General features: G+C 37.1%; 1 protein-coding gene and 1 long non-coding RNA gene across 2 annotated transcripts; both read left to right on the top strand.

Moving 5' to 3' along the window:
* Positions 1–22,423: 22,423 nt before the first annotated feature.
* Positions 22,424–31,345, top strand: LOC127088190 (mitogen-activated protein kinase kinase kinase 5). The gene is made up of 12 exons (XM_051029108.1): positions 22,424–23,011; positions 23,281–23,417; positions 23,506–24,043; positions 24,137–24,224; positions 24,431–24,493; positions 24,589–24,752; positions 29,493–29,568; positions 29,768–29,827; positions 29,915–30,040; positions 30,343–30,597; positions 30,695–30,801; positions 30,895–31,345. Exons 1-12 carry the CDS (start codon positions 22,719–22,721, stop codon positions 31,079–31,081), a joined length of 2,094 nt encoding a protein of 697 aa, XP_050885065.1. The 5' UTR covers positions 22,424–22,718; the 3' UTR covers positions 31,082–31,345.
* Positions 31,346–36,070: 4,725 nt separating this feature from the next.
* Positions 36,071–37,742, top strand: LOC127088188 (uncharacterized). Its single transcript, XR_007790141.1, has 2 exons — positions 36,071–36,140; positions 37,412–37,742. It is a non-coding gene; the product is annotated as an uncharacterized LOC127088188 (long non-coding RNA).
* Positions 37,743–72,089: the final 34,347 nt, after the last annotated feature.

Below are 72,089 nucleotides of genomic sequence, written 5' to 3'. Positions count from 1 at the left end.
TATGGACGTCAAGCCTCCGTCGACCAAAAAGGAGTTGCAATCTTTTCTGGGAAAAATAAATTTTCTTAGAAGATTTATATCAAATCTAAGTGGCAAAACAAAAGCATTCTCCCCACTACTTCGACTGAAGAACGAGGATTTCAAGTGGCAGGATGAACACCAAGAGGCTTTCGACAAAATCAAAGAGTATTTGACTAGGCCTCCAGTACTGGCCCCTCATGTTAGGCATAGGCCAATGAGATTATATATTGCAGCCTCAAAATCGACTATAGGAAGTATGTTAGTCCAAGAGGATGAAAAATGTGTCGAAAGACCAGTGTATTACCTTAGTCGAATGCTTAATGATCCTGAAACTAGGTATAGTGATATAGAAAAACTATGTCTATGCCTGTATTTCTCTTGTATGAAACTAAAGCAATATATCAAGCCTATTGATGTGTACGTATCTTCCCACTTTGATATTATTAAACACATGTTATCTAAACCAATCTTGCATAGTCAAATTGGGAAATGGGCTTTAGCGTTAACAGAATACTCCCTGACATACGTAACCTTGAAAGCAACGAAATGGTAGGTAGTAGCGGATTTTCTTGTCGACCATTCAATGGTCGAAATGGCGCAGAATTACGTAGATTTAACACCATGGAGGCTATACTTCGACGGGTCAAGACATAAGCACGGATCTGGGATAGGAGGAGTCATAATTTCTCCAGATGGAATTCCAACAGAGTTCAAATACAGAATCGAAGGGGTATGCACCAATAATGAAGCAGAATATGAGTCACTGATCATCGGACTTGAACTACTGCTAGAATTGGGGGCAAGGAATGTCGAAATTATGGGAGACTTGGAGTTAGTGATTAAACAAGCATCAAAAGAGTACAGGTGTGTTAAAGAAAATTTAATCATGTACTTTGTGGTCACCATCAGATTACTCAAGAGGTTTGAGCAAGTCAATCTCCAACACATTCCACGACAAGAAAACCAAAGAGCAAATGATTTGGCGCAGGAGGACTCAGGGTACAAAGCGTCGAAAGACCAGGATGAAGAGGTCCAGGTAAGAGAGAAAGTACGAGCAACAGTGTTGTCACCGTCAGATTTGGCGATCGTGAAGTTGAGAGCCATAGATAAAAATCATTTTGAAATTCTGGCTGTCGACGATGAAGATGAAAGTGATTGGCGTAAACCGCTAGTCAATTACTTACGCAATCCCGTGGGGTCGACAAATCGAAAGATAAAATATAGGGCCCTTGGCTACGTCTTGGTAAATGATGAATTATTCAAAAAGACGGTCGAAGGAGTGTTATTAAAATGCCTAGGAGAAAGTGAGGCATACGTGGCTGTGTCAAGCATACATAGCGGGGCGTGTGGGGAACATCAAGCAGGCTTGAAGATGAAATGGCTCTTGATGCGCTCAGGAGTTTATTGGCCTTTAATGCTGAAAGATTGCATTGAATTTGCTAAAGGTTGTCAAGAATGCCAATTACATGGGGGCATACAACATGTGCCTGCAAGCGAGCTGCATACAATTGTGAAGCCCTGGCCATTTCGAGGATGGGCTCTGGATGTTATAGGAGAAATAAAGCCAGCCTCGTCGAAACAACAAAGGTATGTGTTAGTCGGTATCTACTATTTCACAAAATGGGTCGAAGTCGTAGCACTGACAAATGTGGACCAAGAGGTTGTGATAGACTTTGTCCAAAGTTACATCATCTGCAGGTTTGGCATCCCAGAAACTATTACAACCGACCAGGGGTCAGTTTTCACTGGTCGAAAAGTGCAAGATTTTGCAAAAGAAATGGGAATCAAATTACTGACCTCTACCCCCTATTACGCACAGGCGAATGGCCAAGTTGAAATTCTAGTTATCAGACTTTGGATGTCACACTGGTTGTTATGACATCCAATTCTGCACAGACAGGGATTATGCAGAACTTAATAGTAAGTGCAGTAAATAACACAAGTAATTGTTCACCCAGTTCAGTCCAACATGACCTACATCTGGGGGCTACCAAGCCAGGGAGGAAATCCACTATTAGTAGTATCAATTCAAAGCTAAACTCACCCGTTTACAACTTATCACTTAATCCCTACCCAATGCAATTTCAATCTTAACCTAAGATCAGAGTTCCTACTCACTCCCCCTCAATCACCTCAGTGATATTAAAGACACTTTGAAGTCACACTTCAAAGACAACTCTTGATTATGCTTCACAGCTTAAATCAAGATACACAGCACTCACGCTTAAAAGCTTTGAGTGACACAACACTTACAACTCAATGAACACCCTATGCCAAAGCAATCATCTACTTGATAATGGCTTGGCTTACAAGATACGTCTAATACAAGACTCACAAAATACAGCAGTGAAGTATGATGGACACACTAACTCTTCACGCTTCAAAATCCCCGAAACTGAATGAAGGAATGCCTTCCTTTTTATATTGCAGCACCTGGGCTTTTGCACCTGTATTTTCCTGAATTTTAGGTCACACAAGTTCCCTCAAATTCAACATTTAGGTTGCTAACAAATAGGCTATTTGTTAGGTTCATTGAATGTAGCTTGGTTGTTGATTTCCTGGATTTTCTCTCAGCTGTTGAATCCCTAAAGAATAGCCTGAGAAAAAGCTTAAACAGAAAACTGAACAACCTACAATTTAGCATATGCTGTCAGGCACGAATGTCACGACATTCAGCTTGACATCAAGGTCCATATGCTGAGTTTGTTTTTCCAGAAAACAGACTGTACAATTTGCTGACCTGTACATGATCAAAATGACCATACTACAGTAACAGCTTACATTAGTAAATGTCAAAGTGTCCAACTTAACATTTACACATTTGGCCTTAAGTTAGTTCTGTTATTCTCTTGAAGAACAAACTAAGTTATATGCTGAAGTATAGCAGAACACCACTCTGCCTAATCTTCACCAGCTGCTGTTAATGATGAATGTCACAACATCCAGTTTGACATTCAGTCAGTAGGCCTTATGCCAGGTCTGGTTCTTCCTTGATAACCAGACTGCAAATGAATACTAAGTTCTAACAGAACTTCTGTTCCTTAGTATCTGTTGACAGGTATGAATGTCACAGCATTCAATAATCCTGTGTTAGCTAGTCCTGCAGTAACTACAATGTAGTCACATATACATGTCATGACATCAGTCAAGACATTAGTGTTTTACCATATAATGCAGCCAATTTAAACACCTACAAACTCCCCCTTTGGCAAATTTTTGGCTAAAACACTTTGATCCCCATAACAGAGTTCATAGCAGCGGAATAATACTAGCTAATACACTCAGAGTGGCAGCACACTCACACACATGGAAGTTAAATAAAAACTTCACATAGCAACACACACATATTAGAAGTTGCACCTAAACTTCAACATCAGCTGCAGGGGGGGATCTTCAGATCTGTCATGAGAGTCTGTTGTGGAGACCCACTCTGTTTGTCAGGGGTATTGGTGATTATTACTCCCCCTTTTTGTCACAAATGTTGCCAAAGCCAACAACATAGTCAGAGCACAATGACAGAGATCCAGACTTGGTTTTACTTCACAGTTTCAACCAAGTTAACATCCACTTGATCTTGCTTCACAGCTTCGATCAAGTGATCACCCACTTTTGCTTTACAGTAGGTACCACCATATCAGATGCCATGATTTTGTTTCTGACATCCAGAACCACTCCTGCATGAACAGCATCCTTGAACTCCTGCAGGTACAGAGCCCTTCTCTCTGTTGGGTGTCTCCTTACCCTCTTGTATACACCCTTGTTGCAAGCAGCATAGCTATGATCTGTTGACCAATCATAGCCTAGTACAAATTGTTTAATAGGCAGAGATATTAAACAATTTATCCCAAACATCAGTGGTTGCTATAAGGTCTCAGAGAGACATATTCCCAGTTTGCTCCTTAAGTTTTCAAACTGAGTAGCATCCAGAGCCTTTGTAAATATGTCAGCCAGTTGAAGATCCGTGGCTACATGTTCCAAAGTGATCACCTTGTCTTCCACCAGATCTCTGATGAAGTGGTGCCTAATGTCAATATGTTTGGTCCTGCTGTGTTGGATGGGATTCTTGGAGATGTTGATGGCACTGAGATTATCACAGAACAATGTCATGACATTTTGAGTGACATTGTACTCAGTGAGCATTTGTTTCATCCAAACCAGTTGGGAGCAACTGCTTCCAGCAGCTATGTATTCAGCCTCTGCAGTGGACAGAGAGACACAGTTCTGCTTCTTGCTGAACCACGATATGAGGTTTTCTCCTAAGAAGAAACATCCACCTGATGTGCTTTTTCTGTCATCAGCACTTCCAGCCCAATCAGCATCACAGTATCCAGATAGGACAGGCTCAGACCCATGTGAGTACAGCATCCCATAGTCACACGTCCCATTGATGTACTTGAGAATCCTTTTGACTTGATTCAAGTGGCTCACCTTGGGCTCTGCTTGGTATCTGGCACACACTCCAACTGCATAAGAAATGTCAGGTCTACTTGCAGTTAGATACAGCAGACTACCTATCATGCTTCTGTACAGGCATTGATCAACACTAGGCCCTCCATCATCTTTGGTTAGCTTCAGATGAGTAGGAGCTGGAGTCCTCTTGTGCTTGGCATGGTCCATACCAAACTTCTTAACTATGTTCTTGGCATACTTGCTTTGGGAGAGAAACATAGAGTCCTCCATTTGGTTTACTTGCATTCCAAGGAAATAGGTCAGTTCTCCCACTAGACTCATTTCAAACTCAGATTGCATCTGGTGCACAAATTTTTTAACCATTTGTTCTGACATTCCACCAAAGACAATATCATCAACATAGATTTGAGCTATCATGATTTTGCCTTCTTCATCCTTCACAAACAAGGTTTTATCTATGCCACCCTTTCTGTATCCATTTGAGGTCAGAAATTCAGTTAACCTTTCATACCAAGCTCTGGGTGCTTGCTTCAACCCATACAAGGCTTTCTTCAACTTGTATACATGCTCAGGTTGGTTAGGATCACAGAACCCTTTGGGTTGTTCCACATAGACTTCTTCATTCAGGTAGCCATTCAAGAATGCACTCTTCACATCCATTTGGAATAGCTTAAACTTCAGGATGCATGCTACCCCCAACAGCAATCTGATGGACTCAAGTCTAGCCACAGGAGCAAATGTCTCATCAAAGTCTACTCCTTCAACTTGAGTGTATCCTTGAGCTACTAGTCTTGCTTTATTTCTAGTAATTACTCCTTTCTCATCAGATTTGTTTTTGTAGATCCACTTGGTACCAATGATGTTGGACCCTTCAGGTCTTGGAACCAGCTCCCATACTTCATGCCTTGTGAACTGCTCGAGTTCCTCTTGCATGGCAATGATCCAGTATTCATCAGTCAGGGCTTCTTTCACATTCTTTGGTTCAACCTTGGAAACAAAGCAGGAATTTGAGTTTATTCCTCTTGACCTGGTAGTTACACCACTGGTGGGATCCCCTATGATAAGATCCTTAGGGTGGTCTTTCTGAATTCTGATAGATGGCACTTTGGTGGGTGCTTCTACTTCACATTCAGGAGGAGGTTCCTGTACTTCTTCAGGCTTGACTGGACTGTCAGTTGGACTGTCAAGGAATGTTTCAACATCCTCCATGACATCGGTTCCTTCCTCTTTATCATCCACAATGACATTTATGGACTCCATCAGGACATTGGTCCTGTAGTTGAACACTCTATAGGCTCTGCTGTTAGTGGAGTATCCCAGAAATACGCCTTCATCACTTTTGGGATCTAGCTTCCTTCTCTGTTCACGATCTGTGAGAATGTAGCATTTACTTCCAAAAATATGAAAGTACTTCACAGTGGGTTTTCTACCCTTCCATATTTCATACAGAGTGGAGGAGGTTCCTTTTCTCAAGGTGACTCTGTTGTGAACATAGCACGCAGTATTCATTGCTTCAGCCCAAAAGTGCATAGGGAGCTTCTTTGCATGAATCATTGCTCTGGCAGATTCTTGAATAGTTCTATTTTTTCTTTCAACTATTCCATTCTGCTGAGGAGTTATAGGGGAGGAGAACTCATGGCTTATTCCTTCAGATGAGCAAAACTCATCAAACTTGGAATTCTTGAATTCAGTACCATGATCACTTCTAATCCGGACCACACAACTCTCCTTTTCCCTTTGAAGTCTTATGCACAGATCTTTGAAGACATCAAATGTATCTGACTTCTCTCTGATGAAGCTTATCCACGTGTATCTGGAATGGTCATCAACCACCACGTAGGCATACTTCTTCCCACCAAGACTTTCAACCTGCATAGGTCCCATTAGGTCCATGTGCAGCAGTTCCAGAACTCTGGAGGTTGTGGAATGTCCCAGCTTTGGGTGTGACATCTTGGTTTGCTTGCCCACTTGGCATTCTCCACAGACTCTTCCTTCATCAATCAGAAGCTTTGGCATTCCTCTGACTGCTTCCTTGGATATGATCTTCTTCATTCCCCGTAAGTGGAGATGTCCAAGTCTTCTATGCCACAGCTTCACCTCCTGTTCTTCCTTGGCTGAGGAGCATGTTGTGGAAAAGTTAGAGAGATCAGGTTCCCACAGGTAGCAGTTGTCTTTGGACCTGGTTCCTCTCATAACTTCCTGATTGTCACCATTTGTCACAATGCACAGCTCCTTAGTAAACTGAACATGAAAACCTTGATCACACAGCTGACTTATGCTGATGAGGTTTGCAGTTAGTCCTCTTACTAACAGCACATTGTTCAGTTTTGGCACTCCAGAACAGTCCAGTTTGCCCACACCTCTGATTTTTCCTTTGGCACCATCACCAAAAGTCACATAGCTGGTGGTGTGAGGTTGAATGTCTACCAGTAGATTTTCCATACCAGTCATATGTCTTGAGCATCCACTGTCAAAGTACCAGTCTTCTCTGGAAGAAGCCCTTAGGGCAGTGTGTGCTATCCTAGCATACCATTGTTGCTTCTTAATGGGAACACATCGCTTACGTGTTTTATGCTTAGGTCTGACATGTGAGGCTCTGTTAGGGAAGCCATGAATCCAGTAGCAGAAGGCTTTTATATGTCCAAGCCTGCCACAGTGGTGACACCTCCAATTCTGGTATATTCTCTTCTGATGATCATTCATCCTAGCTCCTCGATGTTGAGACATTGGCTTTGACATCTGCTTGAACTTCTGAACTCTAGCCTTTGGGCGTTTGTGTTCAGCTCTTTTTCCAAATCCTAGCCCAGATTTGGTTCCAGACTGCTGTCCCACCTTTAGAATTTCTTCCAAGGTGTCAGTTCCCTTATTCATCATTCTGATGGATTTGGTCATCTGATTCAGCTTGGAGGTCAGCAGGGCTATCTCATCATTTAGCCCCTCTATGGCAGACAGTTGCTTCTGTCTCTCATCTTCCAGTTCCTTGATGAGTTTCTTCTGCTTTTCTCCTTGTGCACGCATTTCTGCACTGGTGGTACACATCTTCTTATATGCTGCAGCAAGTTCATCAAATGTCAGCTCATCTGCACTTGTGTCATCTTCAGAGACACACACACTGGTTAGTGCAGTGACATGTTTGGCAGATTCTCCTTCAGATTCACTTTCAGAATCTCCTTCAGACCATGTGATAGCTAGCCCCTTATTTTGCAATTTGAGGTAAGTAGGGCATTCAGCTCTGACGTGTCCATACCCTTCACAGCCATGACACTGGATTCCCTTCCCATGGTTGAACTTCTCCTCAGAAGCTGATCTTTTCTTAATGTCAGTCGGGATGTTCTTGACATTAGGTCTACCTCTTTGATCAATCTTCTTCATGAACTTGTTGAATTGCCTCCCAAGCATGGCTAAGGCTTCTGATATACTTTCATCACCTCCTGTATATCCTTCTTCTGACTCCTCTTCAGCATTTGATACAAAGGCTATGCTTTTCTTCTTCTCAGCATACTCACCTAAGCCCATTTCAAAGGTTTGGAGAGAACCAATGAGCTCATCTACCTTCATATTGCTGATGTCCTGAGCCTCCTCTATGGCAGTGACCTTCATAGCAAACCTCTTAGGCAAGGACCTGAGAATCTTTCTTACAAGTTTCTCTTCAGTCATTTTCTCACCTAGTCCACCAGAGGTGTTTGCAATTTCAAGAATATTCATGTGAAAGTCATGAATAGTCTCCTCCTCTTTCATCCTCAGATTTTCAAACTTGGTTGTCAACATCTGAAGTTTGGACATCTTCACCTTGGAAGTACCTTCATGAGTTACCTTGAGGGTATCCCAAACTTCCTTAGCTAGTTCACAATGGTGCACCAGCCTGAAGATGTTCTTAGTGATTCCATTGAACAGTGCATTCAAGGCTTTGGAGTTTCCAAGAGCTAATGCCTCTTGTTCCTTGTCCCAATCTTCTTCGGGAATCTGCACACTGACTCCATCTTCATCAGTCCTCGTTGGATGTTCCCATCCCTTGTTGACAGCTCTCCAGACTTTGCTGTCTAGAGACCTTAAGAAGGCTATCATGCGAGGCTTCCAGTCATCATAATTAGATCCATCCAACATGGGTGGTCTGTTTGAGTGTCCTAAATCCTTGTCCATGGTACTAGAAAGTAACTTCCCTAGATCTCACCCAGAACTTCACAGGCAGGGTGCCTGCTCTGATACCAATTGAAATTCTAGTTATCAGACTTTGGATGTCACACTGGTTGTTATGACATCCAATTCTGCACAGACAGGGATTATGCAGAACTTAATAGTAAGTGCAGTAAATAACACAAGTAATTGTTCACCCAGTTCAGTCCAACATGACCTACATCTGGGGGCTACCAAGCCAGGGAGGAAATCCACTATTAGTAGTATCAATTCAAAGCTAAACTCACCCGTTTACAACTTATCACTTAATCCCTACCCAATACAATTTCAATCTTAACCTAAGATCAGAATTCCTACTCACTCCCCCTCAATCACCTCAGTGATATTAAAGACACTTTGAAGTCACACTTCAAAGACAACTCTTGATTATGCTTCACAGCTTAAATCAAGATACACAGCACTCACGCTTAAAAGCTTTGAGTGACACAACACTTACAACTCAATGAACACACTATGCCAAAGCAATCATCTACTTGATAATGGCTTGGCTTACAAGATACGTCTAATACAAGACTCACAAAATACAGCAGTGAAGTATGATGGACACACTAACTCTTCACGCTTCAAAATCCCCGAAACTGAATGAAGGAATGCCTTCCTTTTTATATTGCAGCACCTGGGCTTTTGCACCTGTATTTTTCTGAATTTTAGGTCACACAAGTTCCCTCAAATTCAACATTTAGGTTGCTAACAAATAGGCTATTTGTTAGGTTCATTGAATGTAGCTTGGTTGTTGATTTCCTGGATTTTCTCTCAGCTGTTGAATCCCTAAAGAATAGCCTGAGAAAAAGCTGAAACAGAAAACTGAACAACCTACAATTTAGCATATGCTGTCAGGCACGAATGTCACGACATTCAGCTTGACATCAAGGTCCATATGCTGAGTCTGTTTTTCCAGAAAACAGACTGTACAATTTGCTGACCTGTACATGATCAAAATGACCATACTACAGTAACAGCTTACATTAGTAAATGTCAAAGTGTCCAACTTAACATTTACACATTTGGCCTTAAGTTAGTTCTGTTATTCTCTTGAAGAACAAACTAAGTTATATGCTGAAGTATAGCAGAACACCACTCTGCCTAATCTTCACCAGCTGCTGTTAATGATGAATGTCACAACATCCAGTTTGACATTCAGTCAGTAGGCCTTATGCCAGGTCTGGTTCTTCCTTGATAACCAGACTGCAAATGAATACTAAGTTCTAACAGAACTTCTGTTCCTTAGTATCTGTTGACAGGTATGAATGTCACAGCATTCAATAATCCTGTGTTAGCTAGTCCTGCAGTAACTACAATGTAGTCACATATACATGTCATGACATCAGTCAAGACATTAGTGTTTTACCATATAATGCAGCCAATTTAAACACCTACACAAGTCGAAGCTGCTAATAAGGTGATCATCAACCTAATAAAGAAACACATAGGAAAGAAGCCGATAAATTGGAATAAGACGTTGGACCAAGCTTTGTGGGCATGTCGAACGTCACTAAAAGAAGCAACTGGAACAACCCCATTTCGACTGGTTTATGGGCATGACGCAGTATTGCCAGTAGAGATTCAAGTCCAGGCGGTCAGAACCCAAAGGCAATATGAAATACCTTCTGAAGACTACTAGAGTATGATGACAGACGAATTGGTCGACGTAGATGAAGAAATAATGTTAGCATTGGACTCCCTACAAAGACAGAAAGAGAAAGTCGCTCGAGCCTACAATAAAAGGGTGAAAGGGAAAGTGTTTGCTATCGGCGATCTGGTTTGGAGGGTGATCCTGCCTATGGACAGAGATGATAGAGTTTTGGGTAAATGATCCCCTAATTGGGAGGGACCGTTTAAGGTTTTGCAGGCCTTTTCCAACAACGCCTACGAGGTCGAAAAGTTGGCACCAGATAGGCGAATCTTAAGAGTGAATGAAAAGTACTTGAAAAAATATAGGCCTTTCCTTCAAGAGGTCAAAATTTTGGCAGACTAAAATAACTGCCGAAAGAATAAGGTTGGAGATAACTATGTTAGAAACCAGCTGCAAAGGCACAGAAAATAAATATACAGTGCTAAAAGTAAGAAAGATAACATCAAAGTGGCAAGAAGCCATTGTTTAAATATTAGAAAAACTTGTACAGACAATAGAAACGGTCAAAACTGGCCGAACTTAGATTGGAAATATTTAAGCTCAAAATTGTAATGCAAGGATGCAGGCTCCAAGGTGTCGGCGTGGGCTTTAAGCTCTTCAAACTTCCCTTCTACGGTCATAAGCTCTCCAGCGACCGCTAAGGCATCATCGGTGGTTTGTTCCACAGTGGCCTGGGCAGGTTTTAGCACTTCGTCGATAAAACACAACTCCTCCTTGGTAATTGATTCCAACTCACTGTCCAGAGTGGCAATTTGACGCCGAAGGGCATCAATCTGTTGACGTATCTCAGTGGCCCGTGTTTGTTTGAAGATCAATTCTTTCTTCCGCTCCTCTATAACCCCAACATATTGGCGACCTCCGCGTCGGCATGCGTCACCAACTCCCATTTTTATTTCACGGAGGCCTCAGTAGCAGCAATCTGGCGTTCAGTGTCCCGGACGCTGTCGATGTGGCGCAACATGGGAACCAGTATTTGTTCGAGAGCCACCATTGCACGTTTGGCATAATCAGATAGTTAGAGACCCTTTAGTTGGGCAAGCACGCTCAGGATCTCTGAACCGACAGTAGGTTCATGCATGAGCACGAAAGGAAGGTCAGGATTCAAGGCGTGAACGCGGATTTTGTCCATGAGAGCCTTAGTCTTCGTCGCCTCAGGGCCCATTTTGCCAGAATGGAGCTGCTCAGAGTCTGAAGAGACATCACGCGATTTCACCAGATTGCGAAGCCTGGCAATTGCTTCTAAAGCAGAAGGCTTGATCGCCAGCCCCGGGAAAGTCGAAGGGGAAGCAGCCGACGGAGGAGTGATATGGGAAGATGGAGAAACAGTCGACAGAGGAGTAATCTGAGAGGGTTGTTGTTTGTTGGTGTCGACATCTACTGGCCCCCGTGGATCCTGCAAAGGCAAGGAAGCTGAAGAAAGACTAGAGTCAGAACTAGTCGAACTATAGTCCGGATGCGTTGCAGGACTAGTGACTGAGTCAGAGTCACTATCACTAATCTGGATAGGGAATTCAATGAACTCACCAGAGGTGTTGACAGACTGAAATGGGCGAGCTGGAGAAGAGACCGGCGACGCGGGAGTATAGTCAGTAATAGGTTGAGTCGGCTCAGTAGAGGCATCAGCCTGCAAAAAGATAAATTGTGTAAGAGAAGTACAAAAATCCAAAGGAGTGAATAGGAAAACGGGTAAATACATGTGTCGACGCAGGAGAGACTGCATCCTGATTTGCTTTCCCCAAGGCAGCAGCAGGGGAGATGCCAGTCAACAGTGAAGCTCCCACGGCTAGATCAGGGACCGTATCGAGGATGGAAGTGTCGACCACAATGGTGTCGACGTCTCCAATAGGAGCCTCTAGAGGAGGCATTGTATGGTGCTTTTTCTTCTTGGTTTCGCCACTCTTGGAGGGAGAGTCATGTTTTTTCCTCTGGTGGCCATGGTGGCTTTTGGATTTATGTTGGGAAGTGTGTTGGAGACACGAAGAGAGGTTATAAGCAGATATTCTAGCCAGAAGAGCAGATAAGCCGACAAGAAATACCTCAGAGCCTGTGGGGGCAGAGCGTTTGTGTTTCTTGGATTTTTTGGAGTGAGAGAAGACAATAGGTTCTGTCGAACGTGGTTAACCCTGCACATAAGTGAGATATTAGAGACCACGTAGTATTTCTCTTAAAAAGTCACGAGAGTAAATAGGAATGCTTCAGATAGGGGCATACAAAAGAACTGGGTTTCCTCAAGACTTGAGCAATAGGGCGCACATCATCGTCAGAGGATTTCTCAGGAGCAGCCTCCAAGAAGGGAGATGATGGCTAAGAATAAAAATAAAAAGCCAAAGGAAACAGCAACTCAGCCAGAGTCGAACCTGCGCCTACTTTGTCGAAGGAGTAGGTTGGTTAGCAGATGCAGAACCTACAAGATTTAAAGGGATCGCTGCGAATAAACAAAAGAAACGCAAGTGAGCGACGAAATCCAGCTAGAAAGGAGTGTTAAAATTTCCAGAGAAGTGTTACCAAGTTGTGTGGTTTCGAACACGCTAACATATTGAGGATCAATATGAAGCGGCCCTGAGTAGTCAGGCAGATAATACTTCGTTGGGACCACTCTGTCGGTCTTTTTCTTAGAGGAATTTTGTACGTATGAAATGGGACAATAAAACCACACTGGAACCAAATGACCAAAGGCCAAAGCCAAAGGGCTAGATGGCAGAGGAGGGAACTTGAGGTTTCCAAAGTGAAGGGCGTAAAGATACTTGTCCTTCACGCGACCCAGGATTTTGAGTTTTGAAAGCCTGTCTGTTATTTTCGCCTTTAGTTCGACCGCAACCGCCCAGATGGTCCCACGAAGATTATCTGGTCGATACACAACTTGGAAATAATTCTGGAAAGCACGAATTTGTTTGACATGAAGAGCCTTACACTTGGTCGATTTCGCCTGCAAACAAACAAAAGCCTCAGTTAATTCAGATAGTTTGGCATCAGGAGCGCCAACATAAAGGGTAAAATACGACTGCCACCAATCATTGAATTCTTTGGTACAATAGTAGGCTGGTCGAAAAGGAAGAGAAGGGAGACGTGGTCAGTTTTTCCAAATGGTCTCGAGTTCCTCTTCGATCTCGCTCCAAGGTTTACCGCAGAGGATATTGGCAAGAAATTCTTGGGAGGAGAATAGAGGTTTGGGAATAAATTGGCAAAGGCCAAATTTCCTGGCCATAAGGTTAGGCTGATAAGCCACTAAGCCAGGATTGCTGTTGGAGGTCTCAGCCGACAGGAATCGAGGGACCAGAAAACGCCTCCAAATGAGGAAGGCTTCATCTCTATGTTCCCCGTCAGCTGGAGGGAAAGGTCTGGTGAGCCACTCAGGACCCTCAGTTCGACGGCTGAAAGGAGCCATAGAAGGTAGGAAATCGACACGAGTCAACATGATGTTGAATACAAGTCGAAACACTTGAAGGTCCGGGAAGTTTTTATCGATATGCGTCAGTGGGATCAACCGTTTCCAAATAAGATGTCGTTCCTCTGGGGGACGCGCAACCCTCCTTATTCCGTAGGGGGTTATATCTTTGGAGAAAGTGGCATTGAGCCACAACTGCAAAAACCAGAAAGGGCCATGGACCAACACGTTTTTCTTTCTGGAGTTCTCGGGGTCGAATAGCCTAATTTGGAAAACAACCTCAGATAGAGACTCATAGAGAGAAGCCAAAATCAGTTGGCCCAAGGTAATGTCACGCTCTTGGTGCAGTTGGGTTGCCAGGAGAGCAAAGTGCTTGCCTACCTGCATGGATCTAGAACAGAAGACAAAGCGGGACAGCCAAAGGGTTAAAAAAGCCACATGTTCTTCGTCGGTCACAGGGCCTGCAGAGGTAGCATGATGATCAATAAAAATGTTGTATGTTGGCTTGCGAGAGTCACCAACGTCAAACCTCAAGGAAATTGGCGCTACAGTTTCGTAGTCAAAGACTTCGCCAGTCGGTTTCAAGCCAGTAATGGCAACAATGTCCAGAAGTGTTGGCGTGATCATGCCACACTTAGTATGGAAGGAGTTGGTCGAACTCTCCCAGAATTGAAGGGAAGTTAATAACATGCCACAAGGATGGGGAGGGCCACAATGAGCAATCTGTAAAAGGGTATAGATGCCTGTCCTTTTCCAGTGGTCGATTTTTTCTGATTCCAATCGGTCCATCCAAGCGCAAAACTTAGGACAATTTCTGGGAGGAGCAGTCCTGAAGTTCCTGTCGACGTAGCGAAGGGAGAAGGGTTGTTGAGCGGAAATCACAGGTTCAAAAATGTGACTGGCGGGGAAAAGGGAAGAATCGTTTCTGGTAATCTCTGGGTGTCGGTTTTCTAGGAGAGGACCTAAGAACGCTAAGGGTTCATTAGCCAAAGAAAGAGGAATCAATACCTGAGAACGCCCGATTTTCTCCTTTTCTTCTACAAACGGAGGCTCAGGAACATACTCCCTACCATCAATGTTGATGGGATGTGTGAGTTTAGCAGCAGAAGGTTTGTTGGAGCTTGCCATGGAGAGAATAGAAGATTTTTTCGTTATGGAGAAGAAGAGTTTTCACAGAGCGCAGAAGGCAAGTAAGTGCTGAAGCAAGAGGGCGAAAAAAGAGAAGAAGAAGAAAGAATGAGGGTTTTATAGAGTTTAAACCCTGAGCAGAGAAGAGTGAGCGGTTGAACTTCCATTTTTGACACGTATGCCCACGTTCCCACGCTTACAGACACGTGGTGGAGAGAAGGAAAGCAAAAAGACAAACACGTTCAGTCATAAAGACGCGAAATGACGTAGATGTGATTTTGTGCGTCTCGAGGGAAAAAGGAAACGTCTTCCATGATTATATGACGTCATCAACGTGGGGTAAACAGAGGTCCCACTAAGTAGAAGTGGAAATAGTAAGGGGTAAATCGACGTTTCAGAGATGCCATCATCTCACCAACTTCGACAGTCAAAAATGGCATCTCTGGGGGGCATTTTGTTACCACGAAAAATCTCTAAGGCATGCTGAAAGCATAGTTAATGACAGAGTCCTGTGAATTTGGGGGTTATACCCCATCAAAGGATAAAGAGGTGTTGGAGGCAAGCAAGAGTAGGAAAAACACAAGTCAAAGGATGAAGCAGACTAGAGAAGCTGGCCTGGTCGACAGACCATTTTGTCGACCAACGTGAAGTTTGGGACTTAAAGAATTATAGCCAAAGGTGCAGAAGACAGCATCGCCCTAACGTCTGAACGGGAGAAATTTGAAATTTAAAATAACCAGCAGTTATAAAAAGAATAAGAGCACCAGAATGTGGAGCAGTTAGCAAGACATGGGTGCAACGGTTGTGCAGATCGTGTGACATAACATCTGCTAGTTTCTAGGAGTTTTAGCTTATGAGCAGTTCCTCTAGTTTAATATAAATAGAATGTCCCACAAGGGGCTCAGGGTGTTCACTTTGTACTGAAAATCACTTGTAAGAAAACTTCCCATTTCCAGCGCGAGGAAGCAAGAGTTTTTTTAGAGTGCTATGTACGTGAATCACCACATTTATTTCAATGCAACTTCCTTATTTTTCAATTGTTCCCGTTGAATATTTTATCTTAATTTCATTTACTTTTGAGTTATCATTTTACGTTGTCGTTTACGCTGTCGACACTAATTCTATTACGATAATAGAGTTTACCAAAAGTGTGTTCGTCATATACCTCTTTTGAATGTTATAGCGTTGTCGGTCACGAGTCACCTATAGGCTGTAACATTGTCTAAACCGTTCGTGTGGAAAAATCCTACGCTTGTTCGACACTTTGTTAGGAACCGTTCCTCACAAAGTCATTTTGTCGAGTTGGACAAGCTTCACTTGCACTAGCACATGTCTTGGGATCAACTGGTCGATCCTACAAGTAACCCTTTATTTTAAAGCCTAGGGAGGACCAGCGGTTATTTACCAATTTCCACAGGAAACAAGTACAAGCTTCCCAAATTTAAAGTTGAAGTAGGTAAGTCTAAGATTCCAAAATTGAAAATATAAGTGGGTTTGAAACTTCAAATGCGTTGAAAGAACTAGGAGTGATAGTAAAATTATACTCCTTATCGGGCAGTTGCTAAATCCTCTTGACGAGTGATAGTAAAATGAAGCAAACAATGTCCTACTCCTAGCTAGTGCCAAAACTTTTTCAAATATGTTTTGTTTGACAATTTTTATATCTGTTCATTTTATGCATTCGTTTAGATGTTCATTGCATAAGATTACCGTAAAGTTATATTAAAGTTTAATATAATACTAGTATGTACCTTATTTTATAATTATGGAAAATATGAGAGTTATATGGTGATTTCTTGTATGGCCTAAACCATATCTCTCAATATTTATCAAAGTATGTATATATACTGCCTTTGAGTTGTGAAGTTTCTTCCAAAATCAATTCACTAAAAGAAATCATTTTAAAATTTCTGATATTTCATGTGACATTTATTCTATAAATTAAGGAAATAAATCTCTTGCAACCTATTTTATAGATTGAAAATTTTGTGGACGAATTAGAAAAATCTTCTTCCATTGACACGTGTATTTGTTCTATTAAATGTTCTATCATCTTTCTAGTTCTGTTAAGACCTATAAAAGTAATGAATACATAATTTGTTTTATAAAAGGTCTCATAAGTTTTTGAAAACACAAATTTTACTCTTGGATCCATTATCCTTTATTTTCAAAGCGTGTTCTCTAGTTAGTCAATAAAAAAATTCTTTCACTAATCCTAACATTAAAAACAAAATAATTTCAATAAAAATTCTCAAAGTCAAAATAAAGGCAATGATAAAGGACCATAATCACTCATATTTTGCACCCGTGTAGTTAAACAACATAGTGATTTTGTAAGTAAAAAAAATGTTAGAGAGAGAGGCTCCTCCTTCTCTCTAACTCTTATCATTGTTCCAAATCTTTCCTAATCAAATATTTGCATCATATTTTCTTCAACATCTAGGATGGAATATGGTGAATGGAAGCAGGTTAGGAGGGGTAAAGTGGAGGCTCCAAGGAAGACGAGGTGGGACAATAATGCATGGCAGATCAAGGGGGTCGAAAGCGAATCTTGAAAAAAGGCGTTCCTCCTTCTTTTTCATGTATTTCCCTCGATGTTTTTGGAACGAATGAGATGCATTAAGAGTTCCAACATTTTGGAGACATTGACGAAGTTGTAATCCCTTCGAAAAGAGATATTAGAGGAAGAAGATATGATTTTGTCACAATTTTTCAATGTTAATGATGAAGACCTTTTATAAAAAAAGTTAGAAAACATATTTTTAGGAAACATGTAGATTTTTGTTAACTTGCCAAGGTTTTAAAGACACAAGTTGATGGGAGAAACTAGTGCCGTTAGAGGAGAACCAACCCATAAATCTATCTATTTGACCAAGAATAGTGGAAGAGTTGAGCTTGTTAAACCTAGGGGAGGAAACTTGAATGCTGAAGTTTTGAAAACTAATCCTCACCCTTATCGGGAGTCCATTAAAATGGTGCAATTTAACGTAAAAGAAGCGACTCATTTTAGAAAAGCTTTTGTTTGTCATGTCTTTAAACCGGAGATGACTTATAATATGTAAGAAGTTTTTAACATTTATGGATACTTCTCCATTCTTGTTACTCCACTAGGAGCAAATCCCTGTTTGTTGGAGGAGCATAGGGTGATTTATAAGCTCTGTTGCAAGAGGGAATGAAGTGGCTTAATTAGTGGTTCAAGTATGTTTTCCCTTGACACCTTTTTATGGTCAATGATGATAAAGTTATGTGGATTCGTAGTTGAAAGCCGTACGAAATGTACCCGAACGCGTCGCACGATCGAACACATAACAGAGTCGTCACCAAACTTTATTTATCCCAAAAGAGGGAAGGAAAAATATCGATAAAACCCAAGGGAAACAGAGAAACAGGTAAGAAAGTCGGTTATGCAAGGGAAAGATATTAGCATCCCTCACATCCATGATACTCCATGGGAACCATTTTGAATGCTTTTGTTTGAATAAGTGTTGTTATCTTCATGTATCTGCAAAATATAAAAATGAGTTAGAAAAAGAGTGTTCGAGGAGGATTTGGGATCTCATGCTCACATATTTTCATAGTGCAATGAGAAAGTCATAGCCTCGTAGTTTGTAGAACCAGAGAGAGAAAAGGGGAAAAGAAAAGAAAAGTGTTTGTCAAGGAGAAACGAAGAGCTCTTAACAAAAAGAGTCCCAAACAACGAGAGTCATAAACACATATCATCTTCAGTACGAAGATATTATGTGTTTAGGACTCTCGTTTCTTCTTCAAAGATTCAAATATTTTTCTTTTACTTATTATTCAGAGATCTGGTACGCCAAACATCACTACTCATATTGTTGTTGTTATTATGTTGTTGAGATCTGAAATCCTAGAGGTTTTCTCTTGTTGTTTTTGTTGTTTAAACTTATTTATGTCATAGGTTTATTGATGTTATTATTGATGTTGTTAATCTTGTCGTTGAGACCCTAAACCCTAGAGACTTAATCGTGTTGTTCTTGTTGCTAATTAAACAGATTTATATTATATATTTATTGATGTTGTTGTTCTTGTTGTTGCGACCCTAAATTCTAGAGGTTGTATTTTTGTGTTGTTGTTTAATGTAAGTTCTTGTTTTTAAGTTGATTTTATTAAATATATACGTTGTAGTTTAGTTGTTATTATTGTGTTTGATTTTGAGATTGATATTGATATTAAGATATTATTTTTTATGATTCTTTGTGCAAGTCTCCTCTTTTTATGTCGAGTTGAGTTTATTATATCGAATGTCGATTGGTTATTTCACTAACCCCTATTTTAATATATAACCTATTAAATTGATTTCAAAAATAATCATATGAAAAATTATGTTGTATTAGAAACATATGTTACACTGATTAATGTGTTTATAGCATTCTGCAACTCATCATCTATCTCATGCTTTTTTATGGTTAAAATCTCTCCAATACTTCTAGTTTTTGTTCAACTTTCTTCCATATATGTTTATTTTTCAAAGCATCAAATTTTATGCTTTCAAGAATGAATTAGTAGAAAAGTAAGTTTTGAATAAAGAACTTGAAACTTTGAAGAGATTTTAACCATGAAAGAACATGAAATGAGTGATGAGTTACAGGATGCATCAAAATCATTAATCAATGTAAGTTGTTCTTCAAATATAACACAATTGTTCATATAATTATTTTCCTAACTAATTTTGAGAAGTTATATGTTTAGTATATGGTTTAGTAAAATAAGCAATCCATATTAGATTTAATAAACTCAAAATTGTTTTATCCGTTGATTTTTAGAGAAAACCGAGGTGAAAAAGTGGTATAGCCATCGGTGAAATGTCAAAATCGAGGGTACATATGTTTTCGCCATTTCATAATTCCAAAAAGATCTCCATGGGGATCAAACACATGACCTTTACACATGATCCACCATTTTTTTAAACCGATAGGTAAAGTGTCCACTTTTCATGGCGTCCTTCGTTACCTCGCCTATGAAACCGATGTAATACCTTTTGTTCAACCGAGGTAAAAGGAATTTCTTGTTGTAGTAACATCTGTTGATGTTGTACACCGTATTTGAAGTGGCTTCTCTCCCAAAGTGCTTAGGCATCTGCTTTTCTTAAGCATACTCCTATCCATATTCAAGATGCTTCTATTTTTCCTTTCAGCGATACCATTGTGCTAGGGTGTGTGGGTGTTATTACTTCATGCTCAATCCCTTCCATGTCACAAAACTGAGCAAACTGAGTTAGGGAGTACTCGTCACCACCATCAATTCTCAATCTCTTGATGGTGTGTCAAGCTTGTTTCTCAACCATCAACTTGAATTTTCTGAAACTATAGAAGACTTCAGTTTTCTTTTCCAACAAGTAAATCCACACATGTCTAGTGAATTCATTTATGAAGGTCATAAAATAACAGTTACCTCCTAGTAATTTTACCTCAAAAGGCCAACATACATCTGAGTGCATAATTTCAAGTTTCAGTTGTGACTTCATTGGCAAGTCATGTTTGAAAGACTTTCTTGTCTACTTGGATCTACAACATTCCTCACACAACTGCTTTGACACTTCAATCTTTGAAAGTCCATACATCATCTTCTTCATATTCATCGGGCTAAGACTCCTGAAAACGATACGGCCAAATATTTGATGCCAAACCTAATTTTCATCTTCAGTTGTGGTTGATGAAAGATATTAATGATCAAGCATATTGATCATGACCTTGAATGTCTTATTGGTTGACAAAGGTACCTTCAGAATTGGCCTAGACATTTCATCAAACACCTTGAGTTCTTTTCTTTCCAGCTTCATTGTGTAATTCTTGTCACATAATTGACCTAAGCTGATCAAATTACTTGCCATTAATGGAAAATACATGACATCTTTGATGATAGCTTCATGTTCATCCTTCTTTTTCACCCTGATGTTGCCTATTCCAACTTTGTATGCAAAATGAATTGATTTTCTAACTTAGTCATCCAACTTGACAAATCAGTTCTTGTTGCCTATCATATGATTGCTGCAAGGTGTCAAGGTAGCACACATTTTCTTTCTCTGAGGCCAAAAGTGTTGCGGTCATAAAGATAACATCTTCATATTCACTGTTACCACCATGAGCAAATTGAGTCACACCCTTGTCCTCATAATTGTTCTTGTTGTAGTAGTAGTCTCTAGCATAATGATCAAACTTCTAATATCAATATCAAACCTCCTTCATTCAACCTTCCTCTTGGTCCTCTGGTTCTGATTAGCGCCATTCTTGCTAGTTTCACCTTGGCCTTTTACAACCTTACAAGCATCACCATTATCATTCAACTTATTCTTCCATTTTGCTTTCACTTTATTATTGCTTGAGGAATTTTCTTTCATCTTCTTGAAGAAATTTTCTTGCAATGCCTGTTTAGATACCTTTTATGAATCTCTTTGCTTCAGCCTCATCTCATACACCTCAAAAGATGTTTTTAATTCTTCAAGCTCCATCTCTGGCAACTCTTTAGATTCTTCATTTTCCACCACAATGAGATCAAACTTGACTGGAAGAGCCATCAACACCTTTTTCACCTTATGTAACTGAAAAATCTTTTCTCCATACGACTTCATCTAATTTTTCAAAGCCACCATCTTTGAAAAGAACTCGGGAATGGTTTCACCATCTTTCATCTGTAAGTTTTCATATTGCTTCCTCAAAGATTGCATCTTCACTTTCTTTAACTTTTCATCTCCACCATATAGCTTCTTGAGAGTATCTCAAGCCTCATTGTTCGTTTCTTTCTCAACAATCTTCTCAAAGATGTTTGAATTCACATACCGGTGAATCAAGAACAAGCACTTCCCATCCTTTTTTATCAATTTGCGATGAACAACTTTTTGTGCCTCAGTAGCATCTACCTATAATACCAAGAAACCACCATTCACGATTTCAAGCACATCTTAAAACCTGAATATGACTTTCATCTGTGCACACCATATATCCTAGTTTTCTCCCTTGAAAACGGATAGATTGGTTCGAAAATGATTGGAGGTTGTGTTTTCATTCACTGTGATTGGAGGTTGAGGCTGGACTGGTGCTCCCGATACCAATTTGTTGGGTAACATGTATCACAAGTTACTTGACAAATGATGATAAAGTGAGAAAAAATTAGAGAGTGATTAAGGGGAAAAAGTTTATTGAATGTTTTGTACTTTCAACTACAATGAGGGGTGATATTTATAGACGCACTAACCACCCAAATTAAATTTAAAATAAACTATCTAAAACAATTTGATATACCTAAAATTTATATACATGTTCGAGCATATGATATACCACCGCCGGGACATATTATTGAAACAGTTTGTCTAACTAAAATTGATATACCCATTTTGACACATGATATATTCCCAAATATATTTTTAAAACATGAATTAACCACAATAAAATCAAATGAAAAATTTAATAGGTTAAAATTATAAAATAGTATACTTAATTAAAAAAAGCATGTTTACATAAATATACACATTCAACTTTTAAATTAGTATCTAAAAATTTTGTTTCAAGTTTGTGGTAAAAGAATATCATTAGACAAGAGAATTTGCGGGTGGTGTTTCTCTATACTCGAACACAAGTATCTGAGTCAGTCAACTATGAAGCATTGTGATAAGGTTAATGTGTAATTGAATTAGGCATGAGTTACGACCCGAAACACCAAGTCAATGTTATCATTACACTCTCAATTTCCTTACACAAACATTTTATTTAAACCTAAAGTCAGAGTAAATACATTTGACCACGTAAACAAAACCAAACAATATATTCTTTATTCAACCCACAAGAAAAACAGTTTGAATTGGAAAAAATGGGCATTTTTGCTTCCTTCGTGGTTGTTTCTAGCTTTCCAATTTCCATGGCAAACCTTACTCTACCAAATAATCAATACATCACTCTCGAATGAGGACTTCAACTTCAACACCATTCACCAATGACGACTCCTTCTTCTTCTACTTCTAACAAACCTTCTTCTCCGAATCGAGGTAAGGGACAGTCGATTCAGCAACGGAGGTTTACTAGACAGAAAAGGCTGTTTTACCCTACCGATCATCAAGACGGTGAAGCGTTTCTTTCCACGGAAAGTGTTTCGTTTTCTTTACCGGCTTCGCCTCTGAGGTCTAGCTCCGATCATTGGTCTTCTTCGGCTGTTCCGTTACCGCTTCCGTTGCCGGAGTCGCCGTTGACTCGACGACCAGATCATCATGCTGCGGTACCTTGTGCCAGGTTATTAAATAGTACTATTAAAATCGTTTCCCGTTAATATTTTTGTTGAGTTTAATTTAATTTATTTATTCCAAAAATAGAACTGTGGTTAATACTAATTATTGAAATAATTAATTATTTATATGCTTATTGAAATAATTAGTTGCGTGTGAATAAGATTAGTTCTTACTTCAGCATAATAATAGTGCAGAAACTATGAGTTAGTTGTGTTGTATGGGATGTAGTTTTATGGTAGTATTAATTTTGTTTTTCACTCTCAAAATTATCAGAAAGACGATGGATCATGATGCTGTGAGAAGTTCAAGGTCTTCCAGCAATTTAGGTAGACCTGTTTTTGCCACAGTGACTGGAAATGCGAAGAATGATTTAAGAGTGAATATTCCTCCTGTTAGAAGCTTGGTGACAAGTGAGTTCTTATACAACTTTGTTGAACAATCGCGTGAACTATGTATAGGAGTTTTTTAGAAAACCTTTTTTCCTGTTATTTTGTACAGGCAACAGTTCTTGTAAAGATACTAGAAAACACTCTCATGACAATGATTGTGAAGGTGTTACCAATGGGAAGTTGCAATTTGCTGCTAGGAGTGCCCCGACGAGTATATTCTCCAGTCCTGTTACTAGTCCACGCAGATTAAGCAATGTAGATTTATTTGATCCTTCCATCAATTTTCCTCAAGATTTTAATGACATTTTGAGGATGCCTGCTAAAACGTCTCATAGTCCAGACTTGTCTCCTCGTCGTAGCTTGGGGAACCACAGTCCTAAACACCACTACACTATTCAAGGGGGATCTCATTCGCACCAATCTAAATTTTGCACTAGGGTGTGGCCGGAAAATAACCATGCCGATGCACATCCGTTGCCCCTTCCACCGAGAGCTTCACCGCAGCCACAGCAATCACCTTCACAACATCAACCAAGTTCCACGATGCATCACTCAACAGAAAATTTCCATTCAATGAAGGGTCAATGGCAGAAAGGAAAATTAATTGGACGAGGATCATTTGGAAGTGTTTATCATGCAACAAACCTGTATGCAGACACTTTTTATGTTCATTGAGTCTAATCGACTTTAAAATTTCCCCTTTCTGTTGTTACTAATGTGCATTCCTGTTTTTCTAACAGAGAGACCGGAGCCTCATGTGCCTTGAAAGAGGTAGATCTGTTTCCTGATGATCCTAAATCTGCTGACTGTATAAAGCAACTCGACCAGGTTCTTCTTCCAATTTCTGAATACTAATCTGATGTTACTCTGTCCAAAAACAAGAAAACCTTTACTAGAGAAAACAATATTATGTTGATACTAAAAATATATAAACATAGCATTGAAAATTTTGGTTATGTAGCCTACAGTTTTTTGTACACATTTGCCAATTGAGTGCAGTTTTATCTGTTGTTCTGAATTGTTCCCACTTTCAGGAAATCAGGATTCTTGGTCAACTAAACCACCCCAACATTGTACAATATTATGGCAGTGAAGAAGTGAGTTGTTATTGGTCTCCTCGGCAAAGTATGCTTAAACAGAAACAATTATGATTGTAAATAAGATTGAATTTGTGAATCATCTTTGTTTTCAGGTTGGTGATCGATTGTGCATATATATGGAATTTGTCCATCCTGGATCACTTCAGAAGTTTATGCAAGAACATTCTGGGGCTCTGACAGAATCTGTGGTTCGAAATTTTACGAGGCATATTCTCTCTGGATTGGAGTACCTACACAGTAACAACACTATCCACAGGTAACAACTATGTCTGCTGAATTGAGCTAATATACCTCTTTTTTTCTTTGAATGATGAGGTTTTATATCTCACATAAACTATTATTGGAAAAAAATATGTAAAAGCTGTAATGTTTTATTCGTCAGCTTTAGGCTGGTTTATATAATGAAGATACAATTATTACAATTGATTTTCTTCTTAACGTAGAATAAAGAAAAATAAAGATAGTATTAAAGACAATAATAAAACCGGAAATAATATATTTTCCAACACCCCCCTCAAATTGGTGCATAGATATTTTTCATGCCTAACTTGTTTATCAAATACTCAAAAGTAGGCTTTGCCAAACTTTTGGTCAGGATATCCACAGTTTATTGACTTGAAGTCACGAAGGGTAGACATATGATTCCCGCATCTAACTTCTCCTTTATGAAGTGTCGATCAATCTCGATATGCTTAGTTCTGTCATGTTGAACTGGATTATGAGCTATGCTAATAGCAGCTTTACTGTCAGAGTACAATTTCAATGGAAGCTCAATTTTCATCTTAAGTTCTTCTAGGATTCTAAGGATCCATAATCCTTCACAAATACCTTGAGACATAGCTCTAAACTCGACCTCTGCACTACTCCTTGCTACAACTCCTTATTTCTTGCTCCTCCATGTCACAAGATTACCCCAAACATAGGTACAATATCCAGAGGTTGATCTTCTATCTGTGACTGAACCTGCCCAATCGGCATCGGTGAAGATAGACACATTTTTTCACTAGTCTTCTTAAAAAATAATCCTTTTCCAGGATTTCCCTTCAAATATCTCAGTATCCTATAGACTGCTTCAAGATGTTCCTCGAAAGGAGAATGCATAAACTGGCTCACTACACTAACTGAGAAAGCAATATCAGGCCGGGTGTGTGACAAATAAATCAGTTTCCCAATCAATCTCTGATATCTCCCAGTATCAACAGAAACATTACCTTCTCCCCAAAGTTTAGCATTAGGATCCATAGGGGTATCTGCAGGACGACATCCACTCATTCTTGTTTCTTTCAACAAGTCTATAATGTATTTCTGTTGTGAAACCACAATACCATTTTTTGACCGAGCAACCTCCATACCTAGAAAATATCTCATGAATCCCAAGTCCTTTATTTCAAAGTCTACTGCCAATTTCTCTTTTACTCTTACCATTTCCACTGTATCGTCTTCAGTAAGGACAATATCATCAACATAAACAATCAGGACAACATTTTTCCCATCGTGGAAAAATTTTGTGAACAAGGTGTGGTCAGCCTGTCCTTGGATGTATCCTTGTTTCTTCATGGACTGAGTGAATTTTTCAAACCAAGCTCTAGGAGACTGTTTTAAACCATACAAAGACTTATTTAGTTTGCACACATTTGATCCAAACTTGTTTTCAAAGCCAGGAGGAATGTCCATATATACTTCTTCTAGATCACCATTAAGAAAGGCATTCTTAACATCTAACTGATGCAAAGGCCAATCCATGTTAGCAGCAAGAGACAAGAATTCTGACAGTGTTCATTTTTGCAACAGGAGCAAATGTCTCTGAGTAATCTATACCATAGGTCTGAGTAAAGCCTTTAGCCACCAAGCGAGCCTTGTACCTTTCAATTGATCCATCTGAATTATACTTCACAGTAAACACCCATTTGCATCCAACTGTCTTCTTGCCATCTGGTAGTGACGTAACACTCCAAGTTTTGTTCTTCTCAAGAGCTTTCATTTCCTCAAGTACAGCTTCCCTCCACTTTGGAATTTCTAGAGCAACCTGTACACTTTTTGGAATTTCTACACTAGACAATTTTGAAGTGAAGGCAGACATAGATGAAGACAAATTTGAATATGATATAAAATTGGACATGAGATGTTTAGTGCAAGATCTGATAAGTTTTCTAATGGCAACATGATCATCTATATCAGGATACAAAATACGACTCTCAGAAACAGAGATAGACTTACCTTTTCTTTTGTTAGGAAATTGATCATTCCCCAGTTCAGATTCCTGGCAGTGTTGAGATATGGACTTGTCCTTTCCTTTATGGTGCTTTTTCACAAAAACCTTTCCTTTCCAAGTTCCGTTTCCTAATTCAAATTTGTTTTGTTGAAGTGACTCATTATTTTGTGGCATTTCAATTAGATCATCACTATCATTGTTTTGAGGATTCTCATTGTTTTCTACAAGAGAAAATGTAGGCTCAGATTCACAAGGTTCGCTACTCATGACAGGAGTAGGATCAGATAAAGAATCATGGCCATTTTCTGTTGGTGTAAGTGTAAAAATCTTAGAATTTTGTGATATTGGCAAAGATAAGTTATTTAAAAAACTCATGTCCTCAATTTTAAACGAGTCTTCGTTTATCTCCCCCCCTTGAAGATGAGTGTCATCAAAAAAAGGTTTATTTTCAAAGAAACGTAACATCCATAGTGACAAACATTTTCTTATTTTTTGGATCAAAACATTTATATCCTTTTTGGATTGGGGAGTATCCAACAAAGACACATTTTATAGCACGCGGATTAAGTTTTCCAACATTTTTATGTTCATGAACGAAGGTTGTGCAACCAAAGATTTTTAAAGTCAAATCAGTTAAAACACGAGTAATAGGAAAACATTCTTTGAAGACATTAATAGGAGTTTGAAAATTGAGAACTTTGGAGGGCATTCTGTTAATTAAATACGCAGCTGTTAAAACAGCTTCACCCCATAAATAATTTGGTACTTTATTTGAAAAAAGTAGAGCTCTAGCAACCTCTAGTAAATGTCTATTTTTCCTTTCGGCCACTCCATTTTGTTGAGGAGTATTAGGACATGAACTTTGATGTACAATCCCATTTTTTAGAAAAAAATCACCCAGGATAGTGTTAAAATATTCTTTGCCATTATCACTTCTAAAGACTTGGATATTTGTTTGAAATTGGTTCTGCACCATTAAATCAAAATTCTTTACAACCTGACAAACATCTGATTTCCCCTTTAACAAGTACACCCAACATACTCTTGTATGGTCATCTATAAATGTGATAAACCATTTTTTGAGAGAGAGTGTATTTGTACGGTTAGGGCCCCAAACATCACTGTGTATAATAGAAAAAGGTTTTGATGGTTTATAAGGCTGTATTGAAAACTGGGAACGATGATGCTTTGCAAATTCACATGCTTCACATTTAAACGAAGAAAAGTTCTTATTGTGAAATATCTTAGGAAACAAGTGTTTTAAGTAACGAAAACTAGGATGACCTAATCTTAAATGCCATACCATAATGTTGTCATCTTTATTATTCAAAATAGAAAAAGACTCAAAGCAGGAACTTATTGTTTTTGAAGGTAGTTGTGATGCAGATCCACTGTCAAGGTAGTAGAGTCCTCCACTCTCCTTAGCACTGCCAATCATCTTCCCTGAGTTCAAATCCTGAAAGACACAGTGAGATCGGAAAAAATTAGTTTGACAATTTATATCTTGTGCTAATTTACTGACGAATATTAAATTACAAGATAAATTTGGAACATGAAGGACATTTTTAAGAGTTAATATTGGAGACAAGACAACTGACCCTTTACCTGCAATGGCTGAGAAAGAGCCATCTGCGATTTTTATTTTTTGATTACCTGCACATGGACTATATGAAGAGAACATAGTAGATTCACCTGTCATGTGATCGGATGCTCCTGAATCTACTATCCAAGTATGACTGGGACTGACACTAAGAAATGCAGAATTACCTTTTGTTGCTATAGAGCAAGAAGAGGTTGGAGACTCGAGGAGTTTGTACAGTCTGTCTAGTTGTTCCGTAGTGAGTGGAAACTGAGACGGAGGAGGTTGCTGCCCTTGATCAGAATTACTAGACGTGTATGCCATTCGCGCTTGCAGTGATCACACCAAGGAACTTTGTCTGACCTTCTTCCCTCGTCAAAGTTTCTAGTAGGCAGAATTGAGCCTTCAGGTTCAGATTGTTGTTGGTCGCCATGGTTGGATCTAGTGTAGGCCTGTGATTAGGAAGGCCACCTGTTGTTGTTATTCGCCATAGGAGGCTAAGCGGGTATGTGAATCGGGTCGAACAAAAATATGTTGAGGAAAATTTTATAGTAACCTCTAACCCAACAAAAATATGTTGAGGAAAGCTTTATGGTAATCCCTAACCCAACAAAAATAGGTTGAGGAAAGCTTTTCGGTATGTCTTACAACCACATAAACCACCAAAGTTTTTCAAACTAGGTAGGTCAGTTCAGTTGCATAGATCAAATGACACCATAATATCCTATAATGAATAATGCCTAGTAAGTAATAACTAACTATTTAAAATCAAACTGCTCTTAATATTCCGTCCTATAGTTTTCTCTACCCATCTTTATCTCTAATTATCAGACTGTGTCACTTGATCTACCCTCAATGTTTTTGCATCTGCGGACCACCTCCATACATTGTCAAACCACCTAAAGTGAGATTCCACTTTCTTTTTTAAATAATAGCTGCTACCTTAACTTTCTTTCTATTGATTGTATTCTTAATCTTTTATTTTAACTTGTCTTTTTCTCTCTTATCCATCGTAACATTCTCATCTTTACAAAAATGAGCTTACTTTCTCTTTTATTGTTTACCCTAAACCCTTGAATCATAACTCTTAATTAAATGAAAAGATCTTATTATATATTTGTTCCTCATCTTGGTAAAACAACATTTGTTTAGTTTGATTTTTCAGTAATAAAGTCTGACTGCCATTTCTGTATATGTTTTTTTAGGGACATCAAAGGTGCAAACTTGCTAGTTGATGCATCAGGCATTGTCAAGCTTGCAGATTTTGGGGTGTCAAAAATTGTGAGTTTCAATTTCTGTTTTTCTATTTACATTTAAATTATGTATGGACAAATATAAATTTTCTTCTAGTCTTTCAACTTATAAATGTTAATTTTTCGCCATAGCGGTAATAATTAGATTCATTGTATTTAGAGTCTTTTTGTTTTGTTTTCTTGACTTTTCTGGTGATCTTATTATTTGAACATTGTGCTCCTTTTAGCTGACGGAGAAATCATATGAACTTTCCCTGAAAGGAAGTCCCTACTGGATGGCTCCAGAGGTATTTTGTTACTTCTATTGCCTAAAGAGTTTTAGATGGTAATGAGTAATGGCATGTGCCATATTAACATTAACTTGTTGATTGAAGCTCATGATGGCTACCATGAAGAAAGAAAGCAATCCCAACGTCGCCATGGCTGTTGATATATGGAGCTTAGGATGCACCATCATCGAAATGCTGACAAGTAAACCTCCTTGGAGCGAGTTTCCAGGGGTGAGCATCTTTTCTATGCTTGTTAATTCATCGTAGTCCAGGATTGCACATATTAGCAGAGATGAGGATGTTGCGTTGGATGTATAGTAAGACTAGACGGAACAAGATTAGACTTGACAATATTAGAGAGTGTTTATTGGGGTTGACACCTATAATAGAAAAGACCGGTAGATTTTGTTGTAAGAAGAGTAGACCAAAACAGAGAGAGGACCTGTAGACCTGTACATTTGAATTCCTTGCATTTCTTAATTAAATTTTTGTTACTTGATATTTTAACGGCCTGTTTGTGTTCTGTCTATTAGCACCAAGCCATGTTCAAGGTACTGCACAGATCCCCGGACATACCCGAGACTTTATCTCCAGAAGGCCAGGATTTCCTTGAGCAGTGTTTCCGAAGGAATCCTGCAGAACGTCCATCCGCAGCGATGCTTCTAACACATGCCTTTGTACAAAATTTGCATGATCACGATGTTATAGTTCATTCACTAGGCTGTTCTAAAGAACACACGACAGTTCATTCACAAGGATTTCAAAAAGAAGACGACTCTGGACCCAAAGTAAGTACTAAAGCCATTGATCATGGACTAATGATAATCATTTTGAATAAACTATTGATTAGTCGATGAGACGTTGTCTAATAGTTTCTTTTTGAAGGATGAATCCCGTAAACATAGTCCAGGACACAGTTCAAAAAATAGCCGAGGTGTAGTGCCAGCCTCCTTTCGTGCACGGTTTTTATGCAAAATTCAAAATTTAATTGGGTAAGATTTTGGTCACTTTGCTGTTAGTATTTTCACCTATGATATCTGAGTACTGGGTTGACATCATTCTCTTTGTTTTTCTGTTTATGACAGTGACACTTCCAAAAAAGCTGATACCGAGGTACCTAATCACATTAGATCTTCTCCTGTATCGCCTTGTTCGCAGACAGAAAGTAACAGTCCTCAATCTCCCTTTAAATCTAATACCCGCAATTGCATGACTGTTACCAAATCCTCCAACATACCCTACACCGTTATGAGATTCGTGAAGCACCTGTGAAGCATGTCATCGGCTGAGATTTCACTTACAGTGAGACAGGGACTGGTGCATGAATTTCTTCTGAGATTTCATCAGCAGTCTTAACCATTGCAGGATTGTAGAAGCTAGAAAATCGCGAAAATAAATGGAAGAGTTGGATGACATTCATTTGCAGTTGTTATGTATGTACATGAGAAGGCTAGGTTAGACTGATTAGTTGAACCTACTCAACAAGAGAAATTCACATGAAAAATTTAATTTATTATTATATTTTTTTAGACACAACCATGGATGGAAAAACAGCAGCTACTAATTTGCACAAGTAATCTATTAGTCACACTGCATGGGCTATGTAGAATCGTCGATGATAAATATATTTTTAAAAATCTTTAAAAAATATAACACGATATCACTTTCAGTTTTGAGGCCATAGTATCAATTGAGGCAATTTTCCACATGAGTAAGGGATATGGAAATGTCAGCTTCAAATGAGACTTGCTATAATCAACTTGTTGTTTTCATACTATTTATCCACTTAAAAAAGTTTGAAATCTCGCAAATATGTCATTTTTTAAAATTTGAACTATTAAATAAATAATTAAATATAATATAATGATATGTCATTAGTTAATTGGTTGAAGGTAGACTTGTCAATTTTTTGTGATCGATAAGGAAATTGTCCTCTTTAATTAGCTGGTATCACACACACAGAGAGACCTACGTGAATCACGTAACACCAAGATGTGACCTAAACTTCCCAATCAATGAATTAGAGAGGAATAGTTGGAAAATTCTACTTGGAGAAGAAAAAGAGATTGCGAGGGATGTGTGGGACTTGGGGAAAGAATATGGCCTAGTACACAAAGGAGAAGAAGGGAGATTTTGCAAGAAGGTGGAAGGAGGTTCTTGAATAGGGTAGGAGGATAGTAGAGAGATAGAATCATATCATAATGAAGTTGATATCTTATGTCGTGTGGTTAAGAAAAAGGAAATTAGAAACCTAATACAGAGTCAGAAGTCAGATATTATATGCATTCAAGAAACAAAAATGGAGGTTATAGAGAGATCATCATCTGAATTGATGTGGGGTTCTGGTGATAAAGAATTTGAATTTAAACTGCCAATTGGGAGATCAGGAGGACTTCTATCAATGTGTTCAAGCTGAAGAGAAAACATATTAAAGAGCATGTCCTTTGGTTGGAAGGTGAATGAAGGAGAAGACAAGAAAATTGTGAATATAGTGAGTGTGTATGCACCATGTGATGCAAGAATGATACAAACATTATGGGAGGAATTACTAACGATGGTGGATGAAAATAAAGATGAGAATTTTTTTTTGATGTACGGGATAAATCAGAAAGGAGGGGAGCTAGTGAAAAGTTAATAAGAGAATAAATGGATGCCTTCAATGATTTCATCTAAGAGACGGAATGGGTGGATTTACCGCTACATGACAAAAGATTTACGTGGCAAGAATGAGAGGTTTGGAAATGAGTCGACTAGACATATATTTCTTATATTAGAGGCATAGATCACGACTTGGCCAGCAAGCAGGCAGTGGTGTCTAGACAAGAATCTATCTGATCATCGTCCGATAGTGTTACGTGAATCAAATCATAATTGGGCACCAAAGCCATTTGGCATGTCAAGTTGTTGGAAAGATGTTGAGGGTTACCATAAATTCGTTAAGGATTAGTGGAACGGGTTAAAAGTGAAAGATTTGGGAATGTACGTGTTAAAAAGAAAAACTGAAACATATTAACTCAGGCTCAGGGAGTGGTATAAAAAGCATACTCGGAATTTGGGAGAGAAAATTAAAGTGGAAAAAGAGGAAATAAATAGGCTCAAAATTAAAGGTTAAACAGTGAGATGATCGGAAGAAGAGTTACATCACATTAGAGAGCTTTCAGCGACAATACATAAGCTTTCAAACCTCAATTGCATCATCCAATGGAAAAAATCAAGATCTAGATGGCTATAAGAGGGTGACGCCAACACAAAATATTTCCACGCGTGTGTGAACAAGTGGAGAAAAAATATGAGTTTTTGTGCTTTGAAATGAATAACATAAGTATTATAGAAGTGGAGGAACTTAAAAATGCAGTTGTCCATATTTTTGTAGTCGCTTTGCAGCGAGGGGAGTGAGACCAACGCCATATAGTTTATAGGTTAAAAGAATAGAAGGTGCACAAAGTTCTAATTTGGTCAAAGAATTCACGGAAGAGGAAATTCGACAGGTTCTATGGGAACGCGATAGTTCAAAAAGTCTAAGTACTAACGGGGTAAACTTTGGTTTTCTAAAAGAATTTTAGGAAGACATAAAACAAGATTTTTTTAGAGTAATGGCTAAATTCCACACAAACTGACGAATAACCAAGGAGCTCATTTGTAGTCTTGATTCTGAAGAAGAAAAATTCAGAGAGATTATCAGACTTTAGGCCAATATCGTTGGTCGGGTGCATATATAAAGTGGTATCTAAAGTGCCGGCATACATATTAAAAAAGTGATTGGTTCAATTATCTCAAAATCACAATCTGCATTCATATCTAAAAGATAAATTTTAGATGGTATTCTAATTGCAAATAAAATCGTTGAGGAAGCTATGAAAAGGAAAAAAGAGGTAGTATTATTTAAAGTTGATTTCGAGAAGTCATACAATTCAGTTGACTGGAAGTTCATCGATTGTATGATGGTGAATTTTGGGTTTAACAAAAATTAGAGGAGTTGGGTGTCATAATGTTTAAAATCTGCTACAGTGTCAATATTGGTAAATGGAAGCCCCATAACAGAATTCAATATGGGACGTGGGATTAGACAAGGAGATCTGTTATCACCATTTCTTTTCCTTATAGTTGTAGAAGGTTTGAACATTCTGATGAAATGAGCACTAGAGTTGGACAAATACAAAGGAGTTAAATTCGAAAATGATGATGAAAGGTTTACTCATATTCAATATATGGATGATACACTAATCATTGGAGAGAAGAGATGCGAAAATATTAAAATCATTAAGGCAAATTTGATGATGTTTAAAGCAATGTTAGGATTAAAGGTTAATTTTCACAAAAACAAGTTGATAGAAATCAACATCAACCAAAACTAGATTGAGGTGGAAGTTGTTATGTTAAGATGCTAAATTGGCCACACACTATTAAATTATCTTCGTTTACCAATTGGTGCGAATCGGAGGAGAAAAAGTACGTGGCAGCCTGTAATTGAAGCAGTTAGAGCTTGATTATTAAATTGGAGGAACAATCAGCTACCCATAGGGGGTCGGGTGGTTGTTATAAAATCAGTCTTGTCTTCTTTACCAGTTTACTTCCTCTCTATTTTCAAGGCTCCACCAAGTATCATCCATAAACTCGAATATTTTTTTAAAAGTTTCTTATGGGGGAGGGAGAGAGGATGAGAGGAAAATTATTTGGGTAAAATGGAATATAATATATAGATCAATTAAGGAGGGGGATTAGGCATTAGAAACTTAAGGGAGTTTAACCTTGCTTTGTGTTGGTGATTTTAGTATCACCCATGATTTTAGTAGTAATGAGATTTACTATAGGGCGATGCAATTATGCGTTAAAGCTTGGAAACGAGTTAGGAGTAGTGCGGAGTGCACGCTCGTAGAGCCAACGTGTAATTGACTGCAAGTAATTGAAAACGGGGTTCCAAGGGGCGTAGTCCCTGGCGGGGTGCGGGGCAGCGCCCCGCTGGGGTTCCAAGGGGCGAAGCCCCTGGCGAGGTGCGGGGCAGCGCCCCGAAGAAAATTTTCTTTTGAACGTTTGAACCTTCCCAGCCGTTATTACCGTTTTTCTTGAAAAGGTATGACTTTTCGTTTTCAGTTTTCGTTCTCCTATAAAAGGGGGAAATCTGGCCTCGGTTTAGGGTTACACACACAAAAACCATTCTACGTTCCAGAATCTTTCTTTTGCCAGAAACATTCTTTCTTCAAGAATTATCCCCACAAAGATTTCGTGAACCCAGGCATAAATAGGGTCGAAATACTTTGTTCGGAAAGTGAACGAACACGATTCTTCGAAGATTATCCAGGATTATCAGTTAATTATCTAACACTTTGTTGGGAAAATGGGTTTGGAAATTAAGAAATGAGAGGGAGGTCTTTGGTTCCGACCGTTGGTAACATATATGGGTTGAGAGAATTGGAGTAGATGATGAGGGAGGGATTGTTTTACTTGGTGGAATGATATGTTATGTCAAGCATGGGATTTTGGAATACATCGAGTGTTTATTCGGTCAAAGAGGTATATAAATATTTAAATCCCAATATACCGAATTCTTCTAATCCAAGTTGGTCGAAAGCTTTCCATAAGGCGATCACGTCCAAAGTTTCATGTTTGGTGTGAAGAGTGTTTCAAAACAGATTAGTCACTAAATATAAACTAATCAAGAGAGGAGTGTTGGGCCAAGGGTCGCCGTTATCTGAGGGAGGGCATGGTTGTGAGGAATCAATATCTCATCTTTTTTTTAGTGTCCAACTTTTGTAGGTATTTGGTACTCAATTTGTCAATGCATCGGGACTAAAGTGGTATGGCACATTTGGAGAAGTTTGCTGGTATAATCGAGGCGGGTAGATCATCTTCAACGATTGTTGTAACACCCCAGTTTTTAAATTAATTTATTTTATTACGTTATATGTGCTTAAATAATTTTATCAGTGGGTTGTGCATATTTTTGGTGTTGTGATGAGTTATTGGGTTTTTGTAGAATTATTAAAGTATTTAGTTAATTAAAAATAGTATAAAATAATAAGATAATTGAGACTGGGGAGAAAATAAAGTTTAATGAAAAAAGAGGGTGAATGGAGAATTAACAAGAGTTGAGGGTATTTGGTGGGATTAAATAAAAATAAATAGGGAATTAGAAGTTTGGGGTGAAAACTTGAATAATGAGAAAATTAGAGTGAGAAGGTGGAATAAAGTAAAGATAGGGGAAAAGTGTAGAATTATTAAAATTAATATTAAGTTATTCAAATAGAAAAGTGGATGGGAGAAGGAAATGAGGCAACCCTAGGTTGGAGAAGAACATCATAACCAAAAGTTTGGATATTTGCTGAAAATTAAGGTAAGGGGGAATTACTCTAATATGGGTGTCAATTTTATGAAGGGTAGAGAGGGGTCCCTATCCTCCTCTAGGTTCCTTATTTTTTCCTCATTGTTGGTGTTTTATGAGTTTTGAATAATGATGTGTGAAATATGTGATAATCATTATGATTGTTATGAAATTTGTGCTCTATTTTATTGATGAATTTCGTGTATGATATGTATGTGCAAATCTGAGTTTGAATAATTCAGGTTCATGGAATTTTGGTTTGATAAACATGTTCTTAGATTTGGAATACATTGATGATTACATGATGTTATTATATATTATATATGTGTTGTATGCTGTTATAATTGTTATATAATTATTGTATGTCGAATTCTGAGCGTTTTGATTTTTACGGAATCGAAATCTGAGATTCGAAAGTCCTCCTATGGTGAAAAATGCAAAATTTTGCATTTTGCAGCGGTGACAGATATCACCTTTGTGACGGACCACCCTTCATTGACTCGAATGAGCTGAAGGTCGTCAGTTTTGTGACGGTCCATCCGTCACGACCAGACTGATTTTGTTCAAATACGATTTTTATCATAACTTGAGTTTCATGACTTCGTTTGAGGCGTGGTTTGAAATGTCGGAAAGCTAATGCATAGTAATATCTCATGGTAAGGTCCTAAGAGGTTAATAGTGTATTTGAGAATGTGATTATATGGTGTTAATTATTGTGTAATGTTAATTAATGGTTAATAACGATGAAACCATTTTGTTTTATTTGTTGTGATTGATTGAATTAATGATTACCCCATGAGGAGGAATGTTCATGTTGATGTTGAGATGATTATTGATGAGAAATTGTATGACATTAATTTTTATGTTGAGATAAAATACTATGATAAGTTTAATAATATTTGAGATGTTTTACATAATTATATGTTGTGAATTATAATTATGTTTATGAGTTGTGGATTGTTGGTATAATTATGTGTTGATCAATATAATTATATGTTGTCGATGTTGAGGCGTGTAGTTTAGAGTGATAACTAATGCGATTACTTTAATTGGTATTGTGTACGGTTCGAGATGGAACCAGTGGTGTTGTTACCCTTGTATGGCGTTGTTGCATAAATCATGCATCAAGTGTGTTGATGATGTATTATTGTGTATTGATATGTTACATTTATATTGGTTAATTTTATCATATGGTGTTGCATTATGGTGAGTAATGGGATTCAGATATGCCCAGTTAATGATGATTTTGATATTACAATGTTATGGCATTTTCATGTTATTAGTTGGGGTTTCGACGTGATGACATGGATGATGAGTCAATGAATCAAAGACAAGTTGGATGCTGCAAAGGGGGCACTTCAACAAAAGGAAAAAAAGCAAGATTGCAAAAGGAAGAAAATATATTTTGGGAATAGAAGAGCGCCTCGATAGGCGAGGATGTTTCGACAAAATTTGTCCCCAAAAGCCTGCCGACACCCAAGACTGGCTTTAAGAAGCTAGTTGAAGCCTCTGTATATGATGTGTGATCTAGGAGACTTAGTGAAAATTCATGCAAGAGGAAAATCTATTTTGATCGACCAGAGGTAGTTAAGGAATAAAATGAAGTTAAAATAACTATCTTTCAGCCTTATCCAAGACAAGAGGTGCGTTGAAGCACATCTGTTCTCACCAACACACGTGTTTCCTAAACTCTGAGAATCAAGATATGTGATTCTCTTCGATTTCGAACTTCAATTCAATACAATTTCAAAATCAAAATTATCACACACCTCAGTACACTTGTGTTTCCCTGTGAATTAAACCGGAACTCTAGATACCAATTGTTGGAGTTCAAGAATGAACCTCCATTAACAACAATGAGAGAGAGAGATTTCTAACTAACTTTCTTCAAATTACGGATTCTGTTACAAATTAAATTTCCTTGAGTTTATGTAGATTCATTCAAACTTAAATGCACAATGTAAATTCTAATTCAAATGCAACTTCAAATAAAATTCAAAACTAAACAAACTTGAATGTTGAATTACATTCAACATTTCTACGGGTCTCACAATCTCGAAAGCTAGAAACAACAAGGTATTTTGGAGTAAGGAAGTGTGCCTCGATAAGATGTTGAAGAATGTAAAAATTACTACTAGGGATTGGCTGAAAAGTAAGTATAGCAACATCAAACATAACATAGCTATGTGGTGGCAATATCCAATGGCCGAGTGATTATGAGTTTTGTGTTGGTTTTGGTTCAGACTGCTGGATCGTGGAGGTTCTATAAGAGTGTTGGGTCCTGGTTCAGGTAGCCGGAAGGAAATATAAGTTGTAGTTGGTTTCGAATTATAGCATTATAGTTTTTGGTTTGTAGCTCTATTGTGTGTTGGACTGGATAAGGCAATAAGTTGTCCCATTTTATTGTCTTTGATCAACTATTTTTCTCTGGATTGATTTGGCTTGATGATATTTTTCATTCTTCGATGTTGTTTCTGCTATCTGCTACCGGTGAAAGTATCAAGCAATCTTGAGTTGGTTGTTATGATTTATTCTATTTGATTGGTGGTTGGTGTTGTTTTTGTTTTGGGAGTCGGCTGTCATTGTCAATATATCTCAGTGGTTCATGAATCCTAAAGCTTGTCCAAGATCTATTGAACTAGAAAATGAAGGATTCAAAGGTGTTTTGCAATAGGAGCAACAAAAGGGTCAATATTTCTCTTGATTTGTCTATCTTGCTTCTTTAGATGCCAATTTACTTTCTGTGATTTTTATCCTATCAGATGGTTTTTCTAGCTGTCAGATGCCATGGTTTGGTGGGCTTGTCATTTAGTCATGTGGTGTGCTACCCGTGGCAATGGAAAATGCAATCCGGTGCTAGAGATATTTTTGAAGCTAATCCCATATCTGAGTTTTGAGTATATATGGCTTCAATGTTTTGCTTTATGGATGGTTGGGCTTTATAGCTTTCCAAGGCCTATTTGTTGTTGATTGTTAGGTGGTGGTTCGAGTGACAGTGGTTGTTTCAGCGCTTGGAATCAGAGGGTCGTATCAGCAGGTCTTGATATAGCTAACTTGGTCATTGGTGGTCGGTTGCGGGTTCTGTTCCATAATTCAGTGTTCTTTATTTCTATTGCCCCTCTTTTCCAACAATGGTTAATGCACCGGAATCAAGATGGATATTATTTGACCTTTGTGTCTTGGGACATATTTGACCTTTGTGTTTGTGTTTGAGTGGTTGATAGTTTGGAGATGTTTTGGATTTGGTATCTGTTGTTAGTTGCTGGTCAAAACCTTTGAGACGAATAAATGATAATATTCTCATTATCATTATGACGTGATATATTATTGTTATTATTAATTTCAAATTTATTTTTGATCAAGTATATTGGTGTATTTATTAGTTGATTCATTTTGATAAGGTAAGATTAATGTGATAACCCTGTTGATGCATTTTAATAAGACAAGGTTAGTGTGATAACACCGTTGATGTCTTTTGATAAGGCAAGATTAATGGAATAACTTTGCTGATACCATAAGGTAAAAATATAAATTTGGAATAGTTGTACCCTATTTGTTATGTCAGTTGCATATGAGTTGTAGATCTGTTCAATGAGGCGAATATAATAATAGTCGAAAAATCAAATATGTTGTTGATAATCCTATTCTTATATCATTTCAATGCTGCTTCTTATCTAGGTGTTTTTTAGGGTGGTTAGAACTCAAATAGGCGAAATTGGCGAGTTTCGAATCTGTTCAATAGGGAGAAAATGCAGAAAATTGCAGATAGACATTGAAGCGCCGCGAAAAATACAGAATCGCCACCTGATTTTATTTATTCCAAAGAAAAGGGAAAATAGAGATAAAATCCCAAATAAGAGAAACGGTCTCCCAACCAAGAGCGGATTCAGAAGTTGGTTATGCAAGGAGAAAGTTCTAAGGGGAGTGGTTCAGAAGGTTGGTTGAAGAAGAGGGTTGGTTGGTGGTTGAAGTAATCAGAAGTTGGAAGTGGAAGGTTCAGGTTAAGGGTTGGGAGATGAGGGCCAGATTGGTTGAAGGATTGGTGTTGTGGTGAAGGGTAAGGAAGATGGTGAAGTGAGGTTGTAGGTGGATGAAGTGGAGAATATTGGTGAAGAAGATGGTTCACCCTCTCCTTTCTGTTATGGTGGTTAGGGGGTTTTATAGAGTTGCATTTTGTGTTGATGCTGCAGTTTTTTTGTTGCAGTTTGATACTTCAATTGCCGTTTATAGATTACGTTTTGCTTTAGTTTTGGCTTGCGCATGCTTTTGCATTTGGTCGCCATTTCCAGCTGTACGTTACAGCTTTCTGTGTAGCTTTTTGGTTTGTGTTCTGCAGCTTGTGCAACTAGCTGATACCATGTGTCTCGCCGTTTCGCTGCAGCTGATAGTAGCGGATTTTTTGTGTGCAGCTGGCTCACGTGGTGGATGCAGCTCGTGTAGCTTGGAGTTAAGTGGGGTTGTACGTGAAATGGCTTCAGCTGCGTTTCATTTTGTAGCTTTAGAATGTTGTAGCCGCTTTTTCTAATTGCTTTTATTCTAATGTATTTTAATAAAAGATAACATGTTATTTGGATAAAGGTTTTGGGAACTTGGATCATTATTGGATTTGGATCATGGCAAGATATTTCCATGGATTTACAACGGATATTAGGGTAAGACTTGGACATGTACTTGGTTTGAAAATTGGGATACTAGAAGGTGAATTTGGACAATGGATTTGGTTTGGATTTTGGATAGTTGTTTTAAAAAAAAATGGGTAAGTGGATATAAAATGAAATTGGATTTTGAATTTTATATTAGAATGGTGAAATGAATTTGGTTATATGAAAAGATAAATGGGGTTAATGAATATTAAATGGATCAATATGGATTTTAATGGGTTTGGAAATTGAATTTAATGTGGATCAAATGGATAATTGGGATTGGATAATGGATTTAATAGATGGATAATTATTGGATATGGACATGGCTTAAAAAAATGGATTAGAAAATTGGTTTTAAGAAGTCATACATTCTGCTTTAGAGTTTAAGCATGAATTATTACGATTCGTAACTCCTTTTAAGGTGTGGTTAAGTAAGTTTGAAATAGGGTTTAAATATATTTTAGACTAGAGAGTTTCATAATTTTATCATAAGTCTATAATATTTGGTGCTATTTTGAAGTGAGACAATTTCAAAGTTAGGTCTAGTGTTTTGAGCAATTTTAAGTGTGGTGACATTTCGTTACCTTTTTGATGAGTTTAAGAGTCTTATTTTATTTAGTTATAGTTTTTATAAAGTTGTCAAAGTCTCTTTTGAGTAATATTTTTATTTATTTAAGGTTGTTAAGGAAAAATAGTTAAAATTGTGTTATCAAGTGATTAATAATAATATTCTTGGGTTGAGTTAGGATCTGAGTAATTTTACTCTTTTTGATAAGGCTAGAGTTTCCTTGAATAGTTGATGCCTTACCCTGTTGGTGGTCTAACATAAGTAAAAATATGAATTACTCTATTGGTGAGTGGTATTGTGAAATTTATTGGTTTTACTTGTTATTCATGCAAGTAACATACCATACATCCTTGATCAATACAATTTTGCCATTGTTCAACTTGACTATGGAATTTCCCATTCCTTTAGTATTCAGATTCTCATCTTTAGCACATATGATCTTGGTCTTTTTATAGAGTCAAAATCAAGCAGGCATTGCTTATTTCTAAATAGGTGATTTGGGCAACCAATGTCCATATATCACAAGTCTACCATTGATCCACCTACATTCTCAAATGTCATAAATAACATAGGTTTATCATCAGAATCTGCTCTAGCTATGTTGGCTTCTTCACCCTTGCTAACTTTGTTTGACCAACAATCAGCAGCGAAATGATCAAACTTGTTACAACTGTAGCACTGAATCTTTCTTTTGTCAAACCTCTCCTTTTCCTTTTGAACATTATGATGTGTCTTATTAGAATTGGAGAGTATGACTTCTGAACATTAATATCATAGTTCTTTTTGTTCTCTAACTATGCTTGCTTCTGACTCTTCTTGCCAGAAGAAGCTTTCAGAGTCTCAGCTTTTAGAGCCTGTTCTAACTATTGTTCAGAGTTTCTTTCACTCAGATGCAACTCTTGTGCCTCTAAATTATTCTGAAGCTCTTCAATTCTCATGGTGTTGATATCTTTAGAGTGTTATATGGCTACAACTATGTAATCAAATTGATGAGTAAGTGATCTCAGTACCTTTTCAATGATTACTTGTTCAGGGAGCGTTTCTCCATAAGACTTCATCTCATTTGTGATCACAATCACTCTAGAGATGTAATCAGACACCTTCTCATTGTTCTTTATGATGAGATTCTCATATAGTTTATGTAGGGACTGAAGCTTAACCTTTTCCATTGACGTGTCACCACCATAGCACCATACCAGTGTATCTTATGTCGCCTTCACCGTCGTCGAATCAACAATTTTCTCAAACACCTTTGTATCCACACGCTGATGGATATCAAACAACGCCTTCTAATCCTTCTTCCTAGTTTCTCATTGTGCAGTTCTTTGCGCTTTTGTTGCATTTTCTACAACCGACGTGTAACTGTCGTTGACGAGATCAACAACATCTTAAGCTCCAAACAACACACGTATCTGAATCAACCACCAATTCCAATTCTTTTTGTCGAATACTGGAAGCTTAGTGTTCAACCAACCACTTTCATCGTTCATCTTCATTCTTGTGCAAATCACTCAGTTCTCACCAACACTCGTGTTTCCTAAACCCTGAGAATTAAGATATGTGATTCTGTCTAATTTTGAACTTCAATTCAATGCAATTTTAAAATCGAAATCAATCACACACCTCACTACACTCGCGTTTCCCTGTGAATTGAACCGGAACTCTGGATATCAATTGTTGGAGTTCAACAATGAACCTCCATTAACAATGCACAAGAGGGAGATGGGAAATGGGGAAATTTTGTAACTAATTTCTTCAAATTACGGAATCTGTTACAAATTAAATTTCCTTGAGTTTATGTAGATTCACTCAAACTTAAATGCAAATTTCAATTCAAATGCAACTTCAAATGAAATTCAAAACTAAACTAACTTTAATGTTGAATTACATTCATCATTTCTACGGGTCTGGTCTCAGAATCTTAAAAGCTAGAAACAACAAGGTATTTCGGAGTAAGGAAGTGTGCATTGATAGGATGTTGGAGAATGTAAAAGTTACTACTTGGGATTGGCTGAAAAGTAAGTATAGCAACAGCAAACATAACATAGCTATGTGGTGGCAATATCCAATGGCCGAGTGATTATGAGTTTCGTGTTGGGGTTTGGTTCAGACTGCTGGACCGTGGAGGTTCTATAAGAGTGTTGGGTCCTGGTTCAGGTAGCTGGAAGGAAATATAAGTTGTAGTTGGTTTCGGAATATAGCATTATAGTTTTTGGTCTGTAGCTCTATTGTGTGTTGGACTGGATAAGGCAATAAGTTGTCCCATTTCATTACCTTTGATCAACTATTTTTCTCAGGATTGATTTGGCTTGGCGACATTTTTCTCTCTTCGCTGTTGTTTCTGCTATCTGCTCTGGTGGATGTATCAAGCTGTCTTGAGTTGGTTGGCATGATTTATTCAATTTATTTGGTGGTTGGTATTGTTTTTGTTTTGAGAGTCGGCCGTCATTATCAATATATCTCAGTGGTTCATGAATCCTAAAGCTTGTCCAAGATCCATTGAACTAGGAAATGAAGGATTCAAAGGTGTTTTGCAATAGGAGCAGCAAAAGGGTCAAGATTTCTCTTGATCTGTCTATATTGCTTCTTTAGATGCCGGTTTACTTTCTGCAATTTTTATCATATCAGATGCTTCTTCTAGCTGTCAGATGCCATGGTTTGGTGGGCTTGTCCTTTAGTTCTGTGGTGTGCTGCCCGTGGCAATGGAAAATGCAATCCGGTGCTAGAGATATTTTTGAAGCTAATCTCATATCTGAGTTTTGAGCATATATTTATGTGAAGGATACGTGTTTACAGAATAATAGGGAGAATATCTCTTATTGAATTGAACAAAAGAAATGGCTCTTAAATAGCCTTACAGAAACTGAATCAGAGAAAAAATAGCCCACTCTAACAAACATTAAAAATGTGGGATAGTGGCAAGAGAATAGGTAAAAGCAACAACTCACTAACAGCACTAACATTGCTTATTCTAACTGACAGTAAATTAACGTTAAATAAAAACAATTTTAACATCCTCCCTTAAACTGAATGTTACTTAACAATCAGTTTACTATTGGCAGTTGACACACTCCCAATAGGTTGCGCAATTTCACAAAAGCATCAAGTTTCAAAGGCTTTGTCATCACATCGGCCACTTGTTCTTGAGTATTGCAGTGAACTAGTTCTATAGTTTCATCCTTTACGAGTTCACGAAGAAAATGGAATCGAACATCGATATGTTTGCTACGACCGTGCATTACAGGATTCTTAGCAAGCTTGATTGCTGAGTTGCTGTCGCAATAAACAGTTGTTGAGCTGTTTTGAGTATGTCCAAGCTTCTCCAAAATCTTTCTCAACCAAACAGCCTGACAAGCACAAGTAGATGCAGCTATAAATTCAGCTTCTGTAGTAGACAAAGATACTACAGGCTGTTTTTTAGATAACCAGGATATTGCAGCAGAGCTCAATAGAAACACATATCCCGACGTGCTTTTTCTATCATCCAAGTCACCAGCATAGTTACTATCCGTGTACGCGACCAGCTCTTCATTTCCGCCCTTCTTGTAAAACACACCATAATCAGCTGTCCCTCTTAAATATCTTAAGATTTTCGTTGCTGCTTGCAAATGTAGTTTAGTAGGATGCTCCATGTACCTGCTTATGAGACTAACAGCAAACATAACATCCGGTCGAGTTGCCGTTAAGTACATAAGACTTCCTACAATCTGCTTGTAGTAAGTACTATCAATCTTCATGCCATCTTGATCCTTTTGAAGTTTCTCTCCAGGAACCATTGGATTAAGAACAGAATTACTTTTGTCCATTCCAAATCTTTCCAATACTTCCATCACATTTTTTTTTGACTAATGAATATGCCATCACTCTTTTGCATTACTTCAACACCTAAAAAATACCTCATTTTTCCCAAATCGGTCATATCAAACTCAACCATCATGGATTTTTTGAATTCAACATACATTGACTCATCATTGCCAGTGAATATCAAATCATCAACATACAAGCTTACAATTAGAATTTTACCTCCAGCACTTGTCTTAACAAACAAAGTGTGTTCATGAGTGCATTTTTCAAAGCCTTCCTTCAAAAAGTATGATTCTATGCGACTGTACCAAGCTCGTGGAGCTTGCTTCAGTCCATAAAGTGCTTTCTTTAACTTGTACACCTTATGCTCATTGTCCTTGATTTCATATCCGCAAGGCTGTTCCACAAAAACTTCTTCATTTAGTACACCGTGCAAGAATGCCGACTTTACATCCAACTGATAAACGGTCCATCCCCTTTGAGCAGCAAGTGCAAGCACTAGTCAAATGGTATCTAATCTTGCCACCGGTGCAAAGACTTCATTATAATCAACTCCATATTTTTGAGCATATCCTTTTGCTACAAGTCGCGCTTTGTGTTTGTCTATTTCTCAATTCTCATTAAGCTTTGTTTTGAATATCCATTTCACTCCAATTTTCTTTCCACCAACCGGTAAATTTGTCAACTCCCAAGTGTCATTCTTCTCTATTGACTCTAATTCCAAATTCATGGCATTTCTCCATTTTTCACTCTTCACAGCTTCTTCAAATGAAATTGGATCAGCACCTGCAAACATGGTCATGTTAGTCATGTTTTCTTCTTCTTCTGACAGTCCTTCTCCACTTTCATAATCCCTTATCCATGCAGGTCGTCGTATTATTCTTCTATTTGAATCTTGCCGACTCTCTTCAATTGAATCGTTTGAATCAGAGTGATCAAGTTCTCCTTGTATCTCTTCATTGATGCTTGTATCATTTTCTGCACTTGCAGCAGAGGCAGACTCATCTTGTTCATCTTCCCAATCTAAATTTTCTTTGATGTTTTCCTCATGTCTTTTATTCCAGTCCCAACTTTTATCTTCTTCAAAGACAACATCTCTACTAACAATAATCTTATGAGAAATTGGATCGTACAACCTGTATGCATTTGATTCTTCACTTACTCCAAGTAAAACACAACTAGTACTTTTTCTGTCTAGCTTTGTTCTTTTTCTGTCGGGTACGTGAACATGCGAAACACATCCAAAGACTCTAAAGTACTCAACTGATGGCTTTACATCACTCCAAGCTTCTTCAGGAGTCTTGTTTTTCACAGCAACTGTTGGACATCGGTTCAGCACATGAACAGTCCAATTTACAGCCTCGGGCCAAAAATTCCTTGGAACTTGTTTCTCATACAGCATGCAACGAACCATGTTCATAATGGTTTTGTTTTTCCTCTCGGCTACACCATTTTGTTGTGGTGTATATGCAGCCGTCAGTTGCCTATTTATACCATTCTCCTTGCAAAAGTCATTAAATGCTTGTGATGTAAATTCACCACCCCTGTCAGTACGCAAGCATTTGATGAATATACTTGTTTCTTTCTCCACATGATTTTTAAAGCTTCTAAAAGTGTCAAAAGCTTCAGATTTTTCTACTAAAAAATATACCCATGTTTTACGACTATAGTCATCAATGAAAGTAATTAGGTACCTCTTTTTGCTATTTGAGGCTGGTGTAATAGGCCCGCATATGTCAGCATGTATCAACTGTAGGATTTGAGATGCTCTCCACGTGCTCACTTTAGGAAATGGATCCCTCTGTTGCTTTCCCGCAAGGCAGTCTTTACAAATTTTAGAGGGAGTTTTGAGTTGTGGCAGACCATTCACCATCCTTTTTTGCTCAAGTATCCTTAAGCCTTTAAAGCCTAAATGTCCAAATCTACAATGCCATAACTGAGTTGAGTCTTCAGTAATTGTGTTGAAACAAGCCGATACATTTGACTGAGGCTTAACCGGCAAAATGAACATTCTGTTTGAGGACATTGTTGTTTCCATGATCAAGCCCTTCTCCTTATGATAGATCTTGCATTTTCCATGTTGAAAAATGATAGTTAACCCCTTTTCTTGTAGCTGACCAATGCTCAACAAGTTGTTCTTTAGCTCAGGTACATAGAACACACTAGTAATGATATGTGAGATTCCATTCAATTGAAATCTTACATTTCCTTTTCCTTTCACAGCCATGCTGGAATTATTTCCCAACTTCACAGTTTCACTAAAATTTTCATCCAAATCAGAGAATACTTCCTTCTTACCACACATATGATTACTACACCCTGAGTCAATGAACCATGCTTCTTCCTTATCTGATTCTTTATTTTCCATGGATGCCATCAAAAGCATTTCATCTTGAAATTCTGCATAATTGACTTCACTCTCCTTGCTTGGACATTCATATTGAAAATGTCCAAGTTTATGGCAGTAATAACACTCCACAGTGGACTTGTCAAAATTTGGCATGCCCCTTCCTCCTCCTCGTCCGCGAAATCCTCCACGACCACGACCGCGACCTCTTGTTCTGCTTTCATAGGTTACTTTCAAGGCTTGCTCTTCAATAACAGGAACATTCATGCGTTGCTCATGCACCAGCAAGCTACTTTGTAGTTGGTCGACTGATAAGGCGTCAATGTCATTTGACTCCTCAATGGAGCAAACCACATAGTTGAATTTCGGAGTCATGGACCGCAAAAATTTTTCAATAACAACAACATCTCCCATAGTCTCTCCATGAGTTCTCATCTTGTTGGCTATGGTGAGGGTTCGAGAAAAGTACTCGTTCACCGATTCTCCAGCTTTCATCTGCAAGATTTCAAATTCCCTTCGAAGTGCTTGTAGTTGTGCTCGTTTAACCCTTGCCGTTCCTTGATACTTCTGCTTCATTGAGTCCCAAATGTTCTTTGACGTTTCTTTCTTCAAGATTGTCTCCAAGATAGATCTATCAATTGCTTGAAAAAGATAATTTTTTTACCTTTAAATCCTTGAGTTTCTGATCTTCAACAGTTTTTCTTTGTGCCTCAGTTGATTCTGTACCCCCAACTGCTGTAGGGATCCCATTTTCAACCAAGCTCCAGTATTCTTTGGATCGAAGGAAGTTCTCCATGAGCATTGCCCAATGATCATAGTGACCATCAAACTTTGGAATTGATGGTTGAACAAAACTGCTGTTTTCTGCCATCTGCTTGAAAAGACTGCTGCGTTTCAAGTATTGATCAGGCCCCTTCTAGAGGAGCTCTGATACCAATTGTGAAGGATACGTGTTTACAGAATAATAGGGAGAATATCTCTTATTGAATTGAACAAAAGAAATGGCTCTTAAATAGCCTTACAGAAACTGAATCAGAGAAAAAATAGCCCACTCTAACAAACATTAAAAATGTGGGATAGTGGCAAGAGAATAGGTAAAAGCAACAACTCACTAACAGCACTAACATTGCTTATTCTAACTGACAGTAAATTAACGTTAAATAAAAACAATTTTAACAATTTATTAGTATAAAATCTATATCACTGAATCACCAAAGTTAAGGGTCAATCATGTAATACATGTAACACACTTTTCTCTCATTGGCCAATTTTAACTTTCTTTCAATAGTGTGATTTAGATTTTGGAGAGAGTCGAGTGACTAGTTAGAACTTGACTTTATAACATTGTCTTAAGTAATTCTTTTCAAAAAGATTTTCTTAAAAATCAAAGTTCTTTTAAAAATGAACAAAGGAAAAATTATTGCGTATGGAGTTGATTAGATTAGATATCATATGCTACTCTATATTTATAAATATAATGAAATATATATAATTATGAATAATCTATTTAATCAACAAATTAATCCATTTAAAAATACAATTTAAACAAGGTGTTTAAATATAATTTTATTTATTAACGAAATCAATCTAACATTACACAGTTATAAACAACTTTAATTTCAAGAGAGATTATTGAAATTGCTTAATCACTAGCTGACCTATAATTTACAACATTAATGTTGTGAAAAAATAAACTTAAAAATATGGGATTTTTAAGAAGAAAAACTAACAAAATACTCGTATGTCCACAAGATAATATTTTATGTAGTATTGTTGTTTGATATACAATATGATGAATGTTGATGTTTTTCAAGTAATGTAATCGATTACAGCAAGGTTTGAGGTTCAATTAAGTAGTAGAAATGTGGTGTTTCGCATGTGTAACCGGTTAACCATTTTGGTGTAACCGATTACCACTGAAGTTGATTTAATTTCAATTTAATTCAGTGTCAGGTGTAACCGGTTATCCACTTTGGTGTAACCGGTTACAAACACGATATTTTGTTTGTTATGTTATTTTACTTGGTCAATTCAATTTCCAACTGTATTGTATCTCATATATAAGTGTTTAGGATGCACACTTATCCTTGGTTAATGGAATAACAATCTCTCTCTCTCTCTCTCTCTCTCTCGCTCTCTCTCTCTCTCTCTCTCTCTCTCTCTCTCTCTCTCTCTCTCTTCTCTCTCTCTCTTCTCTCTCTCTCTCTCTCTCTCTCTCTCTCTCTCTCCTCTCTCTCTTCTCTCTCTCTCTCTCTCTCTCTCTCTCTCTCTCTCTCTCTCTCTCTCTCTCTCTCTCTCTCTCTCTCTTCTCTCTCTCTCTATATATATATATATATATATATATATATATATATATATATATATATATATATATATATATATATATATATATATATATGGCCGACCCAATCATATCAAGACCTCATAAAAATGGGCCCAAAATTTTAAAAAATACAATTATAATAATTAAAAATATATATCAAAAATGTAATTATGTATTAATTAAAAATAAATGTAATTATTTTGAGTTTTGATCAATCTTGATTTTTGTATGTATTGAGTTTTTATCATAACATTTCTTTCAATTATTGAGTTTTTTTAATAACATTTTCTTTATTTTTATTAATATTTATAAAAAAAATTAAAAATTTCAAAAGTTGGGGCCCTCTAATATTTGGGGCCATGTGCTGCAGCACATGCTGCACTTGCACAGGGTCGACCCTATATATATATATATTATATATATATATATATATATATATATATATATATTATATATATATATATATATATATATATATATATATATATATATATATATATATATATATATATATATATATATATTATATATATATATATATATATATATATATATATATATATATATATATATATAAAATTCTCCTCTTTCATTCTCTACATTCAAAGTTTCTCCACCATTGTTCATCAATCTTGTGGTGCCTTGTTCCAACATTTGGTATCAAAAGCCTAGTTCATATCCACAAACACCTAGTGTGCAACATGAATTATGTTTCAAATGAAAGAATCCATGCAAACCTACTTCTCCTTGATACGAAGAATCATGACAAATGGTGCAAGCAAATGAAGGTGTTGTGTTGGCTACCAAGATGTTCTTAAAGTGATCAAAAATGGTGTTACTCCTCTTGTTCAAAATGCAACAGAGACACAACAAGCAATGCATAAGGAAGAGAAGAAGAAAGACTTCAAAATGTTGTTCTTGATTCATCAATATGTTGATGGCGATAACTTTGAGAAAGTTGGTGATTGTGAATCATTAAAGGAAGCGTGAGAGATCTTAGAGAAGGCTTATGTAGAGGTTGATAAGGCAAAGGTGATGAGGTTATAATCTCATAAACGTTAGCTCGAATTGATTCAAATGGAGGAAAAGGAGACAATCAACGAGAGTTACTCGGTTGGTGGATCAAGTGAAGGCATATGGAGAAACTATTATGGAGCAGTATGTTATCGCTAAAATCTTGCGTTCGGTAACACCAAGATTTGACAATATAGTTGTGGCAATTGAGGAGTTGAAGGATCTTGTGACGATGAGCAAAGAGAAGCTGCAAAGATCTCTTCAAGCTCATGAGTAAAGGATGGAATAGAGGAATAACGATAAGACAAAGGAGGAGATCACTTTGCAAGCTCGTTTCAATGAGAAGGACAAAAGATCAAAAGGAAAATGGCCCATGAAGAGCAAATGAAATTTTCATAATTTTGGGGGAAGAGAGTCCAAAAACTCAAATAATTCGACTTGTAAAATGGGTGAGAGTGGCTACAACAAATATGGTGATCAAGGCAACTTTAGAGGTGAAAGGAAGAAGTTTGACAAGAGCGAGAGCAGTGTTATATAAGTGTCAACGGTTCAGTCATTTTGTAAAAGAATGCAATGTGAATAAGAAGGAATCTCAAGGGGAAGAAGGCAAGGTTGCAGGACAAGAGTTTGATGAAGAGAATAAACTCTTGGTCATGATCATGGATGGGAATTGTAGCAGTAAACAACTACGGGACAGCAGCTGCAACAACTCAAAGAATGCTGAAAAATTGAGTTATGGCCGGTTGAATGATATGAATAACCGGGTGTATAAAGAGAAATGCGCCATGATGAGTTTGAAAGAAGTTCAATGCAGTGAGGAGTGGTATTTGAACTCGATTTGTTCAAATAATATGACGGGAAGAAATGATTGGTTTGTCCAAATTAATCTTGCCATGAAGAACAAAGTAAAGTTTGTGGATGACACCACTCAATGGCCGATGGGATCGGTGATGTCTTGATTATGAAAAGGGATGGTGGACATTCCTTTATGAAATATGTCTTGTATATTTCGGGAATCAAATTTAACCTTCTAAGTATTGGCCAATTACTTGAGAAGGGTTACAAGATTCACATGGAAAATAAGGGATTGTGCGTCATGGATGTAAATGGAGTTTTGGTCCTTAAAGTGCCTATGGCTGCCAATAGAACCATCAACGTTGAGTTGAAGGTTATGGAGCGTAGATGTCTTGCTATTGCAGCAAGTAGGGAATAGTGGATGTGGCATTATCATCTTGGGCATATCAACTTTAGAGATCTCAAAGACTTGCAAAAGAACATAATGGTAATGGGAATGGGAATGCCATCGATCACATACCTACTGAAACTTATGAAGAATGAGTTCAAGTGAAACAACATATGGGAAAATTCAGAAAGGATGCAGACCGTATGACCAAGAATCACCTTGAAGTGGTGTATTCGGATGTGCGTGGACCGATGCAAGTAGATTTTATTGGTGACAATAGGTATTTTGTCACATTTATTAGCGATCATAGTAGAAAGTTGTGGACATACCTAATCAAGAGAAAGAATGAGGTATTCAAAGTGTTTAAGAAGTTCAAGTATATGATTGAAAGGCAAAGTGGTCAAAAACTCAAAGTGCTCAAAGTGGATGGTGGAGGCGAATATGTCTCAAATGACTTTGTGAAGTTTTATGATCAAGAAGAGATTGTACATGAGGTAGTACCACCCTATACACCATATCAAAACGGTGTGGCGGAAAGGAAGAATCGATCAATCATGAACATGGTGAGAATAATCTCTCTCTCTCTCTCTCTCTCTCTCTCTCTCTCTCTCTCTCTCTCTCTCTCTCTCTCTCTCTCTCTCTCTCTCTCTCTCCACATCCAAAGTTTCTCCATCATTGTTCACCAATTTTATGGTGTCTTGTTCCAACAATAAATACAAAAAATTAAGATAAATAATTGCAAGATTGTGTATACCTTAAATAAATGTATAGAAGAAATGACAAGAAATAATAATAAATTTGCAAAAGAAAATCCAAATGGCAATAACTTTATGATACACAATAAGAAAATAAAATGAACCTGCAAGAAAAAATCATTTTCTTCATCTCACAATTAATGATCCATTTGAAATAAAAGAGTATCCCAAAATGAATGATCTATTTCAATTTCCAATGCATCTTTTCCAATTTTACCCTTTAATTAATATTACTTTTATCATTTCCAATACATAATAATGATACTTTAGTAAAAATATATTTCTCTCTCTTTCATTTATTCACTTTTCTTAATATGTGTAAAATGGTCAAATGAATCACTCATTGTGGGACAGAGGGAGTAACTAAGTTAAGAATATCAAATGAAATAAGAGAAAATGTTAAGAAAATTATATAAAAGTTGCATTTATATATTTTTGTATTACGTACCTATTATATATTTTGAAAAACTTCTTTGAATACAACATTTGTGGTTGTATCCAAACTTTGTTTTACCTTATCACGAATTAAGATTTTCAATCCTTGCTTACATTTGACGCTAGAAAATACAACATATATTTGATCATGACTAAAAACCTCCTTAGGTAAGTATAAGTCGACGTAGTCCAATGATTGTCCTTGAGACTTATTAATAGTGATGGCAAAAAAAGACAATAATAGAAAATTGTCTTCTTCCAAGCTTGAAAGATTAAGGTGATTGGGAAGGGGACAATGACATTCTTGGGATATAAATGATATTTCCAATATTTTTTCCTGAAATTATTTTTACTCCAATAACATGATTAACAAGTCTTGTAATGATTAGTTTTGTACCATTACATAATCCTTCAGATAACAACGTATTAGTTGTGTCTATTTTCAACTTGATTGAATGATTTGGTAAGGCATAAATTTTCAAACAACTCAAGAATTTAGGAGTTAAATATTCAAAAACATCAAATCATTTTCCTCAGTTTTGTCAATTGAGTTGGAATTTATGTTGGAATTTATATATTCCTTTTTATCTCCTATCAATCAATATAAAGTTAGTAATATATATATATATATATATATATATATATATATATATATATATATATATATATATATATATATATATAGAGAGAGAGAGAAACTAAAACCATATCATTACTAAGCAATAAGTAGAAAATTAGCAAGGAAAAAAGAATAAAGAATGAAAGAATAAAACCATAACATTAGCAAGTGAAATTATTAACATATGTATTCAAATGAATTGATTTGAAAATTTATAACATTTAAATTAAAAAGTACCTTGTAAAATATTTGTGGCATAACTATTTAATTTCATCTACCACCTTAATTATGGAAGTCAATATTGCTCTACTTTAAAAATAATGAAAATCTTTGTGGTTGTCCACCAATTCAGATATGTACTTGTAACAATGGTTTCAATTGGATCATTGATTGAAGTGAGAGATTACTAATTCTTTAGGAATTGCAATTTCACCATATTCATCATTTGGCTCATAAGTTTTTCCATCACTAGTTTGATGTATCCATTCAAAAAACTTTTTGACTTCTTCAATTGAGGAAGTAGATGTACCACTTTGTAGTCGCATATTCTTTCTAAGTTTGAAGACTTTACAATCATCCCAAATATAAGAAGCCTTTATTGTAGCATGAATAAATCAGATCTACTATTTATTGGTATAACATGTAGAATTTGTCCGAAATCATTGCTAAAATACAATGACTTTTCCTCTAAAAACTCTCTCTGAACCATTATTAGTTTTACTCATAATACCTTTCAAATTTTTGTCAATAATTTCAAAGCAAAATTTATTGATCATTGGAGCTTCATCCCAGATGATTAGATTATTTAATCTCAGAAGTTGAGCAAACTCATCTTTCTTTTCAATTTTGCAAATGGAAGTTTCAATAGTTGGGACTGAAATCTTAAACTTGGAATTAATTGTTCTTCCTCCTAGTAATAATAAAATGGAAATTCCATTTGATGACTGAAATCTTAAACTTGGAATTAATTGTTCTTCCTCCTAGTAATAATAAAATGGAAATTCCATTTGATGCAACATTTAAAATAATTTATCTTTTGGAACGAAATGCAGTAAAGATGATTTTCTACATGAATATTTTACCGGTTAAATAGACAAAGATAAATTACACTCTTTCTTGATATCAAGTAATATGAATTTAAAAACATACTAGTTGATTTATTCATGAAATGATAAAATGTTATTTATATATAAGTTCGATATATATAAAAACATAGTAGTAGATTTCAAGTTACTACTTATATTGTAGGTATATTTTTTATTAGTCATATTATGATATTAGAAACCAATATTCACTTGTTAAGTTCAGCATATACTATATTCTATCCTAATTTACAAATTCCATGTTTAGTTGAAAAATACACAATTATAACTTTTTTAAATTTTGTTGGACAAATTCAGCACAACCCATAAAGACGTAAATTTAAGTGATTTGGTAAAATACAAAATAGAAATCTTATATTCTATCCTAACTTACAATTTTCATGATTGGTGTAAACGTTTCAAAATCAACTTACAACGAAATATAAATTGTATAACTGACCAATAGAAAATATTTCAATGTGCCTATATTTATATGTGTAGATAAAATTTGTTTCTTATACATGTTCCACCATAGTTATATAGGAAAAAAAAAAGGAGATTCAACATCTTGCATGATTTTAAAATATATATCTCTTTTGTTCAAAGAGACAAAAGAAATGAATGAATCATATTTGAAATTAAGTAAGTTAAATAATAGTTAATAGTTTTCATGGAGTAAAATAGAATAAGATTATTCATATGTGAGAGAGACAAGCAATTTTTGATATAGAATATTTTTAGCAATAGGATTGTATTGTCTTTTATCATAAACTAATCTATTTCCAAGACAATTTAAGATGAAATCTTTTGGATATGGAATTGACTTGAAATCCTTCAAACTCCTTCTGTTATTCTACAACAGAGACTCTATTTTCAGTAATGTGGATTTTTGTATTTCTTCATCAGTGTGTAGTAGTCCTACATAAAAAAAAGTGGTAAATATTAGAACATGAAATACTATGTATAATATAAAATACCTGGATTTTAAATCAAAAGACGTTGCTCGTATAAAATATTGTCTGATAAATAACAATATTGTGACAAATAAATAACAATATATTGTGACAAATAACTTAGTCAGCAAAATACTATAACCCCAATGGTGTGCCTCTTTTATTGCTTCAATAAACACGTGGTCATCCTGGAGAAATCTCATGACAAAACATGCATCTCGGTACGTATCGTTTTGGAAATTGTCAATCTTTTTAATGTCATTGTAGCTTATGGGACCTTTCTTTGTGGTTAACATCATAAGTAGATAATACAACTCTCTCATGCTGTGGAATCCAATACCTTATTTTTTTAACATAAACAAATTTTAAAATAAATTGTCCATAAGTTAGCAATTTTGCCTCTTCAAATTTTTTGTTAGCCTTAAACCAAATTGTGCACATGGATTCAGTAACAAGTGGCTTAATCAAACATTTCCAATTTGCTCATAATCTTTGTAGTAAACAAAATTTTCTCCTTTCATGTGAAAGAACAACTTCTCCATAACAGGTTTCCTTCCATGTCTTTAATATGAGAATATCCTACAAAATTCTTCATTTGGAAAAATATGTCTACAATCTAGATATTGTTTGATTTCATCTATGTTGTTTTCGTCACTTCTGTTGGTTGCCTCATAAGATACAATAACAACTGAAATTCTATTAGAACCTTTATTTTTATACTTAAATAAGTATTTAATTGAAGTACTTTGATTGCAGCATTCCATGTTAATGTGTGCTTCATACTTCAATGACAAACTTGGATTATAAGGAACTACATGACCATTATAAAATATTATTTCATTTTTTTCAATTGTGTGACCATTATATCTTCTTCTATAGATAGGGTATCCATCTTAATTAAGTATAATAGAACTCTAGTATTTTTTGGGATAATACTTATATAACATTTGTCTTCCTTCATGCATGGTGAACTTTTGTTAGTCAAACCACAAGGACCTTGTACCATATGAGTCTTAACCAAATTATACTACCTTGGTTCCTTCAGAGGATATGGTATTTCAACTCTGATAATTTTATCTGTATCTATGGGAGTTGGATATTTGTGTGAAGGATACAAGAAAGTGAAGATGTGAGCATGTGGCAATCCTCTCTTTTGAAAATCAATAATGTACATATCTATAAAAGAGTAATATGGGATATTGTATAATAATATATATGAAATATGTAATAAAAATAAAATAGGGAATTTGGATAACTTACATTCAATAATTTTTCCTAAAATACCCTTATTTATTATCATCTAAGAGATTATTTCAATAATTCCTGGTTGATGGTTACATGATGCTGGAGTCTAAAAGATTAACATGGCTTCCAAGAACCAAGAAAAGTAGAGTTTCCAAATACAAAAATCTAAATGAAGAGGGTGATGAAATTCAAACTCTTGGTTCTAGCACATGAAAAAGAGTTGTTTTCAATCATCATATGTTGGAAGTCAGAGGTTCATGGATCAACTTTATTATGATGGAATGGTAATTTGTAGTAAGGTTGGTTTTCCAGATTTATTCATCACTTCCTCATGAATCCAAATTGGCCAGAGATACAAAGAGTCCTTGAACCTCTTCAGTTAAAACCTCAAGATAGACCAAATATCATTTCCAGAATCTTCTTCCTTTGATCTGCTTTGAATTTGAAATGTCAACCACTCTCTAATTGTAAGTCTATAAACATCTTCACCATATGGAAAAATCAAAGTACATTGGTAGGATAGATAACTTGCATGAAACTCATCCATTCATTTAAATTTTCCACCTCTTGTTTCCATAATGACATCACTTTCCTCTGTTGTGTCAATATCGCCAACAATTAATGTCGTTACTTCAGAAATAATTAGTTGATTGTATATCCTGCCATCATTATTTTTATCAGAAATGAGTCTCAATCTTAAATTATGGACATTACCATCGTTTATTCGTTCCTTGACCATTTGAAAGCTTATTGCATGCTGGTTATGTTCATACAACATTGCGGACAACCTCTAAACAATATATGGATCAATATTTGTTGTGTTCCTAACCATAAAAAGAAATAGGCAATAGTGAACCAATGTGAATGGAATGTTTGGAACATATAGTTAGTTACTTGAGGCCATTCATTTTATTTTTCACTTCATTTTCAGTGTCATAAATGTTTAGTTGTGCAAATTTTGGTTTTTGACCTTCCGGTGGCAACAAACTACCAATTCGTTGACAAGATTGACCTTGAATGCGTATTATGGGTGGTCCACAACCATTGTTGTACTTGTTATCCAACTTGGCTCCCAAAGATGTCAATACAAACATCATGTTGTAAACTCTAATTTGTTGTTGAAATTTACGACTAGTTAGTGAATCATGATCAAAAAGTAAACTTGATAAAATTGCAAGTGGTGATTTTAGACATGGTAGTTCAACTTTTTTCATTCCCACAACACAGAATATTTAGGATTATCGGAATGTTTGTTTTTCTCCGTCCTCTCTGGAAACCACATCAATGCTTGGAAATAACGACATTCAATCAGTGGATCACCAATATCGTAATACTCTATGAATAAAATGCAAGAGATTAAGTCAGTTGCGATAAATTCTAGGAGGTATAATTATAATTGTTAAAAAGTATGCATTAATACCATTTGACGGTTGAGGCATGGGAATATCTGAGATTTCATTGTCCTCTTTAGAACTACTATCATCTTATGATTGAACAACTGCATATTAGTTTTATAGTAAGCAAGTTTTCAACTGCATATAAAAGAATAACAATTGCATATGTGTTTTAAGATAAGCATATGATTACATATTAGGCATACTATTAACAGTTTGGGCATTCTAATAAGCATGTAAACATATTGTGTTTTAAGATAGCTTCTGATTGTGTATTGTGCTAACAAACTGTAGTAACATATTGCACCAAATTGCTAATTGATTGTTACATATTATTTTATAGTAAGCATGTATAAGAAAGTAGCCATATATTGTTTTTAACTTTTAAAATGTAGATAGAATAGACAAATCTGCAAAAGGATCATAGTCCGAATCATCTTCATCTTCACTATGAAAATCCAAATTTGTGGTAGGGGTAAAAATAGGAAGTGAAATAGCCATGAATGGGGAACCATGTTGTTGCATGTTAGTCACAGGTTGGATAGGTGTCTGTATTGATGGCGTTGCTTGGTTGACGTTCTCATCGTAATGTGGCGTACCATGTATTATGTTGTATACAACTTACATATTCATATGTGAAGAAGATCCAATTTCAAATTTTCCTTGTGGGTATAGTGTAGTATTGACATCACTTTGTAACTTTCTTAGGCAGCCAGGACCTGTTTGAATTGTATTATATTAGAGGGGACGTCGTGGTTTCCATCTGCCAAAAAAATTTCCATTAGATTTGTCCCTAAAGCTTGAATATTAGAACACTTCTTTTTGTTGGAATAAATTTAAATGTGTATGGGGGAGTTCAAAAGTTTATTCTCTTGGGTAATCAAACTATCCTAGGGACCTGATAGTATCCATTACTGCATTTAATTACTTGTCCTTTCTTGTCTGGCCCTATCTCTATATAAGGACCAGACCTCTTTGTAAAACATTAAGACATTTGAATATAAGTGAAGATTGTAGAGAAAAGTCTGTTCCTCCTCCCTCCGTCTAAAACCCTATATCTTGAGTCTTCAAATTGGTATCAGAGCTCATGGCGAGCCTGACCAGTCAAATGCCGTTGCCACGGTGTAGCGGTGTATTCGTCGCTATATGATCTATCGATTAAATCATAAGCTAAGAGATACATTGAAAAATTTCGAGTCGCCACCGCACTTTTATTTATCCAAAGGACTGGCTAAAAAGCGAACAAAAGCCTAAGAAGTTTTACACGTAGAAAACTAATAAAAAGATCAGAGAGTCTGGGTAAGGGGTAAATTACGCAATGGGAAGGTGTTAAGCACCCACTACGTCCTAGGTACTCCTAGGGAGCCCTTTTCACACTTGTTATGCTAAATTATTATTTGTTATGACAAAAGTATTGTGCAAACATGATTGGGATGATGGGAAAAGAATATACATTTTTATTATTATTGGGTATTGGGTTCGAACGGATGAACCCGTTGCCTACGTACCTTCCATCAAAGGTAAGGATCAGAACGCCGTAGTTCGGCTAAAAGATTTCCAAAAGTGGGTTAGGTTCAATTTTAAACACGAACCCTAGGTCTTACGTTATCCACGGGAGAAAACTCAACCTTATACAAACAACAACGTCCACCATGTGAGAACAGCTTCAACTTGCCAGGGAGGGGTTAGCCCTATAATAGGCAAGGAAGGCTTACAATTCAATCACTAAAGACAGAAGGTGAGATTAACATCAACCACTAAGATAAATCAAACCTATAGCTCATGTATGAAAACAATAATGGACAAAGCCAAAACAAGTGAATGAGTGAAGTTACTGATTATGATTATAAAAATGGAGTCAAAGTATGATTAAGATCAATTTAAATAAGTATTATGAAATGGAGTTTTGAAAAAAAGGTCAAGGACTTGAGTCCAGGTTTTTAATTTGAAAACATGAAGATGTTTGCACAACACTTATGTCAAATTTAAAAGATAAAGTGTGAAAAAGTCTAGGACATAATGAATGATGAATGGATGGAGATGGATAGTAAAACTTCTTAGAAGGTTCACTTCTTGAAATCATATAGCAGATGATTCAAGTGTGTCCTTTGGAATAGCAATGGGTAATAATAAACAAACAAAGCAAAGGCGGATATCGGATGCCAATCAATGGTCTTATACCAATCTCCTAAAACAAAATGGGATATCAGATGCCACTCAATGGTCTTATACTAATCTCCACAGGTAAAGAAATAAAAAGCGGATACCGGATACCAATAGATGGATTTACACCAGTCTCCTAAGACAGAATAGGATATCAGAAGCCACTCAATGGACTTACACCAATCTCCTCAAAAGAATAACAAAGACGAAATATGAAAGTCAACTGCCAATCTATCTGGACTTAGGTCAACTCCACAGTATGGTCCTAGGAAATCCAATGCCACGTCACTGGGACTTATAATGGATCCTCACATACAAGAACAAAAACAACGATATGATCACAGGAATGCAAATGCCAACTTACAGGGACTTATAATTGCAACCTCTCACACAAACAGATGAAACAAACTATGATCACAGGAAAGCAGATGCCAACTTACAGGGACTTATAACTGCAACCTCACATACAAATCAAACAGATCAAATTATGATCACAGGATAACAGATGCCAACTTACAGGGACTTATAACTGTATCCTCACATACAAACAGATAAACAGAAGATATGAGTGACCAATGAGGTCTTACACTCTATCCTTCCATATCATAGGAGCAAATGCCAAAGCAATGGACTTACAATTGTCCTCAATGGGCAAACAACAATGATAGCATCACAAAACAAATGAGATGATCATGCATTAATGGCAATTGATGATGATGATAAATGCATAGCATATAGGCAAACAAGTGCACATGAAGCAATCAATCAATCAATGAATAACAAACAGCACACTCTATAGCCAAACAATGGGGGCTCACACAAGAGGGTTTGACTTTAAAAGTCCACTGTAATAGGTAAGAGTAGCTCTTAACCTGGCCATTGAGGGGCTCAGGTGAAGCAGATGAATAGGAAATGAGGGGTGTGCCTCATTGCTTCTATCTCAAATCAGAGAGAGCATAACAGAAAGTGTGGGAGTTCAGAAAGTAGGAACTCTCTCCACATTATTGACTCGATTAGATCTTGGGTATTTATCTCATTGCTTCAACCAGGTACTGGGAGCAAAGAGAGGACACACTGAATAGTGGGGGATAGATTACTTATCCCTACCTTCCACCAATTGCCTTACTTGAAGGACTTTTCCTGCTTGGGACAAAATTAAACACACACAGGCATTGCCTCTTAAGGAGGACTTCAGACAGTTTGCCCGGTCAAATAACAGACCGGGTCTCCAGACTACATGAAGAAGAATTATTTATACCTCAAAGCAAATGCTAAAAAGCAAAGCAAGCAAGTAAGTTCAAAGAACTTAGGCAACTAAAGTACCTGAAAAAGTCAAACTCATTAGTAAACAAGTCAACAGTCAAAACCAAAAGGAAATGAACCAATAGTCACACAGAGGGACCAATTGTGCAAGGCACAAAGACTCAAGTATGAGTCATCTACAAAACAAATTGTTAGCACATGATAAACAAACCAACTCAATCAAAATTGAAAGGTCTTTGGGGCATTGATGCTCAACCTGAAACAGATGAACTCAACATAAGCTTAGAAGACCACTAGGACTAGCCTAGGGTCAAAGATGAAAGAAAAAGGTCAAGGCAGCAAGAAAAAGTCAACCCAAACCAAGTCTAAACATTCAAGAAGCATTCTCAATTGGATTCATAACCAAATCATGCATCATGGTCATTTCATATGCAAAAGGATGCAAAGCATGGCAAGAGAAGCATACAAAAGTCAACAGCAAAGACTTCATTCAAAAGTCAACTCAAACATTCTCAAAAATTATGAAATAAATCACACTCAATCCTAACATCTAACATGGTATACATGTAAAATTTCATGGCATTTGGATGAGAGGAAGGCAGTCAATTAAAATCATGAATTCAAATCAAATTCAAGTAAGCATGGTGAAAGTCAACAAGCATAGGTCTACTTCAAAAAATCATATCAATTTGAAAACAGAAGATAAATGAATGAGAATAACACCAATGCAAAGCTTGAGATGTCTAGTTATCACATATGAAATTTCAAGGTCATACAATAAGATTTGAGAATTTCACAAAAGATTTGGCAAGGCATAGCACAAAAAGTCAACAAATGACCACATATGGAAGAAAATTCTTAATCAAATGGAAAAACAGCAAGATTAATTCCAAGAAAATTCATACATCAATTAGACATACAAGGGATCATTCATGCAAAATTTCAAGTGATTTGGATAAGAGGAAGCATGTGAACAAAAATCATACATTTGCAAATCATTGGTGTGACACAAATTGTCACACCCTAATTCAAAAATTCATATCTATCAAACCACAAATGAGAAATCCACAAACTTTATATGGAAATGAAGATCAATGTGTCTAGTTTTACCACAAAAATTTCAAAGGCAATGGATGTAATATGACAATTTCACAAAGAGAATGGCACAAGGTATTATTTATGCATACATGTCAAGAAAATAATTATCAATTAAAAACCAGCCAATGGAAAATTCATTAAAAATCACAATTAAATGAAGGACACATTCATGATCATGAGGAAAAAATTTCGTAATTTTTTGATGAAAATTGAATGAGAAATAAATTTGTGAAGTTGGATGAAATAATGATGCAAACATGAACAAGATGGTATGGCAATTGGTCAACATGAGAGTCAATGATGGCAGACTTGTAATTTCTGCCAACTTAAGTGAAACGACACAGCTTTGGCAAGGCAAATAAAATGTTGTGATTGGTTCTCATATCAATAGAACAGTGGCATGCGCATGGAATCAACAACAACAACCAATCAGCTCCAACATTCTGGGAATTATCATGCATTTAGGGTTTGGAAAGCATGGCATTAACATCTTCATGTTCATACAACATTCAACCAGCATAAAACCAACAACATGCAATTAAATTCAAACACTAAACACACGACAGCATAGTATTCATGATGGTGTTCACACAACAAACAGACAACAGTAAGACATCCTTATGATATTTCCAAAATCAACACCCAAAACTCGATTAGCAGACAACCTATTCATGAGATTTCCTGGCAGGGTTTAGGGTTAGGACAGCAGCATGCTTCATCAATAATGTTTATCATCATGGACTCAGTTAAAACAAACATCAAGCAAGCAGCATTTCATGTTCAGTTTCATGATCATCAACCAAGTTCAGCATCACCAAACCAAACAAAACAAGCAAATAACAGCATATCATTTAGCAGCATATAACCACACAATCCTCATGCAAAATTCTGAGCAACAACAGCAACAACATGGTAGTAGCACAACAGCAGAATGGCATGTTCAGGTCACTACCAACATCAAAAAAGAATTCGACCAACAGACAAACAACATGGTGTTGGTGCAGGCAACAATATGCAGCAGCAAAGCACACATAAACATAGGCATTCTCTGGACAAAAATTACAGTTGCAAAACAACAGCAAGTATCATCATCTGACAGGTTTTAAGCACAAACACATAACAGCATGGCCTTGGTACAGCAGATTCATGTAACACACAAACAGCACAAACCATATGGATTTTTGGGAAAATATGTTAGGTTTCATGAACAACAGCAAGTATGTTCAAGCTATCAGCATCATTCGACCAACAAAACCAAAAACAGCATGGTATTCATCAACATGTAACCAAACAAAGCAAACAAACAAACACATAGCAGCATAGCAGGTTCACATAACAGCTTCCAACATGGTTCATGTGAATTTTCTAAGCATGTTCAGGTTCAGCATACAAACATCATCATCATGTTTCATCATACACAACAGCAAGCAGCCAACAGGATATAGCACAAAACATGTGGTTTTTTGGGTTCAAGCATAACAGCAGCTGGGCATGCTTCATGATATCATATCAAACAGAACAACAGCACACGACAGCATGTAAACAGCATGAGAAAATTACTGAACAGCTCAAGGTTAATCAGCAGCATATTATCATCATTCAAACATAAACCAATACAACAAAACAACATTCATATTCCAAAACTGTATCAGGATTTTAGCTAGCATGATTCATGTTATCAACATTGAGGTCATGGCAAGTTTCGAAACAACAGCATTAGCATCAAGGCTCATCATCAAAGAAAAAACGAATTCCAACAGTACCACATAAACAAGCATGGCCATGAACAATCGTGCAATCATCAAACAGCCACAAACAAAACTAAATTCATGCAAGGTTTGGTCAAGACAAAGTTTCAGCTGCAGGGTGTTATCATCATCAACATCATAATATGAGCAAAAGCCAAAGTGACCAAAACCCAAAATCAAGCATACCAACATGGTACCACAAACATGATATTCATGCAGCATAGAACAACATCAGCTAACAACAAAAACTAGGAAATGGCTCTAGAATTTCAGCAGCAAACATCATGTGTTCATCATTATAAAACAATCTTCAAACAAAGTCATACAATAACATAGCATTGGTGTTCAGGCCACAACATTTAGCAACAACCAAACACACACACCACATGAATTTCTGGACAGAAACATGGATTATGCAACAGCAGTACTCATCATCATCATGTAAAATCAGCATGACCAAATAGGCCCAAAGAATGAAACTATACCCACCAACATGTCAAACAAACATCATTCATGCATATTCTAGCAGCTATCATCACTAAATCGAGCTAAAACAACAAAAACATACCAAGGCAACTTTGGACATATTACTTTGAAATCAGATTTTTCATGTATAACTCTACTATTTTTCATGCCACAAATTGCAATGGGCTCAGCACATCATGAACAATACAAGGCATAGCATGGATTTAGAAAATGAAGGATTCGAAAGTTTACCAATGTGAAGAGCAGAAGTAGAGGCAATGCTGTTTTGGTTGATTTGAGTGCAAACAGGTGCAGGTCCACGTTTATGATGATGCTGCTTGAAACCTCTTAGCTCAACAAAGCTTGATTAGGTCCAAATCTCAATCTGTCATTGGAGTGCTCTTAGAGAAAACAGAATTCGATCTGCAAAACAGGTGGTGAATCATACTTGCAAAAGGTTCCAGATGATGGTTATGTCGTGGAGGAATCAAGGGTATTTGAGGTTTGTTGATGGTTTATGCAGAAAAAAGCCAATTGCCAAAAATGCAAGAAGAGAGAATGAGGGTTTTTGGTCTGTGGAGGCTGTGAACTCTAGGGCTGCAAATGTCAGAAAAGAGACTTTATATGTCTGTTTAAGTTTTGCTAATGATGTACTATCAAGGATTAGCTCAAATGGAAACAATTGCAATTTTACTAATTTGGAAATGAGTGAGTAGGGAGGTGTAGTGGCTGCACGATTTGGGCCTGCTACAGCTGCCAAGGACCTTGCCAATTGCTGTTTTTAAACTGCTGCAGAATGCTGTCCTTGTTGTACTCTCTTTTACTCTTATGCTCTCCTTTGCAAAACCAACAAATTATGCACTTTTGCCAAAATTATGGTATAGTAATGGTATGGACATGAATTTGGGATTGGAGCAAGTCACAAATATGGTTTAAAGCATTTCCCAATTGGCCAATTTAAGAAAAAGTCAAAAACTCAAAAAGTCAAACTTGAGTCAAACTTGATTTTAAGGTCCAAAAATGCCATTTTGAATGGTGAGGTTTTAGGTCATGAAATTTATATTTTTGGAAAGAGGATGAAAAATGTGGTTTGTAGGAAAAAACCCCACCAAATTTGGCCTTATGGTTTGAGAGTTATGGCTTGTTGAAGTTCAAAATTTGGTGAAAATGATTTGATCATATCTTGACAACCACACATGAGATTTTGATGTTCTTGGACTTTTTGAAAATGGGAAGACAAGATCTTCAACTTTCATGTTGGGCAAAAATTCATTTGGAGCTTGTATCATGATGCAAGTTTAAGATCAAGAAGTTTCCATTTTTGGCAGTTGAAATTACAGGTCCACTTTCTATTTCTGGAAAATTTTCTGATTTGACTTGATTTTCTTCCATGATGAGGTTTGGCATGATATATGAGGCTTGTACAAGCATGAATGAACTCCTTCAAATCAATTCTATCCATCAAATCTTGATTAAATCAATAGTTGACCAAGTTTGACTTTCTGTTGACTTTTCTAGGGTTTTGGACTGATTGAACTTCTTCTGATGATTTCCAAACCCTAATTCCTTGAGAACTTGACTTCAAATGATGTCTCAAGATGTATGAACTTTTGATTATTGATCATGATGCCCAAATTCTGCAAGAATGGCCACCATCCATTGCTTTGACTGACCAATGACTGATTTTGACCTAATTGCTGATGATTGCTTCCACTGCAAGCAACAAGGTTAAACAGACAATATTTTTGTACTTTTTGAATGATAAACATATGAAAGCAAAGATATACAAATGCAAAGAATGCTTGGTGATCAAGAAATCAACCCACAAGGCAATCTATCCACTAAGAGGAAAGCAAAGGCATGCATTGATCTTTGAGGTTATGATATGAATGATATGGGCCATGAGGGATCTTAGGGCCCAAAATTGGGGTCTTACAGATGCCCCTATTTAAGGTCATTCTAGCCGGAGAAGTGAAGTTTAGAAATCTTCATCTCGACGCGGTAGAATGGGCTTAAATAACAGTAATGAGACAAATTTTGGTCCCTAAGAGACCTCATGATGCAGATGTATGCATGCAAAAGACACAAACTCTGTGGGGAAAAATGATTCACACAGAAGAAAAGACGATCCATCGGAGTAATGTACTCACCAGGAACAGAGACTCTAACAAGACTCTATGGGGATAATAAAAGAAAAGGAAAAGCGTGAACAAAACACGACTCCAAACTGGGGAAGATAAAACTGACATAACGTGAACAAGACACGACTCTGATTAGGAAAACAGAAAGCAGACTGGAGAACTCACTGGGGAGTGAAGGACTCACACTGGGGAAAAGAATTCCACATGGAAAATAAATCCATTGGAGAAACACAAGCTGACTCCTGAGGAGAAGCAACAGAAAAATTCCACTGGGGTAGTAACAAAGAAATGAGATGTTACCAGGCATACGGGTAACAAACTCAGGAAAATCTGACTCCACGGGGGGACCGAGGTCATAACAGGGAGCAGAAAGGAGGGAACACCAAGGATACCGGTTACTGGGTATATAATAGGTGACCGACCAAAGCGTGAATTGGATTTCACTTCCAAAACACTCATCATCCTGAAGGGAGCTAGAAAAGCAAACTTGTTTATAGGATGGACATTCAATTCCACAAGGAAAATGAATCTTACTCTGAGGGGAAAAACAAAAGATTGACTCAAGAGCGTACGAGATATAATATCCATTACCGTCAGAACGTGGATAGAATACTCAGATGAGACATATTATTCATTACCGGCAGACCGTGAATAATACACTCGAAAGGAAAATTATCCTGAACCGGTTACTGGGTTGTTTATAGGATAAGATCCGAAGACGTGAATTGGTTTTCACTTCCAAAACACTCATCATCCGAAAGGAGGGCTTGAAAAAGCAAATCGACTTACAGGATGGGCATTCGAATCCACTACGGGAAAACGAATCTTACTCAACTGGGGACACAAACCCAAAGAGTGCATGAGATATAATATCCATTACCGGCAGACCGTGGATAAGATACTCGCATGAGATATATTATCTATTACCGTCAGAACGTAGATAATAAACTCGCATGGTAAGAAACACCAGAGATACCGGTTACTGGGTATATAATAGGTGATCTACCGAAAATGTGAATTGGTTTTCACTTCCAAAACACTCATCATCCAAAACACAAACTGGTTAAAGGATGGCTATTCGATTCTACAAAGAATACGAATCTTGCTGAGTTGAGGAAAATCAACAAAGGATTCCAACTAAAGAGCGCATGAGATATATTATTCATTACCGGCAGACCGTGAATAATACACTCGAAAGGAAAAGACACCAGAGATACCGGTTACTGGGTATATAATAGGTGACTAACCAAAAAGAGAGACAATCGATACCAAGCATACGGGTAAACGAAAGACAACTCAAAGGGATAAATTGCAAGCACCCGGCAATTATCCAATAACAAAGAAATATTCGACTCCACAAAGGAAAATAACGAATCTTACTCGACTGGGGAAACACAAAAGGCTTCGACTGAGGAGCGCATGAGATATATTATTCATTACCGGCAGACCGTGAATAATATACTCGCATGGAAGATTATCCACAACCGGTTACTGGGTTAACAAAGGATAAATCAACCGAACAGAAAGGCATCGGGATACCAAATTAGGTATATAATGATGACCAATCAACAAGAGCAACAGACATTACCAACAAAAGGGTAAATGAAAGGCGAACTGCTGAGGATAAATTGCAAGCATCCGGCAATTATCGACAGAAGACTAGCTGGGGATGCACTGGTAAACAACCAATGATCCGGGGAACAAATCACTAGCATACGGTGAAAAGACCCACTGGGGATAAAATTGCTAGCATACGGCAATTATCCACAACAGACTTGCTGAGGATATAAGTGCTGATCTGAGCAGCTTATACAAGCAAAGGAAAATCAACATCAAATATTGAATGAAGATAACCACAAAATAGGGTTTACATCTACCGAATACGGGGTAGAAAACCAACAACTCCGCGTGGGGATAGAACAAATCACAAATCCGCACGGGAAACCAAAATAGGGTTATAACAAACCACAAACTGCTGAAGAGCAGGAAAATAGGATTTACAACTACCGAGTATACGGGTAGAAAACCAAAAACTCTGGCTGGAGAATATAAGGTGTATAACCACAAATTCTATCAAGAAAGCCAGGAAAGATAGGACTTACAACTACCGGTTACTGGGTAGAGGCCCAAAAACATTCCGCTGGGGAACAACCCACTGGGAAGCACAAGATATCTGACAAATAGCCGATTCGGGAATGATCCGAAAAGACAGACTGAATAAAGACACGTCCTAATGAGGATATAACTCAAATAGGAAAATCCATCCCAATATATGTGTTGGGAGGATACGGAAGAAACCGTCATCCACGAGGATATATCTCAGTGGGGAACTGCAGAAGGAAAAACAATATTTTCTGCTTATGGGGCTGACTCTATATGGAGAGATTTTAAACACCCAACATCTGCTTGGAGAGATCTGTAAAGAGATCTATATCACCATAGCAGGAGACACGACAAACAAAAGATATATGGCAAGAAATGCAACATGAATATCTGAATGTTTATGAATATGCATGACTATGCGTGATTTATGTTTGATGAATGCTGACAAAACAGACAATTCTAACACAAACAGGTTCAGGAACCAAACGTCCGGTATTATACTTCCAGGGGAAAAACCAGCTGGAGAGCCACTCTGCGGAGATCTACATGCTGTAAAGCAAAGATCTGCGGGTACTGCTGAAGAAGCAGCGGGTCAGAGATATTAGGAAACAACTCCCAATCAAGGTACAGAAATTCACAACGGGCAAAGCAGCCACCAAGACGAATCTGTAAGGGAACAAGAGAAGTCCCAAAGTATATCTGCAGGGGATCCCAGTGTCAACTGAGAAACAAAAGGTGCGTTGCACAAACTGCTGTAGAAGCAAATCCACACAACTCCACTGGGGGAAAACCCACTGAGGGAGAATGATATCATCCAGATAGAATTTAACTGCATAAGCAACTCTATTGGGGAAAACTGTCGGCTACTCTCTTGGGAACAAACCACTGAGGGAGGACAGATCAAAAAAGTAGATTCTGCAACAAACCATTCCACTTGGGGAGAATATACAGCAAACTGATCACAACAAGTAGATTCTGCAATATGAGCCACTCTACTGGGATCGCAAATAGTCAGGAAATCAAATCCGTTCACTGGAGGCCAAAGCCATCATCCGACCATATCGGGATTGAAGGAGTATTCAACAGGCGAAAACTGCCACAACAAACATCCTGCAGACTACGCTGAGGAAAAGGTGGTTGCAAAACTGGGATGTCAACCCAAATCAAAACTGCTCAGGAAAATAAATCCTGCTCTGCTGGAGAGAATAAACTCCGATGGAGAGATAGCAACAATTCCACAGACGACTTCGCCGGGGAAAAGGTAAAGTACCGGGTATCAAACCACTGACTTACCGAATCTTCAAAGGAAAACAATCATGCTGAGGAAAAAGACAGTTCCTGCTGGCATACTGCATGGGGAGAAGAGGCAACAACTCCACTTTCAACCCTGGTGGGGATATTAATAACAGTTCTACTCACGACTCCGAGGGGAATATCAATCAATCAGTTATACTCATGACTGCACTGAGGAGACAAATAAAGTCTGGGGCATACGACCCACTGGAGAAAGTGACGGGGCACCAAGATGACAAACCATCAACCGCCGAAACTTCTCAAGAAAACACCCATGCTAGGGGAAAACTGTTGCTGGAGAAAGCGAAGTCTTCAACAACACAACACTGCTTGCGATTGTACTGGGGAACAACCCCAACAACAACTTGTTCGAGGAACAGCCTCAACAAAGATCTGAAGAAAGAAGATACCACCAAACCAGGAATATGAACCAATGTCTTACCTGTTGGGAATCATGCCACCCTCGGGAGAGCACTGAGATATTCTTGAGTATCCTTTCAATCTTGTGAATGTTCACTTTGTTTAAAACAAAACTTTTGAAAAATTGATTTGTTTAAAACAATGACATTTTTATCAATTTAAAACATGCAAAACATTTGTTGAATTGAAACAAATAAGAGTGCAAATAATTGGATAAAAAGCTCAAATTGATTTGATAGAATGGTAGTCTGCAAATGGCAAGACTCCATAGATCTGTACAAATTTGAAATCAGTGATATATATTGGAAGAGGGCTACATTGAACATAATGATCCTTTCTCTACCAATTTGAATCTCGATGTATCCGAAGCTTCAGTTGACGACGAATCGAGAATCTTCTGACGAAATGACGACTGATGAACCAGAAAGTCTTGTCAGGATGCAGTTACTTGCCAAATCCCTAATTTTGCCTAGATTGCCCCAGAGTGAGGTACTCAATCTAGCGGGATGCAAATATATCTTTTTTTTCAAGTCTCTAATTTTTGCCTGGATTACCCTTGCGGGTTCTCCACCGAGACGCTCATTTTTGCCTAAGCCGCCCTTTCGGGTTTTCAACTTAGCGAGCTATTCTGTTTTTTATTCATTTTTTCATTTGCATATACTTCTTTTTTTTTTTTTTTTAGGCAAAGTATCTCTTAACTGCATCTGAATTCACAGGACGAGTGAAATCCTCCCCATCCATTGTTGTAAGCATCAAAGCTCCGCCTGAAAAGGCTCTCTTAACAACATATGGACCCTCGTAGTTTGGAGTCCACTTGCCCCTGGAATCGGGCGCGAAAGACAAAACTTTCTTGAGCACAAGGTCACCTTCTCGGAACACACGAGGCTTGACCTTCTTGTCGA

Source organism: Lathyrus oleraceus, chromosome 5 (genome assembly GCF_024323335.1).
Source record: "Lathyrus oleraceus cultivar Zhongwan6 chromosome 5, CAAS_Psat_ZW6_1.0, whole genome shotgun sequence".
In the NCBI taxonomy this organism is placed as follows: Eukaryota; Viridiplantae; Streptophyta; class Magnoliopsida; order Fabales; family Fabaceae; genus Lathyrus; species Lathyrus oleraceus.
Note: the sequence above shows the minus strand (reverse complement) of the source record. Positions and strands in the feature narration are given on the sequence as shown.

Excerpts from the sequence above, each read along its gene's own strand:
- LOC127088190 (XM_051029108.1), top strand. The coding sequence starts at position 22,719 with ATGACGACTCCTTCTTCTTCTACTTCTAACAAACCTTCTTCTCCGAAT. Across the intron at positions 24,494-24,588 it reads AATATTATGGCAGTGAAGAA|GTTGGTGATCGATTGTGCAT; the intron begins GTGAGTTGTTAT and ends CTTTGTTTTCAG. Across the intron at positions 24,753-29,492 it reads AGTAACAACACTATCCACAG|GGACATCAAAGGTGCAAACT; the intron begins GTAACAACTATG and ends ATGTTTTTTTAG.